The following is a 72,089-nucleotide window of genomic DNA, read 5'->3' on the forward strand; positions in this document are numbered from 1 at the left end:
TTGAAATGATAGAGTTATGCATTTTTGAAGTTTGGAAAAATCACTTGATCAATGGTATAGGTCAAAAATGACCTGTAATGTAGCCTCATATCACATGCTCAAAAAAGTTGAATTAGATCCCACTAAGAACATAAAAGTTGAAGTAGACACATTGAATTTGATTGTGCAACTTGGAAATCTTTCATCTTATAAAAATTGAGCAAGTTATGGCCTTGGGAAGTTGACTTTCAAATTAGGGTTTAGACAAAATAACCTATAATGTTTCAACATAGAAAATGTTTTCCAAGCAAAACTAGCTCTAGGTCTCAACATGAAAGTTGTTTATAATGTCATTTAGAGTAAGTTTTATCTTAGAATCATTTTCATATGGTGAAAATTGTAGGAGATAGGGTCTAGGGAGACCCAGTTTTGATCAGATGAATTCATCTGGCCAACCACCATCAACCAACTTGCTAACTTGAAATTCTCTTGACTTTCTTGGCTCATGGTAGATCATACAGGCATAATATGATGAATTTTGAAGTGTCCCTTGAGATATTTGATCAACTAGTGAGATAACTTGTTGGAGAAGTTACTCAAGATACCCAGTCAAACTAGGGTTTCCAAGGCAAATCACCCTCAAACTCTTGAAGCAAACTTGATCAATATGACATGTAGAGATCATTGGCACTCATATATGATGATTGTAACTATTCTTGAATCAATTCTTGGTTGTGCTCTTTGTTCATGAGGGTCTCAAACCCTAGATGTGATCAATGAATCGATGAGATCATGGCCTACCTACAAAAAGAGTTAGATAGATGCAAAGACATATTTTTGGTATTTTAGTTAGTGAAATGATAATATACAAGTATGATATAATCACAAAGTACTTGGTGATCTCTCCTAAAACAAACCCAATGGAAGAGGGGTAAGGAGGATGCCAAGATATGATCCCAATGTTTATGCCGATGATGGAATTGCATGAGGGATCTTAGGGTCAAAATTGGGGTCTTACATGTACCAACTACAACAACAACAATCATCATCATAATTTTGAGAGTAAGAAGGTCTCTTTTGGCCCTATTCCAATAATGTATGCAAAGTTATATCCTTCTTTGGTTGTCAAGAATATGATTCAACCAATAAATCCTTCACAAACTCCTGAACCTTTTCGATGGTGGTTTAAGCCAGACTTGCATTGTGCTTTTCATCAGGGATCTCCCGAACATGACATTGAAAACGGTTATCCTTTGAAGTATGAGGTTCAAAATCTTATTAAGAGTGGTATGGTGTCCTTTGAGGACCGAGCACCTAATGTTAAAGCCAACCTGTTGCCTGCTCATGACAATGCTTCTATTAAAATGGTGGATAGTTATCCTGGGAATTTCAGGGTCTTTGATGTACGTCGTGTTCGGAGATCGTTGGTGGAAATTCATAGGGATTTTTGCTTGGTAAGTGATTATGAACATGACCATGATGGTTGTGTTATTTGTAGCGTCAACCCTCGAGGATGTGTAATCGTCAAGAGAGATATTCAGAAACTGATGGATGAAGGTGCTATTCAAGTTTAGCAACCCAGATATATGGGGAATGATATAAATGTTATCGTGCCGATGTTCAAGACCCCCGAGCGGGTAGTTATTCAATTTAATAGCAGCAGCAGAAATGTCAACAGATCAGTACCGCTGTTGGTTATACGATTAGCGGTCCCTGTCCCTTATTCATCCGATAAAGTTGTGCCTTATAAGTATAATGCTACCATGATTGAGAATGGGCAACAGGTTCCTCTTCCCGCTGCAAATTCAGTGGTGAGCATTGCCGATGTCGTGAAAGTGACCCATAGTGGTCGTGTGTTTGGCCCTGTATCTCCTAAAGTTGTGGAAGATGCTTCAGTGGGTAAGAAAGCATAAGTTCCTACAGTTGATCCGGTTAGTGCTCTAACTTACCAGTATGGTGAATCTAGCAGGTTGAAGGCTAATGATAATGATGAGGTACTTCGTTTGATCAAGAGAAGTAAGTTCAACATTGTGGAGCAGTTGCTCCAGACGCCGTCGAAGATTTTTGTGTTGTCGTTATTGATGAATTCTGAAGCATATAGAGAGGCTTTGCATAAAGTGTTGGAGCAAGCCTACATGGAGCACGATGTTATTGTGGATCAATTTGACCACATTGTTCCCAACATAACTTGTAATAATTTGAGCTTTTATGATGAAGAACTTCCTGAGAAAGGTAGAAATCACAAATTGGCGCTCTACATTTCAATGAACTGCAAAAAGGTTGCTCTATCTAACGTATTGGTTGATACTGGTTCATCATTGAATGTATTACCCAAATAAACTCTAGCAAGACTTTCTTATCAAGGGGCCCGGTGAGGTACAGTGGCATGGTTGTTAAAGCGTTTGACGGTTCCCAAAAATTGTCATTAGAGAGGTGGATCTTCCGGTTAAGATAGATTCGAGTGACTTTAAAATTACTTTTCAACTGATGGATATTCACTTGACCTACGGCTGTTTGTTAGGAAGGCCATGGATCCATGAAGTTGGTGCTGTGACATCTACTCTACATCAGAAATTGAATTTTGTTAAGAATGGCAAGCTTGTCGTTGTTGGTGGGGAGAAAGAGCTTCTGGTAAGCTGTTTGTCATCCTTCACCTATGTGGAAGTAGAAGAAGAAGTTGGAACGCCATTTCAAGCTTTTTCTATTGTTGATGAATTGTAGAAAATTGGGGCACCCATGTCTTCTCTGAAGGATGCCAAAGAGGTTATTCAGGCTGGTAGCACTGACAAATGGGGTCGCGTTGTGGAAATTATTGAGAACAAGAATAAAGTAGGGTTGGGATTTCAGCAAGGGTCGTTCAACTAAAATGTCAAAGCTATGCAAGAAGTTTTACACAGTGGAGGGTTCATTCACAAGGATGATCAACACTCAGCTGCAATTATTGAAGACAGTTATGAAGACAAAGCTTGTGCCAACTTTGTGACACATGGCTAGACTTGCAACAATTGGATTGCTGTAGACGTTCCTGTTGTTATGAACCATTCAGAGTAGTTTGTTTTATTGTTTAAGGAAAATCATTCTCATATGCCTAAGGGAGAAGTGAAACATTGTTGGGTATTTCAAATTTATCATCAATAAAAATACAATTTTATTCATCCACGTCTATGATGTTTGTTTTTACTTTTTGCTTTTTCTGAAAATGGTAATCACAAAAAACATAAATAAATAATAATCTTTCCATATACATAATATTTGTTTGCACTCCATTTCTCTAAAATCAAAATATCAAATCATTATGTAGGTTGGCTCTCAGATCCGTTGAATGTAATGATCCTACTCCCTCTCCAAACTTTGATTTCCTTGTTTTTGAAGTTGAGGAAGAGAATGATGATGAAGACGTGTCTGATGAGTTGTCTCGTTTTTTTGAGCACGAGGAAAGAACCATTCAGCCGTTTGAAGAGCAGATTGAATTAGTCAACTCGGGTTCCAAGATGATGTGAAGGAAGTCAAGATTGGGTCTCAATTGTGTCCAGAAGCTAAGAAGGGGTTGGTTGATCTTCTTCGAGCATATTCTGATGTGTTTGCTTGGTCCTATCAAGATATGCCAGGCTTGTATTCTGATATTGTGAAGCATAGATTTCCTTTGGATCCAGAATGCTCGCTGGTCAAGCAGAAGTTGAGAAGAACTCATCCTGATATGGCAGTAAAAATTAAGGAGGAAGTGCAGAAGCAGATTGATGTTGGCTTCCTTGTTACCTCCGAGTATCCGCAATGGGTGGCCAATATTGTGTCTGTTCTTAAGAAGGATGGAAAAGTCCGTATGTGTGTTGATTATAGAGATTTGAATAAAGCCAGTCTGAAAGATGATTTTCCTCTTCCACACATTGATATGTTGGTAGACAATATAACTAAATTCAAAGTATTTTTGTTTATGGACGGATTTTCTGGTTATAATCAGATTAAGATGACACCCGAAGATATAGATAAGACCACATTCATTACACCCTGAGGAACATTCTATTATAGAGTGATGCCTTTCGGTTTAAAGAATGCTGGTGCAACATACCAGAGAGCTATGACCACTCTTTTTCATGATATGATGCATAAAGAGATTGATGTCTATGTTGATGACATGATTGCTAAATATAGAATTAAAGAAGAACATGTTGAGAATTTGTTGAAGTTATTCCATCATTTGAGGAAACATAAACTCCTCTTGAATCCCAATAAGTGTACTTTTGGTGTTCGTTCTGGTAAGTTGTTGGGCTTTATTGTTAGCGAGAAGGGTATTGAAGTTGATCCCGCCAAGGTCAAAGCAATACAAGAAATGCCTACGCCCAAAACTGAGAAGCAAGTCAGAGGTTTTCTCGGCCGCTTGAACTATATTTCGAGATTTATATCACATATGACTGCCAAATGTGCGCCTATATTCGAGCTTCTTCGGAAAGATCAGTCATGTGATTGGACGGAGGATTTCCAAAAAGCTTTTGACGATATCAAAGAATATCTTCTTGAGCCGCTGATTCTGCCTCTGCCTATTGAAGGAAAACCTTTGATCATGTATTTGAATATGCTTGAAGAGAGTATGTGATGTCTTCTCAGTCAGCAAGATGAATCTGGAAAGAAAGAATATGCAATTTACTACCTCAATAAGAAGTTCACCGACTGTGAGACTCGGTATTCTATGCTTGAAAAGACATGTTCCGCATTGGCCTGGGCTGCTAAGCGTCTGCGCCAGTATACGTTGAATCATATTACTTGGTTGATATCCAAAATGGATCCAATCAAGTACATTTTTGAGAAGCCTGCTTTAACTTGGAGGATTTCCCGTTGGCAAATGTTATTATCTGAGTATGATATTGAATACCGATCTCAAAAAGATATTAAAGGTAGTGTCTTGGCTGATTATTTGGCTCATCTACCTATTGAAGATTATCAGTCAGCTCAGTATGATTTTCCTGATGAAGAGACTTTGTACTTGAAGATGAGAGATTGTGATGAACCATTTCTTGAAGAAGGGCCAGAACCTTGTTCCCGTTGAGGCATGGTATTTGATGGAGCTGTTAATTTGTATGGTAATGGCATTGGGGCAATGATTATAACTCTTCAAGGCACTCATTTTCCATTTACAACTAAATTGACCTTCAAATGTACAAACAATATGGCTGAGTATGAAGCTCGCATTATGGGACTCGAAGAGGCCATTGATATCAGACTTAAATATCTTGACATCTACGGAGATTCAGCTTTGGTTGTGAATCAGATCAAAGGTGAATGGGAGAAGAATCAACCCGGTTTGATACCATATAGAGATTATGCGAGGAGGATATCAACTTTCTTTACAAAGGTTGAATTTCATCATATTCCTCAAGATGAAAACCGGATGGCAGACGCTCTTGCAACATTGGCTTCCATGATTATGGTGAAGTATTGGAATGAAGTTACTAATTTGACTATGATGCGTCTTGATAGGCCAGCTCATGTCTTTGCTGTTGAAGAAGTCAAAGATGAAAAGCCATGGTATTATGATATCAAATGTTTCCTCCAAAGTCAGATTTACCCGTCTGGGGCATCTTTGAAAGATAAGAAAACTTTGAGAAGATTAGTTGGTAACTTCTACTTGAATGTTGATGTGTTTTATAAGAGAAATTTTGATATGATTCTGCTCAGATGTGTGGATAGACATGAAGCATACCTATTTATGATTGAAGTCCATGAAGGTTCCTTTGGTACTCATTCCAATGGACATGTTATGGCGAAGAAAATGTTGAGAGCAGGTTATTATTGGCTAACAATGGAATCTGACTGTTTCAAGTTTGTGAAGAAGTGCCATAAGTTTCAAATATATGCAGATAAGATTCATGTTCCTCCAACACTGTTGAACGTCATTTCCTTTCCATGACCCTTCTCCATGTGGGGAATTGATATAATTGGCATGATTGAGCCCAAAGCTTCGAAAAAACATCGTTTCATTTTAGTGGCTATTGATTACTTCACAAAGTGGGTTGAAGCGGCATCGTATGCAAATGTGACCAAGCAAGTCGTTGTAAGGTTTATCAAGAATCAGATTATATGCCGTTATGGTGTGCCAAGTAAGATCATTACTGATAATGGATCAAACTTGAATAACATTATGGTGAAAGCTCTTTGCAAAGATTTCAAGATTGCACATCATAATTCTTCTCCCTACAGACCTAAGATAAATGGGGTTGTTGAAGCTGCAAACAAGAACATTAAGAAGATGATTCAGAAGATGGTTATGACGTACAAAGATTGGCATGAGATGCTCCCATTTGCTTTACATGGGTACCGTACATCCGTCCGTACTTCAACAGTTTCTTTCTTGTTTATGGCATGGAAGTTGTGCTCCCTGTGGAGGTAGAGATCCCATCATTGTGAGTTTTGATGGAAGCCAAGTTAACTGAAGTTGAATGGTGTCAAACTAGATATGATCAGCTCAATTTGATTGAAGAGAAGAGATTGACTGCCATGTGTCATGGCCAGTTATATCAATAAAGAATGAAGAAATCTTTTGATAAGAAGGTCAAGCCTCGTGTGTTCCAAGAAGGTGACCTCATGCTCAAGAAGATTTTATCTTTCAAACCTGGTGCTAGGGGCAAATGGACTCTTAATTATGAAGACCCATATGTTGTTAAGAGAGCCTTATTAGGTGGTTCATTGATTCTTACAACTATGGATGGTCAAGAGTTCACTCGTCCTGTGAATGTTGATGCAGTCAAGAAATAATTCGCCTAAAAAAGAAAAGAACAACTCGCTAAGTTGAAAACCCGAAAGGGTGGCTTAGGCAAAAATGAACGTCTCGGTGGATTGAAAACCCGAAAGAGGGATCCAAGAAAAAGTTAGAGATATAAAATAGAAAAATCATCCTGGTAGATTGAGTACCCCACCTTGGGGCAATTTAGGAAAAAATAAGGATTATGGCAAGTAACTGCATTCGGCTGGTCCTGATCTTTGAGGCAGTTTGAAACAGTCATTTGGTTCGGATTCACCATTCTCAACTGAAGACAAGCACACAATGGATTTCAAAGTTGGTAGGGAGCGTAGTGGTCATTATATTCAATGTAGACTTTTTCCATGTAAGTTACCATTGTCAAACTTTGTAAAGATCCATGGAGTCCCGCCATTTACGGACTATCATTCCATTAAATAAAGTTGAGCTTTTATCCAATTGTTTCTTACTCTTATTTATTTCTGTTTTAAAATTGAATTTTATGATGATAATTTTGAAATAAATAAATCAATGAACAATCATTTTTCTTAAATAATAAGTCATTTACTTTAAGAACAATTGATTTCAAAGAAGGAATGTCAACAACAATCTAAAGAACGGTAAGTCTTGATGTGTGAAGCATTGTTGTCTTCCCCAAACAGTTTGTTGGGAGACTCTATCCCCATAGCAGTTCGCCGTTCATCCTCAACATGATTGATGAGTTGCTCCCCAAGCAATTTATCATCCTTAAACGGTTCATTATATCCATTAGAGCTGGTGTGTGGTCCTCTTTGTAGTTCATCATTTGTCCCCAGTTGAGGATTTATGATTTTCACTTGCATCTTTGCATGAACCCTGGATCTTTGTGAAACCTTTATTTGGTCTTCAGATCCCCATCACCTCCGTTTGATTATTGCATAGTCGTGATTGTTTCTCCCCTATGCGAGTTTGTAGATTCGGTTGGTATATTTTGTACCTTGGAATTGGTTTATTTCTCAATCTCCAAGAAGAGTCTGATGACTATTGTTGTCCTTTTTAGGAATTTGTTACTGATTGTTGCATCCTTGTGTGGCCTTTGATTTGTCCTGGCGGATTGTTGAATCCCTAGTAAAGCCCCACATAAATGTTTATGGATGGAGTCCCCAGTAGATCGTCTGGATCTTCCCCACTCAGAGTTTTTACCTCTTGTTGTGACTCGAGTCCCCAACGGAATTCCATCTTCTGATAGAAGATTTCTTCCTTCAGGAAGTATTTGGTTTTGAGCAGTATTAATGATGCCCCCTGCAGGGTTGTCTCCCATTTAATATGGTGTTGACTTAAAATTCCCCACAGTGATGAATTATTACTCTGATGTGGATCCTCAACAGATCCCTCTTTATCCTCGTCATTTCGGGTTGGATGCATGTTCTTCATGCCATTCCCCAGCCAGAGTTGAGCTTTGATTTGGATTTATATCCTCGATGATTTATTTTTTTCCCCAGCAGGTTCTCTAGTTGGCGTTTCCATCTTGTTGAGATTAGTCGAGTATCTAGTTGTGATGATTCAGATCTTCATTGTTTGTATCCTTTATGCTCATTTGTCAGCATAATTATATACATATTCATGCATATACATGCATAAACATAACATCAGAAATTTCATTATGCATTGTTATCACATTGACCTTTTTTCTGATCCCCTGCTTTGGTGATATTATTTCCCCATGCAAATTTGGTATGTCTGTCCTCTTTCAATTGTAGAGTATCAGCCCCTTAACCAGAAAGAGTTTATCCTTTCTCCTTCCCTATTGAGTTATTTCCTTGTGGATGATTGTTATTTCTGTTTCCTCCCCATTCCATTATCTGGATCGAACTACTCCTCTTGAGTTATACCCTCAGTGGGTTGAGTCTTGCTTGACCGTTTCTTTCTAGTTCTTACCTAGATAGATCTTTTGGTCCTCAAGAGGTTATTACCCAGTAACCGGTAATATCCTTCTTGATGATTGAGTACTTTACCTATGTTAATTTATCCATTAACTGGTAAAAGGTGATTTATGTATTTGATTTTCTCCAGCGGATTTGTTTTTTTGTTTCCCCAGCAAGTTTATCCTTGATATGTTCATCTTAACTAGTGACGGATATTCTTCCTGTTTGGTATTCTACCCAGTAAAAAGGTAGTTGTAATTCCTTATTTCCCTAGAGAGTTTATCCTTGATATGTTCACTTTAACCGGTAACATATTTTCTCTTTTTCTGGTATTCTACCCAGTAACAGGTAGTTGTAATTCCTATTTGCGGTATTCTACCCAGTGAATGGTAGATATAAATCCTATTCTCCCCTATGATTTTATCCTTGATATGTTCATCTTAACCGATGACGGATACTCTTCTTGGTCTTCTGCCTAGTAATAGGTGGTTGTAATTCCTATTTTTCCCCAGCAGTCTATCCTTGGTATGTTCATCTTAACTGGTGACGAATATTCTTCCCTTTGAGTTTATCCTTAATATGTTCACTTTAATCGGTGACAAATACTCTCTCTTTGGTATTCTACCAAGTAAAAGGTAATGGTAAATCCTATTTGGTTTCTTTTTCCCCAGTAAGTTATTCTTACCCAGTAACCGGTAATGAATATTCCTCATTTTCCTCAGTGAGTCATCCTTGATACGTTTACCCTAACCGGTAACGGATGTCCCTCTGTCCGAGTATATTATCTTCTTACCCACTAATCGGTGGTAGATAATATATCTCTTTTACTTCTGTGTTGAAGTTTTTCTTCCGCAGTTGAGTTTGGATTCGTATTTATGTGTGAAATCAATTTTCCTTTTGGCTTGAGTCTTTCGGCTTTGTTCTGACCTACTCTCATCCCCTGCAGATTTCTTTTCCCTCCAGTCCGAGTCTTTCCATTGATTTATTTTCATGTAAATCCCCTCGTGTCTCTAGTAGTTTTCAAGTCGTAGCCTGGCCTATGCATAGCTTTTATCCCAGAGTCTCTGTCTCCCCAGTGAGTTTTCCTTATGGAATGCATTATACTCCTATGGACTTTCAGTCTCTCCGGATTCTTTTCCTTTGTGGCAACATATTCCCCACGAAGATTATTTTTGCATTCATATCATATGCATCATGAGGTCTCTTAGGGACCAAAATTTGTTCCTTTACGTTGTTATTTAAGTCCATTTTACTGAGTTGATACAAATATTTTATCCTTCACATCCTCGGCTAGAATGTTCTTAAATAGGGGCAGTTGTAAGACCCCAATTTTCACCCTAAGATCCCTCATGCTATCTCATCATTTGCATTGGCTTTGGGATCATACCTTGGTATCCTCCTCACCCCTCATTCATTAGGAATACATTAGGAGAGATCACCAAGCACTTATGATTGTATCATAATTTATTTTTCTTTTGTTTACTAACCAAAATACCCACAATATGTCTATGTACAACTTTGTTTCTTTTGTAGGGGTGTGTGTGTGTGTGTGTGTCCATCTGTGCCCTTATCAAGCTCACATCTAGGGTTTGATACCCTCAATGCAAGAGATCAATCAAGAAAAGGTTCACAATGGTTCTAAGTATCATATATGGATCCCCATTCTCTTTAATTGTCATTTTCATCAAGAATTCATCAAGAGTTTGAAGCTTGTTTGCCTTGGAAGCCCTAATTCATCTGGGTATCTTGTGTGACTTCCTCAGCAAGTTTCTTCATCATTTGGTTAAAGATATCAAGGGATACTCTATTATACATCATAATAAGCATATATTATTCTTCATGAGCCCCAAATATGAAAATAACTTCAAGTTTGCAAGTTGGTTCAAGGAGGTTGACCAGAAAAGTCAACTGGTCAAATCTAGGGTTCCCTAGACCCTATCTCATACAAATTTTGTCATATGAAAATGATTCCAAGATAAAGGTTACTCTTTATGACATTCCAAACAACTTTAATGTTTTCATCAAAAGCCAATTTTTCTTGGAAAGTCATTGTTTATGGTGAAAGACTATAGGTCATTTTGTCTGTGCCCTAGATGGAAAGTCAACTTCCAAGAACTATAACTTGCTCAATTTTTATGATATGAAGGCCATAAAAGTTTCATGATCAATTTCAATGTGTCTTCTATAACCTTTATTCTTTGATAAATGTCAAATTCTACATGCAAGCTCATGTGCCAAGAGGAAACATTATAGGTCATTTTGGTTCCTTACCATTGAACAAGCATTTTTCCTCAACTTCTAAAATCCATAACTCCCTCATGAAAGATTAAAATTGTGTCAAATTTGTGATAAACTTTAATAGGAATGAAAGAGCTACAACTTCTAAGAAGGAACCATTTTCATTTGAAGCTCATAGAAAAAGTTATTCAAGGTGGAAAAAAGGATCATTTGACTTTTAACTTAGAAAATTTTCAACTATGTTTGATTTCTCCAGCTTCCACCTCAAACTTCATCATGATCCAAGCTCCAAATGTAAAAAATTTCAACAAAGAAGTTGCTCCCTTCATGTTACCTTTCCAAAGAGTCCAAGATCATGGTATTTGGATCATTTTTGAGTGACTTGCGCATGGTTGCAATGCATGGCTCCATTTGGTAAGTTCCATGATCAATTTCAATTTCACTAATGCATGACTTCATGCTATTGTTTCAGGTTGGTTTATGCACAATTTTGGATAAATTCCAATCATTTGACGGGCATGCAACCATGCACACTAGAATTGCTATTTTTGGCATTTTAATGGAAGTGTGTGAAAATAAATTGGGAAGTCTATAAATGCAACTCATTCTGCTCAGAATCAAGTGCCTCTTGCCCATGCTTTGACCTAAAAACACTCCCACCCTCTATTGATAGAATTTCTTGAAGATTCCTATTGAAATCATATTTTGATTCCCATTCTACTTTGGAATTAAAACTCCAAGAATTCAAAGCCCTTTTGCATCCAAATCATCTCCTCCAAGCTAGTAGAAGCAAGCCCAAGCAAATTGAGATCAAGATCGAGCTTCATCACTGCAAACAAAAGGTGAATCTTATGAAACTTTTCTTCTTCGTTTCTCCTTCAGTTCTCCACCATTTCACTTGGTTTTTGGTTGGTTGAAGTCCTACCAATGTAGGCAACAAGATTGAGTTGCTTTGAGGTCAAATCGAAGAAACTCAGTTCATACTCCTCAATTTTCAATTCCACGTATCTTTAAATATACTTAGAATTGGAGTGTTTTGAGGTCAGATTTGGATTCCTAGCGATTTTCTTTTTAAAATAGTGTACTCACTTTTCATTTTGGTGCAAGTTGGTGATGGACCAGTCCGGTGAGGTCCACCGAAGAAGATGACCGGAGCCCTAGCTCCGGTGATGTGGTGGCAAGGTCCTATCCATCAGATCATCTTCCCATGTTCTAATCTTTGCCATTGGTTCAGATGACTCATGTTGTAAGATCGTTGACTGAGGTGTACCATGGATGATACGTGCTTGGCCATCCGATCTTCCACCTCAATTAATGAGGGAGATCTGATGGCCCTCGTTTTTTCCCATTTTATTTTAATTTTTGATTTTCTATTTAATCCATTTATTTTATTTAATTCATAGAAATTTCATTTTTAATCCATAAAATATAGGAATTTCACCAAAAATATTTAAATATTTTCCTCTTCCATATTTTGAATTAAAATCATTTTTTGGATTAATTTGGATATTTTTTGTGAATTAAATGATTTTTGACTTGTTTTTAAATATTTTAAAATACTTCTGATTTTCCAAAAATTATGAATTTTTTTGTCTAAGGTCCTTTGACCTTGCTTGACATAGGATAAATCCCTTGGCCATTTATTTTGTGATTTGAAGGGATTTGAGGTTTTTTCCATTTTAAAATGAATTTTAATTCATTTTTATTTTGATTTTTAATTGCTAATTGTTTAAAAATATTGTTGAGCCATTTGATTGACTTTGTGATGTTTGACTTTCTGTTTGGCCTTGATCATGGTTGATGTGATCTTCCATTTGATCAATACTATTGAATTTAGGGGGTTGATGAAATGTACATTTTATCCCCCCAAAATGAATGGATAGTATTGATCAGATGAATTTCCTCCTGTGATCAATTTGGATTCTCATTTCCCCTTCCCTCTATGTAACCAGCCCCTTACTTGTAATCTCTGACATTTTATTAGTTTTGATTTGAAAACTTCTTATCTTTGGGTTTTGTTCTTACTTTTTCCCTTTTCCTTTGGAAACAATAAAAGCGCGGTGGCGACTCTGGTTTTATTGACATCAAGTTTATCCATAGCTTGATGGTCATGAATTTACCGCTACAGATGTTTTCCTCTTTACTCAGATTACAGGTTGGATGCATAAGAGTGTTCATGATCTTCCAATCATCAAGCTTGAACTTATTCAGAAGCTCATTTGTATATTTAGTCTGATGAATATACACTCCCTTTTTGAATTGATTGATTTGAATACCAAGGAAGAACTTCAACTCTTCTATCATAATCATCGCAAATTCAGCCCGCATTATCTTTGAAAATTATTGGCAAAGGAAAGCATTAGCTAAATCAAATATAATATCATCTACATAAACTTAGACAATTAAGATATCATTCTTAAGTGTCTTATCTGAAGAGTGTAGTGTTAATTTGCCCTTTCTGAAAGCCATTTTTTAACAGAAAATTACTCAGACTCTCATTCCAAGCTCTAGGAGCTTGTTTGAGTCTATATAGTGATTTCTTAAGTTTGCACACATAATCTGGGTGGACTGGGTCCTCAAACCCATGCAGTTGTTTAACATACATTTATTTAGAAATGACTCCATTTAAGAATTCACTCTTAATATCCATTTGGTATAAAATAATGTCATGGTTAATAACATAAGAGAGAAGTAACTTGGTTGCCTCTAACCTTAAAACTGCTGCAAAGGTTTAATATAAATCTATAGCTTCTTGCTCACTGTAGCATTGAACTACAAGTTAGCCTTATTTCTTACAACTTATCCTTGATCATTGAACTTATTTCTCAATACCCATTTTGTTCCAATAATGTTCTTCAAAGGCTTGGGTACCAGATCCCAAACATCAATTCTTTGAAACTGATTCAACTCTTCTTGCATTGCCACAACCCAACTATCATCAGAAAGTGTTTCATCAACATAAGTGGGTTCAGTCATGAAGAGTAGTCCCAACATTGAATGCTCTTCTCTGAAGGAAGACCTTGTCTTTCTAGAGCTATCTTTTTTCCAAGAATTAACTCTTCTAGATGAGAAGACTTATACTTGACGGTCTTATTGGATTGTAATGCATCCGAGGAACCATCTTGAGCTTCCTCAGAATCTTCAACATCTGGATGAGCTTCTGAGGTTGGATCAACTTCTAGATCACTTTCTTCTGAAGTTCTGATAGCTTCTGGACATCCATCTTCTGATGGATTATTAGCTTATGATCTTCCTGCTTCTGGACCTCTAGCTCCTGATGTGTCTTCAAATATACAAATTTCTGAAAAAATTTAAACTAGCTCTGACATTTTCTGTTAGGCTCTTTGTCATCAAATTTAATGTGTATTGCTCTTCAACCATATTGGTTTCAGATTTATACACCATGTATGCCTTTGAGCATTCAGAGTATCCTAAAAAGATACCCTTCTTAGCTTTCGCATCAAATTTCTTCAAATAGACTTTATTGTTTAAAATGTAACATGTACATCCAAACTGATGAAAATAAGAAATGTTTGCCTTTCTTCCCTTGACAAATCATATGAAGTCTTATTTAGAATAGGTCTACTATATATTCTATTATGAACATAACATGTTGTGTCCATGACTTCTTCCCACAAGTACTTAGGTAATTTGTTTTCATGGATCATGGTTCTGGACATTTCTTGTAAAGATCTGTTCTTTCTCTCAACAACTCCCTTTTGATGTGGAGTTCTAGGAGAAGTGAACTCATGTTTTTCACACAAAAATTTCAAATGGCTCATTTTAAAATTCACTGCCATGAGCATTTCTTACCTTTAATTTTTTATATTCCTTTTCAGTGTGTACTTATATGCAGAAGATGTTGAACACATCATATGATTAATCCTTGGTTATAAGGAATTTAGCCCAAGTCCATATGCTATAATCATCAATAATGACTAGTCCATATTTCTTCCGATTGATTGATGCAATACTTACAGCACCAAATAAATCAATGTGAAGCAGTTCTAAGGGTCTAGAGGTAGAGACAATGTTTTTAGTTTTGAGAAAAGCTTTACTAATTTTCCCTACTTGGCATGCTCCACAAAGAGCATCTAAGTGATAATTGAGTTATGGAAATCCTTCAACAAGTTTCAACTTTCTAAGTTTAAAGGTTAATCTTCAGTTAGTATGACCTAACCTTCTATGCCAGAGCCGATTCTCATCACTCACTGATAGAAGGCAAAGTACCTTTCGATCAACCAATTCAAAAAAATTAATTTTATAAACACTGTCTTTCCTCATACCTTTGAACACTATGGACTTGTAAGATTCATTCATGACTATCCAGTCGTTCTTATTAAACATGACTTCATAATCACTGTCACAAAATTGACTAATGCTTAGTAGGTTATGTTTAAGTCCATCTATAAGCCAAACATTATTAATTGAGATAACGGAGTTACCAATAGTACCCATACCAGTGTTATTTTCTTTCTGGTTTCCTCCAAATCCCACAGTTCCTCCCTCTTTCAGAGTTAAGGTTTAGAACATATGCCTTTCTCCTGTTATATGTCGTGAGCAGCCACTGTCCAAGTACCATGACTGCTGCCTTACTTCTCTCTTGAAGCATATCTGTAGCAAAAACAGTTTGAGATTTAGGTACCCATAGTCTTATGGGTCCTTTAGGGATAGTTCTGACAGTTTTCTTCTTGTTTTGTACCTTTTCTCTCATATGATAAGGCTTATGATCATTAAAGACTTTTGATTTGAAATTTTGTTATCTTGAATGGATCTTGACCTTAGGTTCTAAACCTTTCAAAACCTTAACTCATGATATCTTAGGTTCTGACTTCTTCAGAACCTTTGACTTTAGAGTCTTAGGTTCTTGTTTCTTCAGAACCCCTGACTCAACAGCTTTAGGTTCTGACTGATTCAGAACCTTTGCATTCTAAGCAGCAGATACAAAATAAGAGTCAAGCCCTTTCTGAGCAGAGCTTGAATAAGAAGGATTTGTTGGTTTACTCAAGGTTTCAAACCTTGGATTAAAATATTTTTGTGAGTAACCAAGACCTTCCCATTTGCTTCTACTTACTCCATAAATCATGGAAGCAAGTTTAGTTATATTTAAACCATTTATGATAAACTCTTGAAGAGACATTCTATGGTCATCAAGAGGTTTATTAGAAACTTCCTTTACTAGAGCAATATGATCTATCTCTAGAGATTCGTTTTTACTTTGAACATGATTTAATTCTTCCTTCAAAATATCATATTGCTTTTTCAATATTTTCATGTGTCTGGCTTTCTCTTGACATCTTCTCATGAGATATTGAATGAAAGTAATTAAATCAGAATAAGATAGTTTAGAAAATACCTCATCCTCTTCCTCCGACTCTGAACCAGAATCTCATTCAGATTCTACTAAAGAGGATGTAAGAGCCATCAAGGCAAGGTTGGCTTTCTCTTCATCCTTTTCAGAGTCTTCTGCATTATCAAGTTCATCCCATGTTTCCATGAAACTTTTATTGGACTTGTTTTTGAAGCTATCCTTCTGAAAGCTTCCCTTATTTGACTTATCCTTTTCCACTTCTGGATAGTCAACAATGAAGTGACCATGCTTCTTACAATTGAGGCATCCTTTCTGATCATCGTTATTTTCTCTAGAACTAGATAATCTAAAGCCACTGCTTCTGCTAGAGAATATCTTGTTCTTCTTGTCCATATACTAAAACATTCTATTGATAAAGGCCATTTCCTCATCATCTGAATCATCTTCAGAACCTTCTACATGAGAAGCTTTTTCAGACTCCTAGACTTGAGGAGCCTTGACAATTTTAGCAACAGATTTTAAAGCTAGAGGCTTTGACTTTCTAACAAGTTCATCTCCAGTGAGCTCCATCTCATGGCTCTAGAGATTGTTGATAAGACTTTCAAGCCTTAATGAGCTTAAGTCTTTAGCCTCATGGATAACTATCACTTTAGGTTTATACTTGACAGGAAGACTCATAAGAATCTTCTTGACATGATCAAATGTCGTGTAGCTCTTGTACAAAAGCTGAAGTCCAGAAAAAAGAATTTGAAACCTAGAAAACATGATTTCAATGTCTTCATCCTCCTTCATTATGAATAACTCATATTGTTGAACAAAAAGGTTACATAGGGATTTAAAAATGGTCTTAGCTATAGATTTATCAATGATTTTGATGTACTATGAGTGAGGTAGAACATCAACCAAGATGTCTCTAACTCTATGATGCTTTATATAGGTCTTTTCCTGAGCTAGTGTGAGAGTTTTTCTATCAGACAACATTCCAACTCCACTGACAGTAATATTAATGCCATATTCTATAATATCCCACAACTCATCATCAAGACTTATGATATGAGTATACATTTTTCTTTTCCACCATTCAAACTCAGTCGAATCTCCAATGAAAGTTGAAGGTCGAGTTGTATAATTGTTCTTTTCTGAATTAATATAATCATGATTAATAGCAGCATGTGGATTGGGAGTATCATTTCTAGTATCATAAACACCAAACATGATTCAAAATGTTTTTCTCATGATCTTTTCTGCACCATTTTTAAATGTTAAGCACAAACCATACTCTGATGCCAACTGAAGGTAACAAAAACACAAGAAGGGGGGTTGAATTGTGTTGACTTTTTCGTGCTTTTAAAACTCTTTGGTTAGATTCTAAACTCAAGGTATAGAATTTGATTCAATTAGAGGTAGGCAACAAATATGAAATGCAAGAAAGAAGAGTAACACACGGAGTTATCTTGGTTCCTCTCACAACTTGAGAGTGATCCACTCGCCTTGTACTTACAAGGGATTTTCACTATAATCACACAATATTAAAATTTGCTCAAGCCCACAAGAAGAGACTTCCAATGCTCAAGCACAAAGTAAAAGACTTATATGCTCAAGCACACAAGTAAGAGACTTATAATTCTCAAGCACATAAGCAAGATACTTCTATACTCAAGCACACAAGCAAGATACTTCAAATGCTCAAACACTTAATAAGACACTTCTAACAATCTACCTAATATATAAATGATTGTTTGCGAAAATACACTTGATATACAATCATAGGTGTATAAAAAATACAATGCAAATAGACTCTTTTAAGACTTAGGGATTTCTAAGATATACAAGAATAAGAAATCCTAAGTTCAGCTTGTGCCTTTGTGTTGACATAGTAACTTCTCTTTGAGTGTCAATTTGTATATTTTTCTTCAAGTCTTCAGCTCCTTAAATAGAGAAGGAAAAGATTCGTTGAATATCCAACACAATAGAGTCTTTGAGACGCTTGAATAGAGACATTAAGATGTTTCTTCAAATAGTCAAGGTAGTTGAAAGCTAGTTTGAAACCCCTTTTCTATAAAGGAATTAGTCATTGGATCCCACTAGACTCTATGAAGAAAATAGAGCTTAGGTCTTCATGTGACAAGGTGCTCTCAGAGGTTGATAGTGACCCATCAAAGTCACCTTGGTCCTTGCGCTTTGACTAGCTCAGGTTCTGATCATCAGAAGCAAACTTCTTCAAAGTCTAGTCTTTAGAGGATGACTTCTTCAGACACTGACCTTCAGACGTTAAACTCTTCAGAGGCTGACTTCTTCAGACACTGACCTTCAGACGTTGACCTCTTGAGAGTCTAGTCTTCAGCTTCTGATCCATCAGATTCTGGTCTTTAAGCTTCTTCTTATATGTTCATAGCTATAACCAATACTTGGATTCTATATGAAATTTTAGTCTTTGGTCCTGCACACTTGAACAAATATTAGTATACACAATTGTTCTTTAAATACTTTATTATCATCAAAACCTAAGGGGTATGGGATAAACCAATTTTCTTCCAATGGATGACATCATCATTCACACACTCAATGGTCTCGGGACTGAATATTGTGAGATTATAATAGTGATCTGCACTTAAAAAAATCCACCCAACTTCGAAAATCTTCATGGTCTACTAACAAATTTTGAAACCCATCTCAAAAGAGATGGAATCATGAGTCACAACCAAACACTCTCATCAATCACCACTATCAATGTGACATTCAAAGGAAAACAATCTCAACTGAAACGTGGAAACTATCATAGTGCTTCATACCCCAACAACGAAGGATCCACATCAATCGATGAATCTTTCCATGTTATTTATCAATAATATGACAAAATTGGGCATATAACAAAAGGTTTGTTATAAATTACACAGTTACCTGAAGCGTCATAATGGTCCTATAGCTCACCATGCATGTACAACATCTCATGTCGTTGCTCAGGATTGTATCATGGATTCTGGTTCAAATCACCACATCATCAATGCTTTAGACTACCTTCACCTAAATCTCCATTATCATGGCAGAAATGAGTTACTTGTGGACAATGGCACATGCTTACCCATTACAGATAAATGGTAAAACATCATCACCTACATTTACAATACACTCACAAATTATAACCGACCAACCAACTCCTTATTCAGTAATCAATGAAGAGAGTCCCTACACCTTAAGCCTTTTATCGGGTAAATATTCAAAATATTTCACCTCATGTTCAAATACCCTTGCAAAATAACTCTCATGCAATTCGTATTCTGTCAATTCGACCAGTAACTCGATCCCAAAAAAATATTTTCAAGCCCAAAAGACTTTTAAAATTTACAAAATACCCCTTGGAGTAAAATGTTTGTTAAGAAATGTGGTTGGGCCTAACTCAACACTACAAAACCGATTGATAAAGTGAGGACTATCCTCACTTATAAACACATGTCCAAGCCACATATTATCCAATGTGAGACTCTTAACACACCCCTCACGCTCAGGACTAGACAACGAAGCATGGAAATAAATGGTGGATGGCCTGATAGAGGAAACCATAGTAGGTGGCCCGCCAGATCTTAAACCAGGCTTTGATACCATGTTAAGAAATGTGGTTGGGCCTAACTCAACCCTACAAAACCAGTTGGTAGAGTGAGGGCTGCCCCCACTTATAAACACATGTTCAAGCCATATACTATCCAATGTGGGACTCTTAACAATGTTGAACCTTTAAATGTCAAAGATGCCATGAAACATAAGCACTAGAGGAAGGCTATCTATGAAGAGTTTGACGCTCTCATAAGCAATGGAACATGGTCACTTGTCCCACCTCCAAAAGACACAAATATTATGCGATGCATATTGCTTTTTCGCATCAAAAGACATGTTGATGGCTCTCTTTCTCAGTATAAAGCTCTCCTTGTTGCAAAAGGTTTTACTCAATGTCACAGAGTATACTTCCATAAGACATTTTCCCTGGTGGTTAGGCCTCAACAATCAAAATCATCCTTATTCTTACTTTTGGCCACAAATGGACAATGCACAAACTTGATGTGAATACTGCATTTCTTCCAGGATCTATCCGAGAGCAAGTTTATATGACTCAACCACCTGGACTCAAGGATGTGCAACATCGACACTATATATGCAAACTGCATAAATCCATCTATGGACTTTTCCAATCCCCTGGAGCATGGCATGATTCACTAAAGATTTTCATGTGTCCTACGACTTTTCATGTAGCAATAATGATCCATCTCTCTTTATTTATGAAGCTCCATATATTCTTACTTATTTCCTTTTTTATGTTGATTATTTACTCCTCACTTGTAACAACAACCACTTCATGCAAGAATTCATCTCAAATATATATAAAAATTTATCCTTGAAGAACATGTGAGCTCCACACTATTTTCTTGCCATAGAAATCATTCCCACCAACTCAGGCATACTCCTTTCTCAACAAAAGCATATCAGAGACATCCTCCAAGGGTTTAATATGGAGGGTGGCAAGCCTTCACCCACACCAATTTTTGCTACAACCACACTTCAACTCCATGATGGAACTCCATCTACTAATGCTACATAATGTAGAAGTATTGTTAGAGCTCTTTAATATCTCACTCACTAGACCCAACATATCCTTCTCCATAAATAAACTTGCACAATTCATCTACAAATCCACCATTGTTATTCTCCAAAATCTAAAGAATTTTACGATATCTCAAAACCACAATCAATCATGGCCTTCTTTTAGAGCCCATAACCAAACACAATCTTATTGTCTATATTCTAATGATGACTAGGGCAACAATACTGATGATCACACCTCTACTCCAGCTTATATCGTCTTTTTAGGTTTGAGCCCCATCTCTTGGCTCTATAAAAAAAAGAACAGCAACTCACTCATCCACAAAAGCATAATATTATGTTGTTGCTACTGCAACATCTGAAATCATATGGCTCAATAGTCTTCTAAGTGAACTTCGGAGTCCTATGACAAGTCCACCAAAAATTCTCTGTGATAATGTTAGCGCCACTTACTTATGTGTCAATCCTGTTCTTCATTCTCAAAGGAAACACATCTCTAAGGACTACCATTTTGTACGCAAACAAGTGCAAGCAAAAAAAAATACATGTCTTTCATGTTTCAACAAAAGACCAACTTGCTGACATCCTCATTAAACCTCTTGCAGCTGCCAAATTAACGATATTTCATCCAAAATAAAAGTTAGTGATGCAAATTTTATCTTAAGGGGGTATATTAAAGGATAATTAGCATGTAGAAAATATTTGTAATTATTATTTAAATAGTAAAATATTAATGGTCAACTGTAGATGATCCTTAGTCAGCATTATCAATTATAATCATTAAAGAATTGATTCATTCATTCTTTAACCGGAAAATCTTTGTACTCTTTGTATGTTCTAAACATCTATGAATAATATTATTCAAATCTTAATATTTTGCTACTATTATGATTATCTTTCATCTCGTGATTTGACGCAAATACAATTATCCAATTCTCTCTCTCTCTCTCTCTCTCTCTCTCGCTCTCTCTCTCTCTCTCTCTCTCTCTCTCTCTCTCTCTCTCTCTCTCTCTCTCTCTCTCTCTCTCTCTCTCTCTCTCTCTCTCTCTCTCTCTCTCTCTCTCTCTCTCTCTCTCTCTCTCTCTCTCTCTCTCTCTCTCTCTCTCTCTCTATATATATATATATATATATATATATATATATTATATATATATATATATATATATATAGGTTAGGATCAATATAACACCATTGGATTGAAATTTATCATCATATAGATCTTTCCCATAAAATTTAGTATCAATCGAAAATTATTTGATAAGTCAACGAGATACATAGAAATTAAATTCTTACAAAACTTTAACAAAACCATTAATTTGTATCCTTTTCTTTAAGATATCAAACGATTTTCTATTGATGCTAAATTTTATAGAGATGATTTATATGATAATATTTTTCAATTTAACAGTTAATTTTATTATACGGAGATGCGATAAAGAGTTATCGAAAGTGTCATATTACTAAATTTGACACTTTAATGTCTTTTGATTCCGTGTATATATATATATATATATATATATATATTATATATATATATATATATATATATATATATAATATATATATATATATATATATATATATATTATAATATATATATATATATATATATATATATATATATATATATATATATATATAGATATATATATATATATATATATATATAATATATATATATATATATATATATATATAACTCTTCTTTTTAAACACTTACAACATACAAATTAAAGTTCTTAGAAAATTTGTTAACACAACTCTTCTTTTTATATAATCTAACAAAATTTACACACATGAAGAGACTCGAAAACAATACATGTTGATATGATGTGAGGGCCTAGTGAAATTCAATGTAAAACTCAATAACATTATGTAGTTAGTGCCTTAATTCAACTAATAAGTAACTCTTTGTGACTCAACTCTAATACCAAAACTTAAAAACGAAAATTCAACTTTAAAAAACTAGTCTATTTGGTGAAAGACACTATGACTCAAGTACCACAATAGACTTTTCAAATCACTCATAATAGGTATCAATACAAGAGGGAGTTTCGAAATGAAAAGGAAATGTGTAAAGTGCAGTGGAGAGAGCAAGACATGTTTAATTTCACACTACCTCCGTCAAAATCCATGCCCCTACTCACGTGGCTTAGGGCCCTTCCGTACAGCTTTTCTTTAATGCTCTATCACAAACGTAACGCTGCCCACGTGATACCCCATAGGTTTGGCACAGTAGCAGGGATGGAAATTGGAATGGGCCTGTACCGTGTTCAAATACTCTAATTTAGGTACTCCTATTGTTTTTCTTACCTTTTATGTCTCAACAAAAATATTACTCCAAAAAATTATTTCGATTCATTATGTAATTGGTCTTACAAAATAACAGTAACTTAAAATAGGTTATCATAATATTCATCCAACTATCATTTGGAAGGTCATGAATTCAACTTCTTACTAATTTTTATTCTTTCGATATTAAGATGTATGGATGAAAATCTGACTCATCCCCAATGGACATCCGCAAATTTATCAACAATGGGTAGAGTAAAAACCTGTAAAAATGGATACGGGCATGAGTTCAGGTAATTACCCACAAAAATAAGCGGGTATGAGTGTAGGTATGGGTCCCTTGGTACTCACTCTGCCCCATACCCACACACTATATATTTATGTATTCTTATTTATATTTATATATTTTAATTTATATTATTATATAAAAATATATGTCTATCAATTATAAAACATATATCAATGTTAAACCATTATGTATTTAATATAAATGTTCGTTTATTTCAACAATAAATTGTTTGAAAACTTTTTAATGTTTTAAAAAACATAAAATCATATGATATTTTATAATTGGTCTATTTATTTTTAATAGGAATGCAGGTCATGGATACGGGTATGAATACTTACATATCCATAAGACACGGGTATAGGTGCTAACTTTGATACCCAAGCGGGTATGGACTCGGACACGAGGATTTTTTCAAATCATGTGTATGGGGATGGGTATTATAGTACCCTGCCCAAAGCCTACCAATTGTCATCCCTATTAAGATGACTTTAATGAGAAAATAGAAAATAACGACGAAGATAGTAGAAAGTGAAAAAGAAGGATTTTATATTTGAATTTGGTATATAATAGAATGAGAAAAATCTATCTATTTATAGGAAATGAATTGGCTTAAAAAAGAAATGACCTAACAAAATAAGTAAATCTCAAGTATCGCGAAAGACTGGGATGGGAACCAAAATATAGGCCATCGAAAGGATCTCAAAGACTCGCCAAAGCACAAAAATCGGGATTTTTCACAAGTTCATGGATATTTTTAATGTTCTAATCGGTTATCTCTTCTTGTTAATCGATTAGACGAGTCAAATATGGAAGGTTTTTTTTAATAACGTTGTCACTATTCGATTAAAGGTTTCCTTAATGATTTGGAGGTGTTACGAATGAGTTGATCGATTAATTCTAATGTGCTAATCGGTTAACCAGTGTAAAAAACACTTATAATTGATTAAACAAGACAGTAATCAATTACGTACACATATAAAAAATATTTTCAAGTATTTTATCAAACAAGATAGGCTTCAAAACATATTTGTGTGTGTGAGAGAGAGGTGCCTTAATATCTTGAGAGTCAGTCTTATACATTTACGTTAAACAAACAAACACACGTTAAGCGCAAGACCAAGCGATCTTTCACATTTTCGCTCTTTCATAACTTTGAAGCATCAAGTTTCCTTAATGTATTCAACATTGATTTAGCACTTCATCTAGAACTTGACTCTTCCAACTTATGAGGATTGAGATAACTTCTTTGATCAGACGTCATCGTCAAAGATTGCTAGGTATATGACATTAAAGACTTCACCAAAAGTTGTTTGACCTTAGGTGTTGTCATCATTGAAATGGGTTGAAGTACGAATATAAGAGAAAAGGAAACTATCATCCTAAGGATTCCTAGCAACTGCATCAGACGATCTGGCTATGGGAGCATACTTCCTTCAAACGCGTCGAATATCTGACTCAAAGGATGTCTTCATCTGAGCCTTCTCGAGGACAAGATGGTCAACAATCTTCTTCCAAGCACCGAAAGGCTGAGGCATACTAGAGGAAAATAAATCCTCTCGTTCTCTCTGTCTCTTCACTGCATGATCCTCAAGAATCTCAATAAGCGTATCCTTGTCTTTCGACTCAAGCTGCAACTCCTCATGCTTTTGATTCAAAGCATGGAACCGCTCCTCCAACAAATTTCTCTCTTGTTTCATCTTGTAAAGTGCGTCTTGCAACTCTTCTACATCTTGGTTAGGGAGAGTTGATGGCTCATCCACAACCACAGACATAGGTCTCTCACAAGCGTACGCCATCTTGAGCTCCAAAGCTCTATTCTTCACCCAGATAGTGTAAGCTTTCAAAGTTATACAGTTGCACGGACCAAGCTCAGATCTTCCTTTCTTATGCACATTGCGTCAAGCACGCACCATTCTACTCATCAAAAGTTGAGGATCTTTACCCTCTTGATAAAATAGAACCTCTGACTGAGTGTGAAGCTAGCAGAATTATACCCGAACGTATCACACGCTCGAACAAACAACATAGTCGCCATCGAAATTTATTTATCCCCAAAGGAAAGGGAAAGCATCGATAAAACCCGGGGGAAAGAAATATGTTGGGTAAGGAAGTCAGATATGCAAAGGGAAAGTATTAGCACCTCAAACATCCATGGGAACCATTTTGGTTGTTCTCGCTCGAATAGGTGTTATATAAATATTACTCGAAAAAGAATGAAGGTAAAGGAAAGAAATGGATAGAGTGCTCAGTGAGGATTAGGGCTCTCATGCTTACGTATCCTCATAGTGCAATGAGGAATTCAGAGCTTCGTAGTTCAAGGAACTAGAGGTGGGAGAGGAAAAGGATTGTGATAGCAATATGGTTTGAACCAAAAAATAGTGTTTTGAGCTCCAACAAGGGTGAAAAGATGAACCCAAGAGTAAACAGGTATGAACCAACAAGTGAGGGCCTACAACACAGTATCACTATATTGGAACAACCCAAAAAGAGAGGGATTAGGTGTTTGTGATACGAGCCAAACAACTCTTGGTTCACAAGGAGGTACAAGATGGAGCACAAAGAGATATTGTATTTGACTCAAAGAATAGGTATATCACATGGACTGAATGAAGGTAGAATAATGAATACATCACGGGATGAACGGAATGAAGTGACCGAAGTCACATAATTGAATATCTGGTGACAAGTGACTGAAGAAGGATTGTTTGAAACTGAATGGTGAAGGTGTATTGGAATCCATAAGATAAATAGGATTTGTACCATAGAGATGTCTGGGTAACGAGCCAAACAACTCTAGATAGAAATGCGGACTGTACATTAGGTGTCCTAAAAGGGTGTATATGGAATTCCAAAGAAAGTTTTTTTCGATGTCAACGGAGTAATGTGTCACTAGGTGAACGATTTATGATCGAAGGTAGGTAATGAATAATGAAAGAGATGGATAATTCCCTAAGGCGGAAGGAGGAATAATTAGAAGTATGTGTAGCGGGAAATTCATGATGATCAAGCTATGGATGAGCTAGAGATCAAATAACAAGAGTCGCCACCGCGCTTTTATTGTTTCCAAGGGAAAAGGGAAAAAGTACGAACAAAACCCAAAAGTAAGAATTTTTCAAATCAAAACTAATAAAAAGTAAGAGATTACAGGTAAGGGGGTTGGTTACACAGATGGAAGGTGTTAGCACCCAAAGTGTCCTAGGTACTCCTAGGAAGCCCTTTTTGTGTGCATATGTACTTGGTATAAAGTGATGTTTACAAACAAATAGAATGGGGGGATGAGAAAAGAATTTATTAATTATATTTTTGTGTTTGACAAGACCTTCAGTCTTGTGCCTACGTACCAACATAAAAATGAGTGATCAAAACCTCATAGTTCGTGATACAAATTTCAAAGTGGATGCATTGTTTTTAACAAAAATTAAGTTTAAAAGGCACAAAGGCCTAAAAATGGTTTGAATGAGTTAGTTCTTTTTTGGCTTTTTGAAAGTTTAAGTCAAGTATAGTTAAGTTTATTTACAAGTTTGATTTAAGAAGAGAAGTTTGAAACTGCAATGGCATAAGGCCAATGTTTCTATCTTTTTGCAAAAAGTGGTCAAAGTTTAGAACAAAAGTAGTTCACACAAAGAAGATTTTGAAAAAAATGGAGGGAGAGATTTTGAAATTAAAGAAATGGGGAGAAGATGAAGAGACTATCCTATGTACAAAATTAAAAGTTTAGAGTTGGAAAGATCTGACCAAATGGGTAGCAATCCAATAGACAAGAATGTCAATAGAAACCCAGAATTCCCTTGGACTTTTAGAATCAAGCAACACACAAATGCACAATTATATTATCTTGAAGAGCAAGGCATCAAATAAAGATGGCCACATGCAAGCTTATCCATTCCGTGATCTTCTCCAAAATAACCCATGTAACAGATGAATTCCACAGGTCATAGGTTCAAAATAACAGCTTCACAATGATCATGTTGTAGATGAACTTAGAGAGTTCTTCAAAGATGTATCAGATGAATTTCAAATTGCAAGCACTTGGTTCTTTAACAAGTTGGCATTGGCCAAGTCCATTAGCATAGGAAGGTTGCCTAGATTCTAAGTCCATTTGTCCAAGATCAAGCCAACAATCCACACAAAATTCTTTTAGGGTTTTTGTTGTTATTATGTACATTAATGGTCAAAGACCACACAAACAAGCAAAGTATACACAAACAAAATATATCACACAATATGGTCCAAATGGACAAAGTGAAAATTGCATTAACATAAACAATTAGAATGATATGAATAATGGCAAGTGAATGGAAACAAAAATCAAATGACATTAAAGTAAAGGACTTGAAGTTAAAAGTTAGTAGTTAATTGGTTAGAAGTTAGTATTGTTTTTCTTTTGCTTTTCATTTTAAGATATTCTTTGGAGAACACTTAACCCACTTATCACAAGCATGAATCCTTGAACCAAAACATCTTCCAAAGGAAGGAAATAAGGCCAAGTTTCCACACAATACCATGAAAGAGGGGAGACTTACAATCTCACAACTAGAATGCTTATGCCTTTTATGTCACAAATTTAACGCTATGTTAAGCAATCGTAATTAGACTTATGTAGAAGTCACAACTATTTGAGACAAGGCAATAAAATTTTGGTGTTAATGCATGTTAGAGACATAGTATAATGGACTATGCTCATGAAACATACCAAACACAAAAAGAATATGTAAAAGGTGTGGCCTAATCTCATCCATACTCATGTCAATTTTTCAATCAACTAGCCTTAGGATTATGAGATATCATAGGCCAAATGGAATGAATGAATGAAGAAAGGGAATGAGATGAAGAAGGAGGGAAATGGATGAAATTACAAATTGGTCAAAGAAGGACTTTTTCCAAATTAATACCATCCATTCATTTTGGGAGATGGAATGTACATTCCATCAATCCCTTAAATCCGACGATATTAATTTGACAAAGTCAAATCAACCTTGACCAAGGCCCAACAACAAGAGTCAAACATAAACAAGTCACCACAATTGGTCAACAAATTTATTTGGTATTTATTCAAATTAAAATACTAAAGTAGTACATTTAAATTAAATATGGTTTGTCCGATTCCTAAAATCTCATGAAAACACCAAAGAAATGGCCATGAGATTTATCATAGGTCAAACAAGGTCAAAGGACCTTGGAGAAAAAATTCATAATTTTTGGACATTTAAAAATATTTTTAAACAATTAAAAACAAATGCAAAACCAATTAATTCATGAAAACTATTAATAATGATCTAAAAAATAATTTTAATTCAGAATATGAAAGAGATAAATATTTGAATTTTTTTGGTGAAAGTCTCATATTTTTTGGATCAATATTGAATTTAATATGAATTATTGAAAATAGTGAAATTAAAATGAAAATTAAAATATCAGAAAAAGTGTGGGCCACTTAATCTCCCTCATTAATTGAGGTGGCAGATCAAGTGGTGGAGAACGCGTTATCCACGATGGACATTAGTCAATGCGCCATAACATTGGTAATTCAAATGCACGCTCCAAATTAAAACAAATCAAGAAGGTCATGTGGTTGTGAGACATGCCAGCGCATGGTTGGAGTTGTAGCTCCGGTCTTCTTCTCCGGTGGACCTCACCGGATTGGTCCACCTTCAACCATCACCAAAATTAAAAACAAGGACATGATTTCAAAGTAAAAATGGCACTGAGTTCGAATCTGGCCTCAATTCACTCTAACTCCAAGTATATTGAGAGATACATGGAGTTGAAATTTGAGGTACATGAACTGAGTTTCTTTGATTTGGCCTATAAGCAACTCAATCTTCTTGCCTACATTGGTAGGACTTTAGACAACCAAACAATCAATAGAATTGAACAAGAATTTGAGAGAATCGAAGAGATCAAAATTTCCGGAAAATACCTTTAATGGAGGTCTGGATTCAACTGATCTTGCTCTTGCCCGTGCTTAATCTTACTCCAAATGCTTGTAGAAGAAGGATTGAATTCTCAAAAGGCTGTGGATTCCTGGAGATTTGTATTTCAAAATAGTGGAAATTCAAACTCAAATTCAAGTGAATTTCTTAGGTTTATCCTTTGCAATGTGAGGGTTAGAGTTAGGGGATCAAAGCTGGTGCGAATGTGTGTCAATTGTTAAGCATATGAGGCTTTATTTATAGCTGAATCCATTGTTTTTTCAACACTTGAATTCACTTTCCAAATTTGGTCATTGATGATGCATGGGTGCATGGGCGCGCATAGGCCCATAAAATTATTGCCATAAGTCCACAAATGAGTGTGAGATGATCTGAATTCAGCTTGGATTGCAAGGCAAGTGTACATTTTGATTTGAAGTTTGATCCTTGCCAAGTGATGACACCATGTTCACGCCATGTGCAACCTATGCATTCCTTGTCCAAAATGCATGGATTTGAGCTCTTTGGAAAGGTGAGATCAAGAGGAATAACTTTCATGTTCAACACTTTTCGATTTGGAGTTTTAAACTTGAAGAAATTTGAGGTGGAAGTTTGAAAAATTTTGACATATCAAAATTTTTCTAAGTGTCAAGCCATATGTCTCAATATTCCACCTTGCTTAACTTTTTATATGAGCTTCAAATGAGAAAAGTGTCTTCATAAAAGTTGTAGATCTTTCAAAGACCTTCAAAATGGTCATAAATTTCATGTCATTTGGATTTTAAATGATAGAGTTATGCATTTTTGAAGTTTGGAAAAATCACTTGATCAATGGTATAGGTCAAAAGTGACCTACAATGTAACCTCATATCACATGCTCAAAAAATTTGAATTAGCTCCCACTACAAACATAAAAGTTGAAGTAGACACATTTAATTTTATTTTTCAACTTGGAAATCTTTCATATCATAAAAAATGAGCAAGTTATGGTCTTGGGAAGTTGACTTTCAAATTAGGGTTTATACAAAATGACCTATAATGTTTCAATATAGAAAATGTTTTTCCAAGAAAAACTAGCTCTAGGTTTCAACATGAAAGTTGTTTGGAATGTAATTTAGAGTATTGTTTATCTTGGAATCATTTTCATATGGTGAAAATTGTAGGAGATAGGGTTTAGGGAGACCTAGTTTTGATCAGATGAATTCATCTGGCCAACCACCATCAACCAACTTGCCAATCTTCAATTCTCTTGACTTTCTTGACTCATGGTAGATCATATATGCATAATATGATGATTTTTGAAGTGTAACTTGAGAAATTTGATCAATTGGTGAGATAGCTTGTTGGAGAAGTTACTCAAGATACCCGGTCAAACTAGGGTTTCCAAGGCAAATCACCCTCAAACTCTTGAAGAAAACTTGATCAATATAACATGTAGAGAACATTGGGACTCATGTATTATGCCTATAACCTTTCTTGTATCAATTCAATGGTTGTGCTCTTTGTTCATGAGGGTCTCAAACCCTAGATGTAAACTTGATGAATCAATGGGATCATGCCCTTCCTACAAAAGAGTTAGGAAAATGCAAAGACATATTTTTGGTATTTTGGTTAGTAAAATGATAAAATACAAGTATGATATAATCACAAAGTGCTTGGTGATATCTCCAAAAACAAACCCAATGAAAGAGGGGTAAGGAGGATGCCATGGTATGATCCCAATGCTAATGCTTACGATGGAATTACATGAGGGATCTTAGGGTCAAAATTGGGGTCTTACAGTATACTCGGCAAGGATTCTCATCCTCGTGCCTACGTATTCTCATCGTGTAATGAGAAAGTCAAAGCAATCGTAGTTCGGAACCACGAGAAAAGAAAGAGAGACCTACAATGATGAAAAGTATAACTTGTACCAATAGAATGGTATCAAGGGAACCCACAGGTGGAGGGAACTTGGAATCAAAGAGTAAACAAGCCTCTCAACCAAAGGGATGAATTAAATGTCTGGGTAAGAGCCAAACAACTCTCAATTCACAAGATGAATTGGTGTTACAACGTCTTCAAAGGGTAAAAGCGGGGCCCAAGAGAAAGTATTGTTGTGTACAAGGAACAATATATCACTGGATGGGGAACCAACAGTTCGAGATCAAATAAGACTAGTATCTTGGATCCAAGAAGGAGATAGACTCTGAATCGAAGAGCAAAGTGGCGTCTTAGCCGAAAAGAATAAATTAAATGTTTGGGTACAAGCCAAATAACTCTTAATTAATGAGGTGGACTATCGCTAAATCGTCCTAAAAGGATAGACAAGAAGTCCAAGGAGAAGTATGATTGATCTCAAAAAGGATGGTATCGATTGAATGAGGAATGATTGATTGTTAAATAGGGTAGCTTGCAAAGAAACTAGGTTCTTCTGCCTACGTATCCTTATAGTGCAATAAGGAAAACAGAGCTTTCGTAGTTCAGCCCACTAGGGCTGAAAACAAGGTGATTAAAGGAAAAAGAATGTGATAGAATGATTGAATTAAAGAGTGGAATAGACATGATAGTTACTTGATAAGAATCACACTAAAGTCTATGAGGAAAGGTGAATACAATGAGCGTTGGGTCATTCGTCCCATACCCAAAGATATCCAGAATGGGGGTAGGAACTATCCAGTCTCATTCCTTCTTTACTACTTAAGGCTCATGGCATGTAACTCTTGTCTTAACTTTCAAGTGGAAGGAGAATATTTCTTGTTGTTTCTTGTAATGAATACCTTATCAATTGTTCGATTCGAATCACACTAAAGTCTATGAATAGAGGTGAATACAATGAGCGTTGGGTCATTCGTCTGATACCTAAAGATATTCAGAATGGGGGTAGGAATTCTCTAGTCCCACTCCTTCTCTATTGCTTAAGGCTCGTGTCGTACAACTTGATTCATGATTGATAAGTTGTTGAGTTTGACCCTTGTAATGCTTGAATAGTAGTCTTGTCTTGTACTGATTTGAATCTCTTAAACTCTCGATCTTGATCTTTGAATCTTGATTGAAGTTGGAGATCCAGTATCCAACATCTTGATCACAAGGACTTGCTTTATCTAGTGATCAAGGGTCTTTTGATCACTTGACAAAGCTTGGGAAATTGAGCACAGTCAAAGGATTTAGTTGATCAAAGCGTACTTTGATAAACTTAATAAGTGGGGAAAAATTAGTTGAATTGAGTGCATAACTACCTAAAGGGTTAATGATTATTGGAATTATTTTCTAAGTCCTAAAACTAGGGGAACATGCAAAAATTAGACTATTTCTAACCTAGGGGCGTAACAGTCATTTCACCATTCTATGAATATTGAATTAAAATTCTAATTATCAATTATAATGAACTCAATTAAATTCTAAACTATTCTAATTTCTAAAGTTAATCAACACATTATTTCCTAACATTTCTAAAAATGCTATTTAACTAATCAAAACATTATTTTCTAACATTTCTAAAAATCCTATTAAACTAACCAAAACATTATTTTCTAACATTTCTAAAAATCCTATTAAAATAATCAAAACATTATTTAGTTAAATTCTAATAATATAATTACTAACTAATTACAATATCCATTTCTAATTAGCAATACAAAACCAACAAGCCCAAAACAAACTATGAACGAGCCCATTTGGAAAACGTTGGGTGTGATGGACAGAAGTTGGGGTGTGATTGAAACTCGTTTGGGCTTCGGGCCCAAACATCCACGACATCACCATGGCGACCCGAACCCAACCCTTCATCTTATCTTCAGCGACGCCCAGGTCTCCTCATGTTCAAGATGCGCGAAAATCCAATACTCGACCCGCCAGATCTTCTTCTTCCATACGCAACAATGGCGCTAAACAGTGGTGAGTCCGACGACGCAGCAACACAGACGACGGATTCCACGTTCAAAATGCATAAAAAAAACCCGTCCTTCAATCGACCGAAACCGAGTCCAAGCACAACTCCGTCCGCTTTCAAAATGGATGTGGAATGCAATACTGATAGAATTCTGTTTCTGTTTTAGTGTGGTGAGGTTAGGTGTGTTGAAGAGAGAAGAAGCTGTGTTGAAGGTGAAGAAAATGGAATCAGAGTGAAGAAGATAGAAGGTGACGAGAAGATGAAAAAATGAGAGAGAGTGAAGGTGGTGAGAAGATGGCGTTTCTGGTTTTTTGCAGATTTGTTGAAGGTTCCTCCTTCACTGATATCTGTTGGAGGAGTTATAAACATGGTGATGGTGGATATGAGTTGTTGTTGATGAACGATGGAGTGAGGTTTGGTATTATGTGGATTGAAGGTTGAAGAAGATGGAGTGAGTAAAGATAGAAGGTGAAGAGAAGATGGAAGAAAAACAAGCCCAAAAAAATATGAACCGTGAAGGTACCAATTTATAGCTTTTCCAATCTCCTCTTCTACTCTTTCTGTTATGAAAAATCGGTTATAAGTTGGTCAGGTTAGTTACAAATTCTGTTAGAATGTCTTAAGTTGGTTAGAAGTGTTGGTTTGAGTTATGATTTATGAAAATGCAAGTTGGATTCTACAACTGAGTCCCCCTTTTTTTTTCATTGCTTCTTTTTCCTTTGTTTTTTTCAGAATGACTTAGACTGGCTGTAAGATGATGGTATACGACATGCGGCCTCGGGTGCAGCATCCTAGCATGGTGGATCTTTGACACAGTTATGCAGTGTATCGAAATTGGACGTGGCTTTGGACAACTTGAACTGTTTTGGATTTCATTTGTAGAATTAAAATGTAATTTGGAAATTTTAGTATATATAGTGTGAAGTTACCATTGTAACTTGGTTGCACATGAAGCATCTTGTAAAAAATGATTGGAATTTGAATGCTTTGGATGAAGAGAAAATAAATTGGAGAATTTGTGAATGCAATGTGATTGTGAAGTTTGAATGGAAATTTGGGATTTGTGATGTATGACAATGAAGGGAATTGACTAATTTAGATAAATGAAAAGGTGGTAATATGGATTGTTCAATAAATGGATAATTGGTTCGAAAGTTGATAAATGGATATTGGGTTTTATATGATTTTAATGGATATGGATAACAAAGAAAGGACTCACTCTAGGACAACACCTCCATGGCCCATTGGAACAAAATGATTCTAAAAATTAACTCGAAATTCCAAATTTATCTTGAATTAACAAAATTGGTTCGAATCCAAAATCACCTTGGATTTCCAACCTTGACTTGAATTATCAAAATTAACTTGAATTTCCAAATCAACTTGAATCAATGATCAAATGGTTATGGATACTTATGCCGAATGCAATGATCAGATACGGTTTCACAACGAGGTTAAATTCTAGTTTGAACATATATCATGAACCATATACCATGCAATATGAGCCACAATGACGACTTTAAGGCCAATATGCAGTGACTCAATGGATCCAATGGAGCACGAGACTTTGAATTAAATCGGACCCCGATCAAAGGAAATGAATGGAAGTATGAATGTACTAATGAATCACTAGAACAAGACCTATGGAGTCAAGAATCAACTGGATAATACGAATGATTAGCACTATGAAACCATAATCCTCTAGTGAACTCCATGAATGACATGATGCATATTGTAATGACCAAACAATCCCTCCCATGCTAGGATTTTACAATCATTAAACCAAACCAACAACTTCAAGTACATCTGATCAAGGTCTTAAGCTCACATCAAGTAGTGAGGCTCACAACCCTTATGAACCAACAAGCTAGGGTTTTGATTAATCATCAATCCAACAGTCTATCAATCAAGGCATTTGAACAATAACCATCCCCAATTAGGGTTTCAGATCAAGCACAAAGCTCCACCAATAATATCTCAAACCGTGGGCCCACAATTGGGATTTAGAAGCCCAGTTCATGCACAGAGGCCGAGCAACAAAATCCCTCAAGACCAAGAATTATGGTTGCAACCCACATGACGAGCAATACCAAAATCTTCAATCCAAACCTGCTTTGGTAACCAAAAACCTTGAATCTATGGTGTTTGTTAGCCAATGTTAACCATGAATGAATGATGAACATGAATGACACATGAATGAGGTTAGATGGGTCACAGGTTACAGGTTAGATGAAAAGTAAAAATGGAGGAAAAATTTTGGGGTACTACAGAGTGTTATTAGGTTTATCTCTTAAGGGGAACCCAAGTTGGCGACGGGTTAATGTTGGGTTGTAGTTGATTCCTCCTTGCATACCAATGAGATGCACGTTAGAGAACTCACCACAACTATCAATAATGTCCATACTACCCAATGCTGAATCAACCAAACAATATCATCATTAATGAGACACATAAGTCTCTAGGACCATCGTAGACATTGTCGGGTCTCCATGAAAGTAGGCGTCAGGGGCAAGTGTGAAATAAACCACTTGTACAAAAGAGGAACACATCACACAATAGTCTCACCACCTTTAGAATTCATCAAATGTAAAGTGAAATACATGTCACCCAACAGAGTCAGAATAAGATTCCCAATAAAGAAAATTCTAATGGCGTTAACATCAACAAAATCGTCAATAAAGGGAACAAAACCAAGCCATATATGAGCAACACCGATATAGCCTCAAAATCATCCATGCTACCGGCTTGAGCAAAAATAGTAGCTTTACCAATGAGAAATTCAGAAGTCAACCCAAGAATTCCTCCTTTCTTCACCAAATGAGCATCAATCTCAGATTTCTTCAGATGAAGAGCTTCAGCTACGACATTAGATATAGGGATCTCCTCCCATCCACTAAAAGGTACCTTGTTAGATACGGGTATACCCAAGAGATGGGCATACTCCTCCAACGTGGGCACAAGCTGATAGTCGGGAAAAGTGAAGCACCGATAAAGAGGGTCATAGAACTGAACCCAAACACTCAGAAGTCCTTCAACCACTTCAGTAGATAACACATACAAGATTTTCCCATGACGTTGCTTGAAGTCCAGGGGATCTAATACAAAGGATGACAACTTCCTTAGCTCTTTCAAATCAGGACATCTGAAACTGTACTTCTTAGTATTCCTTCGTCCATAATCCATGGTCTGAAAATATTCACAAACAAAACCTTAGTTCCTTGAAATTTATTTTTTGTGATGAATGTCCTGATGTGCATGTATGCTTGAATGCAACAATCACACACAAGGCAAACACAAACAAATGTCAAGGGATGGATCAAGTCATCATGATCAATCATCGATTTTGGTGGATAATGGTTTTCACCTTATCAACACCCAAAGGGTTTGTTGTGAGTCACGAGCATGGAGTCGGGTTAAGAACCATCCCAAAGGAGTTTACTAAGGGTAAAAACCTGTATCTCATGTTCTAAAAAATTTCCTAGAATCTTAATCCCATCTATCGGATACTACATATTAGGATGACTGACTCATCAACCCATATTATTCTCAAGAGAAAATAGTCTGAGTGTAGTATCACGTAACAACTGTTATTAAGTCTACACTTGAACAGTCTCTGCACTACATCCTAAATAGGCCAAGTTGGGTTAAATGTTCTATAGTCCTCAGCTTCTCGGACCCCTGATTTAGAGAAAGTAATGTCTATCCATGACTTACTCGTGTGACATCAGTAACTCCAAAGAGGTCTCCACTGAGTGGGGGATCTCATGCCAACTCTTTCAGGACAACTCCTTCAAAGTCAACATGATTATACCACCCTCTTATCTTATATTGCAGTCAAGTTCGGTTTAAAACTTATCTCACCATACATAGATCACCAAGCACAACAGACAGAGTATCACACAATAATATAAAAAACAAACAATCAAATATACAAACATATACACACAAAAAGTAGGCTAAACCCACTGAGGACTACTCCTCAGCAGAGTCGCCACTTAATTTATGTAGCGGTAAATTCATGACCATCAAGCTATGGGTAAACTTGACGTCAATAAAACCAGAGCCACCACCACGCTTTTATTGATTCCAAAGGAAAAGGGAAAACGTACGAACAAAACTCAAAGATAAGAAGTTTTAAAATCAAAACTAATAAAATGTCAGAGATTACATGTAAGGGGGTTGGTTACGCAAATGGAAGGTATTAACACCCAAAGTGTCATAGTTACTCCTAGGGAGCCCTTTTTGTGTGCAAGTGATTTGGTCAAAATGATGTTTGATAAAATATATAGTGGGGGGTGAAAAAAGAATTCATTTATTAGATTTTTGTGTTTGGCCTTCGGTCTTGTGCCTACGTACCAACATAAAAATGAGGGATCAAAATCTTGTAGTTCGTGGTAAAAATTACAACGAAGTTGGTGAATTGATTTTAACAAAAATTTAATAAGAAGGCACAAAAGGCAAAAATTTTGAATGGGGTTGTTATTATTAAAATAAAGTCAATATGGTTAAGTTCATTTACAAATTTGATTAAGAAAAGATTTTAAAATTCATTGGCATAAGGCCAAAGTTTTTAATCATTAAAACATGTCTAAATTAGAAAACACAAGCAAATAAAGTTTTTTGAAAAGAGGGAGAGATTTTGAAATTTAAGAAAGTGGGAGGAGATTAAGAGACTATCCTATACAAAATTAAAAGTTGAGAGTTGAAAAGATTTGACCAATGGGATGCAATCCAAGAGACAAGAATGTCATATAGAAACCCATTTTCCTTTGGACTTTTAGCAAGAAAGCAACAAGCATAAGAAATATCCAAGCAATCAAATGAAGGCCATGGTATCAAATAAAGATAGTCAGAATATCCAAGAAAGCAACTCCAATAGCTAGCAGTCTTCAACTTCTTCCAATGCATCAAATGAAATATTCCTTGATCAACTCAAAACAATCATCAGACATCAACAACAATAATAGTATAACAAGTAAGCACAAAGTCAAAGTGACAGATGAGTCAAAGTCAAACAAGGTCTTGCATAAGATGAAAGGTACATGCAAGGATAACTTAGTCTCAGATAGTGGCATTGACCAAGTCCTCAAAGCATAGGGAAGTTTCCTATCCTAAGTCCAAAAGTTCAGATCAAGTCCCAACAATCCACCAACATATTTTTTAGAGTTTTTGTTGTTATCATGTGTTTTAAGGTCTTAAGACCACAAACAGAAAGCAAAACAAGCAAATAAACAATATATATACAATCACAGGATATGGCTTAAGTGAGTAAAGTGTAAAGAACTGGAATATAAACAAGTTGCATGAAATGTAAATGACAAATGAATGATAAATGAACTGAAATTTAAATTGCATAAAGTAAATGACTTGAAAAATAAAGCAATATGAATAAAAAGTTAGTCAAATGTTAGTTAGATGTTAGTGATGAGTTTTAATTTTGTTAAGTCATTCTTTGGAGAACACTCTTCCACTCATTCATAAGTATGAATCCTTGAACCAAGACATCATCCATGAGACGGGCTCCAACTTGAATAATTCAACAAGTATGCCACGAGCTCTCATGAAAGGAAAAAAGGTCAAGTCTTCACACAATGCCATGAAGAACGGGAGACTTACAATCTCACTTACTAGAATGATATGCCTTCTTGATCAAATTCAGCTCTATGTTAAGCAGTCGTAATTGGACTTATATAGAAGTCACAACTATCTGAGGTCGGGCAATAAAAATATAGGTGTTAATGCATGTTAGAGATTTGGTACAAAGAACCAAACTCCTAAAATATACCACACACTAAAAGAAATGGGGGAAGGACCTATCTCAATATGGCTCATATTGACTCATCTGACACAAGGTCATTGGTGAATCAACTAGTCATTAGTGTAAGGCCCCAATTTTGACCCTAAGATCCCTCATGTTATCTCCTCATATGCATTGGCTTTGGGATCACACCTTGGAATCCTCCTTACCCCTCATTCATTGGGTTTGCATTGGGAGAGATCAACAAACACATTTGATTGTACCATACTTTATTTTTCTTTATCTACTAACCAAAATATCAAAAGAATGTCGATGTATAGCTTTGTTTCTTTTGTAGGTAGTGTGTATATCCACCAATGCCTCATCAAGCTCATAACTAGGGTTTGAGACCTTCAGTGCAAGAAGATTAATCAAGAGATGATTCACAATGTCTCTAATCACCATATACAGATCACCATGTTCTTCATTTATCATTTGGATCAACAAATCATCAAGAGTTTGAAGCATGTTGGCCTTGGAAACCCTAATTCATCTAGGTATCTTATGTGACTTCTTCAGCAAGTTCCTTCAACAATTGGTCCAATATATCAAGGTATCACTTCACATCATCTTATGCATATATGATCCTCCATGAGTCCAAAAGATCAAGAGAACTTCAAGTTTGCAAGTTGTTTCAAAGAAGTTGACTAGAGAAAGTCAACTAGTCAAGATTGGGGTTCCCTGGACCCCATCTCCTACAATTTTTGTCATATGGAAATGATTCAGAGAGCAACGTTACTCCTTATGACATTCCAAATAACTTTCATGTTGAGGTCAAGAGCTAGTTTTGCTTGGAAAGTCATTATTTATGGTGAAAGATCATATGTCACTTTGTCTGTGCCCTAGTTAGGAGGTCAACTTCCAAGGACCATAACTTGCTCTATTTTTATGATATGAAGGTCATCCAAGTTTCATGATTAATTTCAATATTTCCTATCCAACTTTGATTCTTTCATAAACTTAAAATTCTACTTTCAAGGGCATGTGCCAAGAGGAAACGTTATAGGTCATTTTGGGCCATTACCATTGAATAAGAAATTTTCCTCAACTTCTAAAATGCATAACTCACTACGCCAAAAAGGTTTTTTAACAGCGCATCTTAGACAGCGCTTTTAAAAGAAAGCGCTGTCTAAGGTTAAAATAAAAATAAAACACGGAAAATGTTCTAAAAAAATAATGAAAGCGCTTTTAAATATAGACCTTAGTCAGCGCTTTTGAGAAAGCGCTGTTTAAAGTCTTTCAATTAAAAAAAAATTAAAACCAAAAGCGCTGTCTAAGGTGGGGGTTTAGAAAGCGCTTTTGGAAAGCACTTCATGCTTCCAAGAAACCCAATAGCGAGGGACACAGCAGAGCTTCCATCTTCATCAAGCCCTAGCAGCTCCGCCAAAACCAGACCCTCTTCTCGCAAACACAAACCCTCCAAAGAAAACGATCCTCCTTCAGATCACAACATCATCGTCCCTTACTCCCCCTCCCATGTCAAATCCAAGAGTCCGTTACCACCAAGACCTCCTTCTTCCAACCCTCTCAAACGCAAACTTGCTCTCGACACCATCGCCGCCGAAAATTCACTCCCGGCAACTACCGATTCCGGCGTTAAGGTTTTTCTCATCCATTTAGGGTTTTTAGATCTTGTTAATTTATTATCCGGTTTCTTATTTTGTATATGTATGTGTTGTGTAGGTTATTGTGAGGATGAGGCCGTTGCGGAAGGATAAGGACGAAGGATATCCTATAGTTCAGAAGATTTCTGGTGATTCGTTATCAATTAATGGTCGTACTTTCACCTTTGATTCTGTTGCTGATGTTGAAGCTACTCAGGTATGGTTTCTATTTTTGTTTCTGCTCAAACTGTTTTTGAGTTACTTCATTTCTACTGTGGTTGAATTTTCTGATCCTGTTTTTCAGCTTGACATTTTTGAGCATGTTGGGGTTCCTTTGGTGGAGAATTGTTTGGCTGGTTTCAATAGTTCTGTCTTTGCTTATGGACAGGTTTCCTTTTTCTCACTATTAACATTTACTTGCTTAATTTGCTTCATTTCTCATAGTGTTGTTCTTGTTAGGTATTAACATTTGGTATTTTGGTTGCTTATTTTGCTGCATTTCTCATAGTGTTGTTCCTGCTAGATATTAACATTTAGTTGCTTATTTTGCTGCATTTCTCATAGTGCTGTTTCTGTTAGATATTAACATTTAGTTGCTTATTTTGCTGCATTTCTCATAATGTGTTCCTGTTAGATTTGATGTTTTATGTATTCTATTTGAAATTGTTAGACGGGGAGTGGGAAAACGTATACTATGTGGGGTCCTGCCAATTCTTTGGCTGAAGAAAATGTAGCAAAAGAGCAACAAGGACTTACACCCCGTGTTTTTGAGAGACTGTTTGCGCGCATAAAGGAAGTAAGAGTTCAGTTCTATTCCTAATTAAATTATTTGAAGACCTCTTGAAGTGTTTTGGGTTGTTTACAGTTTTATTTACTGCACAGGAGCAAACAAAGCATTCTGATCAACAGCTCAATTATCAGTGCAACTGCTCTTTTCTTGAGGTTGGTTGTTTATCTATTTCTTTCAATGTTCCTGATCTTAACTTTGTCATTTTAGTCTGCATAATAACACAATGTTTTTGCCAGATATACAATGAACAGGTCACAGATCTGTTGGATCCGAGTCAAAGGAACCTTCAGGTAGAACCTAAGCATTAAAGGTTTTATTTATTGTTTATCATGTTTCACTGCTTTATACCGGAACTGATTTGTTATCCTTTATTCAGATTAGAGAAGATGTCAAATCAGGTGTGTATGTTGAGAATCTTATAGAGAATCAAGTGTCTACAATGGAGGATGTTACTCAGTAAGAAGTACACGGAAACATACGATTGTGATCGAGTTGAAGAGATTGTAGACGCACATGGTTGCTTTGATTATAAGTTATATCTGATAATGCATGATTTCTTTATTTTTTGTTTTCAATTGCTTTGATTATAAGTTATATCTGATAATGCATGATTTCGTTATATTTTTGTTTTCAATTGCTTTGATTATAAGTTATATCTGATAATGCATGATTTCTTTATTTTTTTGTTTTCAATTGCTTTGATTATAAGTTATATTTGATGTTGAGGTTTATGCGAGATACTCTTGCTTTGGGCCGATTAAAGATTCCCACCGATGTATGTATTTCTAACTTATGAGTTATTTTTATATTTACACATATCTCATATAATTAAATAGTTGGAATTAATTCAAAATATGTTATATTATTATGTAGTACTTTGATGAATTCAAGTGTGCATTTTATACAAAGGATCAAGTGGACGAAATCAAAGAGGAGTGGTGTCAATTCATGATAAAGCTCAATGTTTGTTCATAAATTTGTGTAATTAATGTGTACATTTGTAGTATATGTTATGACTTGTAAATGTGTACATAAATTTGTATATATTTTGATACATTTAAGGCAAAATTGGTTTGAATTGGTATATATATATATTTGTTAGCCAAAATTGGTAGAAAAAAGGCCAAAATGGCATATATAAAATGTGATAATTGTCTGTCAAAATCTGGTTGAAAACAGGTAGAAATTCTGGTTTATAAACCTGGAAAAAATGTGGTTTAAAACAAAAGCTTCAGAAATTTTCGTATACCTTAGACAGCGCTTTTGTAAAAAGCGCTGTCTAAGGGGGGGATTAGAAAGCGCTTTAGGCAAAAGCGCTGTCTAAGGGGGGGGGGGGCTTAGACAGCGCTTTTTGGAAAGCGTTGTCTAAGGTATACCTAAAAAATTTAAAATAAGAGGGTCTTATAAAGCGCTTTTGGCCAAAGCGCTGTCTAGGGGGGGGGGGGGCTTAGACAGCACTTTTAAGATTTAAAAAAGCGCTGTCTAAACCTTTAGCAGCGGAGGTTTAGACAGCGCTTTAAAGCGCTGTCTAAGGCTAAAAAAAGCGCTGTCTAAGGTCTTGTTTGTTGTAGTGACTCCTTCATGTCAAATATAAATGTAGCGGTAAATTCATGATCATCAAGTTATGAATAAGCTAGACATCAAATAACAAGAGTCGCCACCGCGCTTTTATTGTTTTCAAGGGAAAAGGGAAAAAAGTACGAACAAAACTCAAAAGTAAGAAGTTTTCAAATCAAAACTAATAAAATGTCAGAGATTACAGGTAAGGGGGTTGGTTACACAAAGGGAAGGTGTTAGCACCCAAAGTGTCCTAGGTACTCTTAGAGAGCCCTTTTTGTGTGCATATGTATTTAGTACAAAAATGATGTTTACAAACAAATAGAATGAGGGGATGAGAAAAGAATTCATTAATTATATTTTTGCGTTTGACAAAACCTTCAGACTTGTGCCTACGTACCAACATAAAAATGAGGGATCAAAACCTCGTAGTTTGTGATACAAATTTCAAAGTGGATGCATTGCTTTTAACAAAAATTAAGTTTGAAAGACACAAAGGCCTAAAATGGTTTGAATGAGTTAGTTCTTTTTGGCTTTTTTGAAAGTTTAAGTCAAGTATAGTTAAGTTTATTTACAAGTTTGATTTAAGAAAAGAAGTTTGAAAATGCAATGGCATAAGGCCAAAGTTTCTATCTTTTTGCAAAGTGGTCAAAGTTTAGAACAAAATAAGTTCAATCAAAGAAGATTTTTCAAAAGGGAGGGAGAGATTTTGAATTTAAAGAAACGGAGAGAAGATGAAGAGACTAATCCTATGCACAAAAATTAAAAGTTAAGAGTTGAAAAGATCTGACCAAATGGGTAGCAATCCAATGATGTAGTGGTTGATGTGTTAGTCCAGCGTGTATTTGTGACATAGGGGTCACATATTAAATTCCTATTAGACCCTATTTTGCTCCTTTTTCCCTTGTTTTTCCTCCTTTTACTCTTTTTTTTCTCTTTTTTTTCTTTTTTTTTTCTTTTTTTTTTATCCTTTTCTTTTATTTATTATATCAATATTGAGAACACAAAAATATTTTATTTATTTATTTTCTTTTCTATATTTTTATATTTAAAAATAATATTTATTTTGTTATTTTAATTTTTAATTTTATATTAAAAATCCAAAAAAAAAACTGTATTATTTATTCCTTTTTTATTTTCATTTAAGCATATCAAACTCTTTTTATAAGACTAAAAAACACAAATCTCATTCAAAAAATTTGCCACTTGACTTTTTCACTTTAAACCCTTTCTCAAAAGAGATCAGACATGAATCATCTTTATAATTGAAATATAAATCTCATACCCCATAGTAATGATTGAAATTGATGTTGATTCTTTTTCATATGAAGGAGTTAGTGACATACTTATAAACTCTATATCCAAGTTGGAGCTCTTCCTTCATAATGATGCAAATATTCATATTCTCATATTTGTGGTGGTTTAGATGAGTATTCTCCTTAAGATAACAACTTGTCTCTTCTTCTAAAATTAACTAAACAAACACTTTTGTTATTTGTACCCCAAACTATGGGATTTCAATCCTTCATTGGTACATAGGCACAAGACTTTATGTCTAAAATATAAGAAGATGCAAATATCCATCTTCTCATATTTGTGGTGGTTTAGATGAGTATTCTACTTAAGATAACAACTTGTCTCTTCTTCTAAAATTAAATAAACAAATCCTTTTGTTATTTGTACCCCAAACTACGGGATTTGGATCCTTCATTGGTACATAGGCACAAGACTTTATGTCTAAAATATGAGAAGATGCAAATATTCATCTTCTCATATTTATGGTGGTTTAGATGAGTATTCTCCTTAAGATAACAACTTGTCTCTTCTTCTAAAATTAACTAAACAAACCCTTTTGTTATTTGTACCCCGAACTACGAGATTTCGATCCTTCATTGGTACATAGGCACAAGACTTTATGTCTTTTCAAATCAAAAAGCAATAAAACACACTTCTCTTCTCATCTCCCAAATCTTTAGCAAACAACAATAACCAAATATAAATATCTCAAGAGGTTCATATAGGATACTATAGATGATTAGGGTGTTAGTACTTTTCCTTTTCATAACAAACCCCTGAACCTTCAATCTCTTTATTGCACTATTTTGCATTGCATATTTATGGGTTATTTGATCTTTTCCCCTTCCCTTGGATACATTAAAGTTCGGTGGTGACATCTTGTTTTGCGAGTCAAGTTAACCTAATAGCTTGGTCTCTGATTCTCACCGCAACAAAACTAAACACTTATTATTAAACGTAAATATGCCTTGGAAGGTGTACCATCATTTAAGTGTGAATGTGGTAGTAGCTCAGGAATTATTATCGTCATTTTTCGTAGTTTGATGTAGGAAAAAGGGCGGGAAAATGGATGTGACACGAAGAAGATGTTGTTCGAAGAAGAAAGTTAAAAGAATATCACATATGAAAGTTGTTTGTCCGCTACAACACATCTATTTATACCGATCTCAATAAAATAAGATGAAGTTAAAAAATGAGTAAGAAGGCTTAGAAAAACTTAAAGTTTGAGTCTGTTTCGTAAGATAAAAAAAAGAACTTTTAGCTTGTGATTTTTTTAATTAGCTTTTAGTTTTTTTTACAAAAGCTATTTGAAGTAGCTTTTGAGTTTGTAGCTTTTAACTTTGTGACTTTTTCTTCCATTTATATCCTTGTTATTTTAATAAAAACCAATTCTTACTCTTCAATGTAATATAAGTTTATAGAGATTTTGAAGAATTCTCTGGTAAATTTTTAGTGTTTTTTTTATAATTTATTAGACACTCTTTTTCATGTATTAAATATAAATCATATAATTAATTTGAAAATAGTGTTGATAATTCTCAAGTTAGTGAAATATCATAGGTGAATCAATGAAATCAATAAAGACGAAGAAAATTCAGAATATCTTTACAATTTTATTGTAAAATATTAAATGATAAACTTATTTTTTTTTTATTATTATAGATTAATATAGTTGAGTTCAAAATTACATTGTTATTATTTCATGTATGTCGTTAAATTTCATTATAAAATTTTAAAAAAATGAGTTAACGAAATCGAAAAATTGCAGTTATTAGGATTACTTTTATTTTTATGTTCTCATAAATGGCTTTATGAAATACCCCTACTTCATGTTTCATGTACAATATGTTGGTTATTTTATTTGTTGAATTTTGTTGTAAATATATCCATACTAAATAGCAAATCTCATAAAATTTATATACAAATTTAATATATTTTAATGCGATATATTAAAACTATTTTTTTCATGTTTTTGTTAATATATTTATTTTTATCGAATAAAAATTAATTTAATAATATAATATAACAAGGTAATAAAACCACCAATTTCTCAATTAAGAACGTTCTTTTAGGCCATTTTGTAATTATCAACTAATGTAACAGTTAATTTATCAAACAATTAAATTAACTTATTAGCTACCTAGGGATGTAATCGGTTCGGTTTGGGTTGATTTTTGGTTTAAAAATTATCTGAACCGATGATATCTCCATTGGTTTTGTTCAGTTTTCAGCGTTTTTTAAAAATGGAACCAAATCAAACTAACCGGTTTGATTTGGTTTGATTTAGTTTGGTTTATCGGTTTACAATATTTTTTATATATATTATATTCGTCGTCTATTATTAGTTATCATGTTTTTGGTATATTTTATGTTATTATTTTTTTAAATAATACATTTCATATTATATATTTCATGCTCTAATTTTCAAACAACTTACCAATTGTTCTTAATTCATACGAAACATTGATATAATTTTCATTGCATCATGAAATAAGTTCACTATGGAATACAAAAAATTGACATTTGGTATGAGAAGGTTGAGATGGGCATTTGAAAGCTTAACAAATAAAACACAACAATAAACACAAAAGGTATCAATACACATAAATTAACATGTTTCACACATCAAACATATATCAAAACTATTTTGTAATAAGACGAAGAAAATTCATTGAAAAAAAAAACATAAAAAGTAAAAAAAATGAAAACTAACGAATGAAAATTGAACACGAATAAGACAACCATTACCTATAAGAATGACGGTGGCCAAAGAAATAATGGTGACAGGCAGTCAAAGTAGCAATTTGGTGAGACTACGTTTTTATAGCTTATGATTTCTATTTTTTATGTTTGGAGATTGGTTATTTTATTTGTTGAATTTTGTTGTCAATATATCGATACTAAATAGCAAACCTCATAAAATTTATATACAAATCTAATATATTTTAATGCGATGTATTAAAACTATTTTTGCATGTTTTTGTTAATATATTTATTTTATCGAATAAAAATTAATTTAATAATATAATATAACAAGATAATAAAACCACCAATTTCTCAATTAAGAACGTTCTTTTAGGCCATTTTGTAATTATCAACTAATGTAACAGTTAATTTATCAAACAATTAAATTAACTTATTAGCTACCTAGGGATGTAATCGGTTCGGTTTGGATCGATTTTTGGTTTAAAAATTATCTGAACCGATGATATCTCCATTGGTTTTGTTCAGTTTTCAGCGTTTTTTAAAAATGGAACCAAATCAAACTAACCGGTTTGATTTGGTTTGATTTAGTTTGGTTTATCGGTTTACAATATTTTTTATATATATTATATTCGTCGTCTATTATTAGTTATCATGTTTTTTGGTATATTTTATGTTATTATTTTTTTAAATAATACATTTCATATTATATATTTCATGCTCTAATTTTCAAACAACTTACCAATTGTTCTTAATTCATACGAAACATTGATATAATTTTCATTGCATCATGAAATAAGTTCACTATGGAATACAAAAAATTGACATTTGACATGAGAAGGTTTAGACGGGCATTTGAAAGCTTAACAAATAAAACACAACAATAAACACAAAAGGTATCAATACACATAAATTAACATGTTTCACACATCAAACATACATCAAAACTATTTTGTAATAAGACGAAGAAAATTCATTGAAAAAAAAACATAAAAAGTAAAAAAAATGAAAACTAACGAATGAAAATTGAACACGAATAAGGCAACCATTACCTATAAGAATGACGGTGGCGAAAGAAATAATGGTGACAGACAGTCAAAGTAGCAATTTCTTATGATTTCTATTTTTTATGTTTGGAGATTGATTATTTTATTTGTTGAATTTTGTTGTCAATATATCGATACTAAATAGCAAATCTCATAAAATTTATATACAAATTTAATATATTTTAATGCGATGTATTAAAACTATTTTTGCATGTTTTTGTTAATATATTTATTTTATCGAATAAAAATTAATTTAATAATATAATATAACATGATAATAAAACCACCAATTTCTCAATTAAGAACGTTCTTTTAGGCCATTTTGTAATTATCAACTAATGTAACAGTTAATTTATCAAACAATTAAATTAACTTATTAGCTACTTAGGGATGTAATCGGTTCGGTTTGGGTCGATTTTTGGTTTAAAAATTATCTGAACCGATGATATCTCCATTGGTTTTGTTCAGTTTTCAGCGTTTTTTAAAAATGGAACCAAATCAAACTAACCGGTTTGATTTGGTTTGATTTAGTTTGGTTTATCGGTTTACAATATTTTTTATATATATTATATTCGTCGTGTATTATTTGCTATCATGTTTTTTGGTATATTTTATGTTATTATTTTTTTAAATAATACATTTCATATTATATATTTCATACTCTAATTTTCAAACAACTTACCAATTGTTCTTAATTCATACGAAACATTGATATAATTTTCATTGCATCATGCAATAAGTTCACTAAGGAATACAAAAAATTGACATTTGGCATGAGAAGGTTGAGACGGGCATTTGAAAGCTTAACAAATAAAACACAACAATAAACACAAAAGGTATCAATACACATAAACTAACATGTTTCACACATCAAATATACATCAAAACTATTTTGTAATAAGACAAAGAAAATTCATTGAAAAAAAATATAAAAAGTAAAAAAAATGAAAACTAACGAATGAAAATTGAACACGAATAAGGCAATCATTACCTATAAGAATGACGGTGGCGAAAGAAATAATGGTGACAGACAGTCAAAGTAGCAATTTGGTGAGACTACGTTTTGGTTTTGCCTTACCTATTTTGTTCAAAAAAAAAGGAAATGTCAACAAAGATGGAAAAGTGTTGGGCTGATACAAAAATAGGGCTTAATAATGAGCTAAATAAAATATTAAATAGATATTTATAGTCATCGGTTTGGTTCATCGATTTAGCCGTTCTTAAGAACTAAAACCGAGAACCGAACCAAACCATTTCGATTTTTATTAGATTGGTTTGGTTTTTGAACCAAATAAAAAACAATCGATTTTTTTTTTCGATTTGATTTAGTTAGGATTGTCAATTTAATTAATTTTTTCTAATCCGCTTATATCCCTGCAACTATCAACCATAAACTATCATATACACAAACTATCTGTTATCGATTATCAACTATCAATTAAACTATCATACACAAACTATCTGTTATCGATTATCAACTAACAATTATCAACTATCAATTAATTTTATCAAATAGACGTTGAAAAATAGATTTAGGATTAGGGTTTGCTGAGTGTATCCGATTTATACAAAGGGATAAGATATAAAAAAGTTTGTGTAAAGGTATTTGTAATAAAAAAATAATTTTTTAATAAAAATAAGGAATTAATTTAATTTATTTATAATTTTGAGAGATTATTTCTAGAAGTAGGATGAAAACGGAGAAAAGTGCTTGTAAGTTGTAACAGATTTGACAAAGTTTTTAAAGCAACACAAAGGGCACGAGAAAAAACCCCGTACTTTTTGCGTGCTGTGCTTGTCTTCTTCTTCTTCACACAAAACTACACACTCTTAGGGTTCGTTTTTTTCCGAAACTACTATATAACTCGTTTCGTTTCTTCAAAATCATTGCCTACTTCTTCTCAATCATCACTTTTTTTTCATTGGCAGCTGAATGCGCTCGAGTTTACTTCGCCAATCACTTCACCTTCTGTGCTTTGCTTTCGTTACTATCGAAATCTCAAACGAGTTAACACTAGGTAAATTTTTGTTTTTTTTGCTTTTAATCTGTTAAAATTTGTGTTTTTATGTTATTGCATTCGGTTCATACCTATTCCCCCAAATTCAGTGTAATAGGGTTTTCAATTTGTTTATTTAGTTCTGTTTATGCTTTTGTTTTTTTAGGTTTTTGTTATATGGGCGTTGTTGTTGATTTTTTTTCTTCTGTATGATGATGTATTGAGTGTGTAATCTATGCCTTGGATTTGTGTTTCTGCATGCAATTAAGTAATTATCTATGGTAAATTGTTCTAGGAGGAAAGAAAGTGTATAGTGGTATTATGACATGCATTATGAAGATTTGAATATAGATTTTTAGCTTGATTTTGTGGTGGTAGCATTTAGCTGTTTGACTGTGTTGAGAGTCTTTCGTCGAACAATATATGGTCCTAACATGTGCTTATAAGTGGGGGCAGTCTCACCTTACATGCCGGTTTTGTATGGTTGAGTTAGGCCAAACTACACATTCTTAAACAGAATGAAGTTTCACGGTTTTGTATGGATGGTTCTAGGTACCACTGGCTGGGTAAATGTTGTTGTTTAATCTTATTGTAGGTTTGATTTTGTGTTGTTTGAAAATTGAATCTTTTGGTGGGTCTTTGTTGTTTGACGACTATAAAATAGTGTAATCAGTTTGACAGTGTGTTGGAAGTAGAGTAGTCCATAATGTAGTCTCACCGAAATTGATTTGAAGTATAATCTGATTAACTACAAGACTTTTAGGTTCATGGCATTGGCTGTTTATTGATCCATATGTGTTTGTTTTCCTTCACGATTTTCTTCGTGATATGTTGGTTACCGGTCGTACAAGAAATGGTGTTAAGATTCTTAGTATAGGTTGTGTCACATCACGCACTGTTGTTTCTTCTGAATCTGTATTCCTGTATTTGTTGTGATCGCGAATCTTATCAAGATTCTTGAGATTTCTCCTGTTTTAATGTGAGATCTTCATTCTCTTTGTATCTGTTTGGTAATTTGATTCAAAACTTGCAAGTTATTTATATCTCCAATTGCTCAGATTTGTAATACCAATGACATATGTTGAAGTTTTGGAGTTTAGTTAATTATACTATGTTATTACCATATTAGCATTCTATACAACTTGTTAAAAATATTGAAATTTGTTGTGGGCCTTATTTTGTGACATGCTAACTTGTGATTTGTTTTCTACAGTGAAGGATATGTTATCCTCTGTTGAGATGTAGTAATCAGGGCTTTAGTTATGGCTTACTTGAACTTTCTCTTTTCATGTATTAGGTTCTTAAAATGGTGGCAGTTGTGTGAAGAATTATGAATCTCTTGTTTTCTATTTTAAAATTTGAGTGCTGCCTGTAAATATCCTTTGAACATTCAACCACCAAAGTCCTGAAGCAGTACTCTTTAGATTAATCAATTGGAGCATATCCATTGTATTCTAGATATTTCTGTATTATTTAATGCTTATGCTTAATTGAAGTATTTTTCTTCAGGTTTCTTGGAATCTAAGTGATGAATTCACAGTTTGTGGTTGACTTGAATAGCAAGATGAATAATCCATATGCTGCAAACCCTGTAAGTAATTCATCTATCATTTAATTACATCTCATATTGTTGAGTAATATGTCTAGCGCAAGTGGTTGGCGTGCAGGGTCTTTTGAGTATTTTCAATTTCGGCGGCACCGAGTTTGATTCTTAATTCAAGTAATATATCTAAATTGACAATCTACATGCAGGGTGAAGCAACTGTCATGGGATTTGAAATTTTGAAGACATCTGATTCCGGATACAATAACGTATACACTTTGACTGAAGATGAGTCACGAGATCCACCCGAGGCTCCTCCACAATTGCAACAAACCTTGCTCAGCTACCCTACTAATGTCGGTAGTCCTAGTTCTCTTCCGTTGCCCCAGAGCGCAATTCTTAATCATCTTTATATTGAGAATAGAGAGCCTCAAAGATCTGTGGTGGCTTTGGGATTCACTCATCGCTTTCGCGCCAAATATGTTACCGCCGTGCTCTACAAGCCAGTTCAAAGAAGGGGAACCACAAGCATTTGATGTGCATATAGTACCTTCTCTAGAAACCAGTTGAAAGAGGAACCCAGAACATTTGATGTGCATATTATGTGGAGTTTATATCTGTTGGTTTGTGATGATTGATTGTGTTGACATGATATTTAAATTAGCAGGAAGTGATATTTATTGGACTTCAAAATGTCTTTTTTGACAACTTAGAAGCATATTTATCCTTTTTAAAATGTTATTAGCATTTTGAACTTTTTAATTATGTTGTTGCTTTTAATTTTAATCTGCTTTTGCTTATGCTTCAGTAAAAAAAAACGAATTAAGTGTCAATCATGGAAGAAGATAAGCTAGAGGAAGTTTACTCAATGTGCATGCCATAAGAAGATTACTTTTCATTAATTTAACACTTCCGTCCGGATTATATTAGCAATTTTTGACAAAATAATGAACTACACTTTTTCAATCAGTTAATAAGTCTTCTTTAAGTAAGTATAAGAAACGAAAATTGGTAAAATATTTAAGTGTTAACAAGTCTTCTTTTAGTATAAGAAACGAAACTTGGTAAAATATATAAGTGTATTCATTATCGATTTCCCCATATACTTTTAACTAAAAACCAGTAACAAACTCATGAGTAATTATCTAAAGAAGAGTAATTGTACGTATTTGTTGATCAAAATGAAAAAAATATATATCATGGTTGAAAGAAAAAAAAGAATAATGTTGGTAAGGAAAAAACTGGAAATTGAAAATATTATGAATAATTGAATGTAAAAGTACAAATTAATAAGAGTTTGATGAAATAAAAAAAAATAATGGAACATTATTATTAAAAAAATATTGTAATCCGTCAAAAAAAATCTAAGTGGACATGGATCTTCTGTAGTGGTTGAATGGTTCAGTTCTATCTCAGTCATTCATTTGGTCAAATATAAAAAATAATTAATATTAATTATTGCATAAATGACTAAGATTGGAGCAGCACGAAAAACATGAGAGAGCAGCAGGAGAGGATCTGTGTCCAAAACTAAACAAGCTAGAAATGGGTTTGTAGTACATGATAAATAGGGAATGTTGTTTCCATTTTTGGTGGTCCCTCCACATTCTTGAAACTTCAAAAATATTCTTATGCGTCTTATGCGTCTGAAGATGTATCTCTGAATGCATTTAAAGTTATACTAAAATGCATTTTTTTTATATTCTCCAAAGGTATTACCAGAGTGGACGTCACATTTCACACAAGATGTTGAAACATGGTCGAATTTCTTTTTTTTAAATGATGGAAGGGATCACCAAGTTGAGCGACATTAAACAAGAAGTAAATAAGGAAAGGTCGAAAAATGAACCACCAATATATTTAGGTAGTGACATATATGTTTTGATGCATTTTAGTTGTAATTAACAATTTTTTTAAGGAACGCACTGCATAATGTTATAAAATTTGGTGGTATTTTTTGGACAATTTTTGTTTTTGAAATTCTACTATGCACAATCAGTTGGTTATGTTATGGATAACTTTTGGGTGATTCTGGAGATGCATCTACGGGTCCGCCTTCTAATTATTTAAAAAAAACAAGGGATTATCCGGAGATGCATCTCCGGATAGACCCTTAATTTTTGAAAAAAAAAAACGGATCCAAATATGTATCTCTGAAGTCTTCCGTGCAGATATGGTCATGTTTGTAAGGTCTTTATTGCTCTACAACTTCTATAAATGGGGTCTCTCATTCCATTTTCATTACACAAACTAGAATGACTACATATCTCTATCTTGCCTTTGTATATTTCAACGACGCAAAACCTCCACTTCAATTTCGGATTTGCAAAGACATACTTCTCGTCAATCTGAAAACCAAACTGAATACTCTCTTGTGATATCTAAAAAATCAGATAGTTGTCAAGCTTGAGTGTCGTTCACTCTCGATAGACAATGAATGAAAGATATGGTTCAACATGCTTGAACTAGAGACAAATGATGATTTAAAGATTATGAGGAGTATCTTTTACCGTTACTTAACAAATGGTCTGATTGAAGTGGATGCAACATTCAAAGATCATCCAAAGATATTATAAGAATACTGCAACATCCTGAACCATTTGTTTTTAATGACATGTAATGTTTATTTTTATGTTAATTTATATTGGTTTTGCATTCTGACATTGTTTCTGGTTGTTTCTGTTTTAAACTAACAGAGCATATTCCGGAGATGCATCTCCGGAAAACTAACAGAATAATGAACTAAGGAGGCTTATGGAGATACATCTCCGGAACATTCACAAACTAATGAATTAAGGGGGTTACAGAGATTCATCTCTAAATCAATCTTTTGTGCATACATAGATGCATCTCCGGATAAAATTTTAACAAAATTAAGGGTTTCTCACCATTTTCATCCTAGTTGTGTGTGGAAAAGGAGCATTCGGAGATGCATCTATAAATATTGAGGACATTTTAGTCTTTTCACAGTGGTAGGGGAGAACCCCTAAGGATGGAAAGAATAATTCCCATAAAAGTATAAATAATAGTAGGGTTAGGTCGGCTTAGTCATATTTAGAATATTTAGAATGAGTAAGGAAGAGAAAAATAAGTCTTCATATTTACTATCTTCATCACGATGCCATACTATTTTATATTTTCTGTAGACGATGTTCATGACTTAGAAATATGGTAAAATTATTGTTGTAAAATGAAGTTGATTTACAAAAATAATTTGTTTGTTCTTTTGAAGGAAGTGTGTATGAAGGTATGTTCTACAGGTTGAAGATATAAAGGAAACACTAGCAAGAATGTGGGCTGAAATCTAACCACATAATATTGAAATAGATACAAGTGAGTATGAATCGGAGGAGTTTGAATCTGATGAGTCTAATGACAACGATGGTGATGTAAAATATTATTGGAAAAAAGAAATTACTTATGAAATAAAGGTCATAAAAAATACGTATTTCTAATTCAAACAGGTTTGAAGCTGATGGACATTGATAATGGTGAGAGATACGAATGTGACGTGTATAGGGAAAGGCAAAACAAATATGAGATTTGGTTAAGTAAATGATGGTTACGTTAAAGTGAAGAGACTAAAAAAAGGCAATTTTTTGGGCTTTAATATTCATATTTTTCATAAAAGAATGCATGTTCAATTATTAAATCGATAATTGAAGGAGAAGTTGGTGAAGAAGGTGGATGAAAGGAGAAATAGAATTTAGTTGAAGTTGAAGAAGGTGAATGGTGACGACTGTGGTTGGTTGTTTAATTGAAGTTGATATGGTGTAATTTTTTTGTTTAAATAGGTAGTAATTGGAAGGAAAAAATGATGTTTTGATATTATGTTTTGATCAATTGTGTCAAGTTATGAATTAATTTTGTGTGGTATTTTTTATGTAAGTTTATAATATATATAATTATCCTGGGTGTATTATATCATATTTTTACTCCTTAAAAATTTCAACATAGATTTACAGATAAAAAAAATTAGAAGTAGAATAAAAGTGAAGAGTTTTACTGAGAGAAAGAACCGAAGACATGTTTGAAAATACATATATAAATTGTTACTTACTTGGTACAAAATATTTTGGCATTGATAAAGTGAGATTGATAAAGTGAGGCAGATCGGTGACTTGAAAAATAACATTGTTTCTTTTTTCATATTGCATTGTTTCTTGAACTCGTGTCGGACAACAATGTAAACATCATTTTGTTGTTTATCTCTTCTGACATTAATGAATAGACTAAGTTTGATTTACTCACAGGGTTATTATTTATTGGCTTTTGTGTAGCCATTTTCCCAACACCTAGTGGTTTGAAGGCATTGTTGGTACATGCTTTTGGTTGTTTACCAAAGAAAGTCCTAACACCAGTTGACTTTGATGGACTCGTCTTTGATGCACTTGGTTTTAATGCACTTGGTTTGATAGGTGACTTGCCAATACTTAAAGGTTGAATGTCCAAAACCTCTTCATTACTCAGTAATGTTTCCAAAGTCTCAACTTCCAAGTCAGAATACTTGTTCAAACTTGTTTTTTGTGTTGGTTGCTCAACATTGTTAGGAGGAACTTCAACATATGTTTTTTCTTCTTTGTCTTAGTTGTCTTTTTACTCTTTGTTGTTGTCTTACTGGTGCTGATATTCACTGAAACCTTAGGCCTCCCCTGATATAAGTAAATACATTGTTAAATGACATAAACCATTTGCACAAAAACACAAACTAAAGTTAGAATAGTACCCTTTTTTTATGCTACTTGAGCTTTGATAGTCTGACTGGCCTGTGTAGGCAGCTCTTGTGTCACATTTCCAGATGGAACAAGCACAATTTGTTTAATCCTTCAACAATAACCTTTACAATCCACTATACTTTGACACTTTTGTTGAAAAACTATCTTCCACACTTGTGCTTGTGAGACGAAGTCTTTATCATAAATGTCGTTGTGGTTAAAACTCTACTACACAAGACAATATAGTTATAAGTTTTTTTGTCCTTACATACCACCTTACACCTATTTGCATCCTTTTTTTCCAACCTCACTTCCCTCCCAATCAACACATTATGCTCTAGTATAACTTTCTTAAACTATTTCAGTGAAGAAAACTCCATTCCAACCTTGAAAGTAAAGTGCTTACTAGTGCGTCATCTTCTTTGAACCTAATTAAATTAGGCATATCATCACAACTATCATCATCTTCCCCATTATCAAGTTCACCAGTCATGCATTCTTCTTCAGTAACATGTTCCTTACCCATCTCTTGTGTGATAAATATGTTATTGGGTGGTTCACTTGGGTTCTCACCATCTCTAGGTTCACTATCAAATCCTTCATTAAAGCCTTCATCTACCCTTTCATCCCCACCTTCACCCATACCTTCATCAAAACCTTCATCAAACCCTTTCATCCTCTCCTCCTCTCTATCATCAAAATGCACACCCCCAAAAGATTCATCGGTAGATTCACCTTCAGATTCACCAGACTTATCAACCTCTTCTTCAGATTTCTTCCCAACCTCTGCTTCATATTTCTTCCCCTTGCATTTTTCTCTAACTTTTTTCATAAAGGTTGCTTCTCCTATAGCTGGTTTTGGCTTAGTGAATACATCTACTTCACAGTTATTTCTAATTGCAGGCATAGCTAACTCACAAGCATCTCCATCATCCTTAAAAGGTTTTAGATCGTCTTCTAAACTACCACCGTCATGTTTCCACCATATTTCACAGCCTCGACATCAAACTCAATATCAAACCCTTTGATTAAGTCACGTGCCTCAAAATATGACCAATAATCTGGATCTTACCCACTAACAAGCATAAACTTCCCCACCCTCATATCTTATATTAGGATCTTTTACCAAACAACCCTTGGTGTAGAACACAACCTTAAAATTACCCATGGACTGCATAATAATTTAACTAACGATAAAAAAACTTAGGTCAAATACAATACAAATATAATATGCATTAAAAGAAGAACAACCCATTACATACGAAGTACACCCATAGAATACAAAGTACAATCGAGAATATATTATATTAAGTAATAACACAAGTAACAAGATGGGACCACAACCCTTGGATAAACTAAGTGACAAAGTGGCAAACCTGGAAGGGACCACGCATTGAAAGATTCGAAATAATGGGACCACAAGCTTGAAACTTCAAAGGGACCATCAGACCACAAGCTAAGAACGAAAAGTGACCACGAGCACACGAACACGAATAAGAGGAGAAAACCTGTTTTAGGGTTTTGGATTGTAAAGTGATAAAGTGATAAAGGGATTTTGACAAGTCAAGTGTTTTTATTCAACAAAGCATCAACATCCATGTTGGCAAATAATTAGTTCATTAATCCACGTTGGCAAATGACATTAGTTCCATGTAAGCCACTATTACTGAAAACTAACGGGACAAACCATTGTTACGAATAGAAAATTTTATAGGGATCATTGTTTAAAGAAAATATTTAGAAGGACTAAAAACAAATTTTGGAATATTTATAGGGACCAAAAACTTATTCAACCCTTATTTTTTTTACAAAAATTAGAATTAAAATCCATAATATTTATTGTAAATACAATAAAAAATATATGTCTAAATTGTATGAAATAATACCAAATATTTAAGTATATGTCATAATTTTGAAGTACTATATTATTTTTTATAAATACTATCACATGTTTCTAAATACAATATATGTTTAAATTGTATGAAATAATACTCAAATATTTAATATAAGAGAAACAAATAAAATATGAGAAAATTGTGAAGTAAAATTCAAAACAATTAAATATTAATTTGATTATATTAATATATAACATTTAAAAGATAAATATTGAATAAATTAAAGATAAATTTTTGGATGGTGAGAAAAATCAATGTATTGTTTTGCTGTGAAATAATATAAATAATAATATAATTTTTTAAAAATTTATAGTTATGCGGGTCTAGCAGGCTATCCTTAGCCCATACCGACTAGTCCTAATGGGTAGAGGACTTTTTAGAGCCGCGTTAAAAAAGCTTGAAAAATATGAACTTTGATTTTAAGGCCAAACCCTATAATTTAGTGAGTTTGACGGGCCGACACAGATGGGCTAGCCCATTTTGACAACTTTACCTGTTAGTAGAAAATTTTACCTCATACCCTTATATTTATCCCCTACCATTACAAATTAAAAATTTGGACCAAAATACCCCTATATAAATAACTATATTTTCAAATTTTTCACTTTTTCCCTCATTTCATTCCAGAGAGAGCGAGAGTGAGAAAAAATTGTTGTTTCCATTTCTACATCGGAGAACCAAACTAGAAGACTTCTGGTTCATTTGTTTTCAACACCAGATACCTTAAGAGTAATTTATCCAGGGGTTTTTCATGAACATACACCCCGAAGAACTTAGGCACTAGTATTTCGGTTCATAAATATTTAACACCAGAGAACTAGCCATGAAGTAATCCGATTTTGAAAACTTTTCCAGAGAACTTAGTTCTCAGTTTCTCGATTCGTGTTTTTGACTTGTAACTTTTTTTCAATGGCTCTCATTAGAGGTCGGGATGGGAGCATTTATCGACAATATGGTGATGGACGACAACCGTAACAGTCGCCGAATCGAGAGGAAGATCAGATAGGTGAACCTGAGCATCGTCCACTACATTCATCGCTCCCTGGAGGACTGTCTGATATGTCTCTTCTGGTGAGGTATCAAGACCACGTTGCTCTCCATTTGTGGTTCAACGAAGTAAGTTAATCTCTGTCATTTTATGTTGATTCAAATTTAATGTTAATTATTTATATTTTATAACATATATTATAAATTATTTTTAGGAGAGAGTTCCGAAGAAAGAATTGAAGATTGATGCACATGGTAGCAAATTGATCAGATGGGTTCTGCATAGTCTCCCATCGGTGATAGAGAGATGGTTATCTGATTCTGGTCTATCCTCTCCATAGAGAACCCATTTATCGAGGATATATCATAATTTAGTATTAGCATTTGTGGAGAGATGGCATCCAGAAACATCGTCATTTCATATGCTATTTGGCGAGATGGATATCACATTGGATGATGTTTCATGTCTTCTCCTGATGTTGACACACTTGATGTGAATGTTGAGTGTATTACATATCACGCGAGCATGATAGATGTCATCTGTCCGAGAAGAATTCACTGCCACCCCATATGATGTAGCATCTGATTCCTTGGATTGGTACTACAGGGTGTCACATCCTCGTTTGGTACCACCACCCTGGGGGGAGGTGAGACAGGTCCCAGTTCTTGTCTATGATGAGGGACCGTCAGATTCGAGGCTATCATTCATTTCGCATGAGCTACATCATTACTTACATCGTCACGAGGCAGAAGAGGATGACGATGATTTTGTTGAGATCTTTCGAGCACTACATGTAGCTCAAGGTGGATCGATACCTCAGGGAAGCCCAATACTAATACTAGTTCGGATGATGATGATGATTGATGTATTATGAGACTTATGTACTATTTAGACTTATGTATTAATTTTCAGACTTATATATTTTGATATTTCTTTACTATTTTATGACTTATGCAATATAGTCCAAAATATAACATGAATTCAATGGTCAATACAAACAAAATATAACAATCACATTACAATTATAATCTAACATATTGCGGCATTATAGGCGTAAGGTGTTGTCAATGTTGTAACCGTCCAACAAATCCTATCATCCAAGAAGTTGCATCTGGTGTGCAATACTTCTTCCAATCCAATGTGATCGATGGAAATGAAAATCGCTCATTCATTTTTACCTGTTTAAAAAATTAATAAGTAAGACATAAATAAAAGATAAGTAATTAACATAACAAACATGAATATTTACCTGAACCCAATGATATTGGTTTACCAACCATCCTCACCATATCCATGCAATGGTGCAATGACTCTAAACCAATATTTCCATCACTCTTAACATCAACAATGTCATCAATAAATGGTCTGATATGATCTAGAAATTATACAATGAACATATTAGATGGTTTCTTCTTTGAGGTTTAGGGTAACTATGAACATGACCTCTTTGAAGATTTTTGAGAACTGCAGTTTGCTTGATCAACATACTCATGATATGAAGGATCACGATAAACATAATATTCCACATGTTTCTTCACCCCTCCTTTGGTTTTTATTTTTTTAGGCGGTGGACACATCCTTGTTATAGGGAGATAAGAAATTTTACACACCCTGCTTTGTAGTGCTCTTTTTCCTGCAACATCTAGTGACATGAAACTTTTTCATAGTTCATCAATTGCATTGTTCATACTTGTATTTTATCATTTTACTAACCAAAATACCAAAAATATGTCTTTGCATTTTCCTAATTATTTTGTAGGTAGGGCATGATCCCCATTGATCTATCGAGTTCATATCTAGGGTTTGAGACCCTCATGACAAAGAGCACAACCATGAATTGATCCAAGAATGGTTATTAGCATAATATATGAGTCAAAATGATTTCTACATGTCATATTGATCAAGTTTTCTTCAAGAGTTTGAGGGTTATTTGTCTTGGAAACCCTAGTTTGATTGGGTATCTTGAGTAACTTCTCCAACAAGCTATCTCACCAATTGATCAAATTTCTCAAGGGACGCTTCAAAATTCATCATATTATGCATATATGATCTACCATGAGCCAAGAAAGTCAAGAGAATTTAAAGTTAGCAAGTTGGTTAATGGTGGTTGGCCAGATGAATTCATCTGATCAAAATTGGGTCTCCCTAGACCCTATCTCCTACACTTTTCACCATATGAAAATGATTCCAAGAGAAAGGTTACTATGAATGACATTCCAAACAACTTTCATGTTTATACCTAGAGCTATTTTTTCTTGGAAAATCATTTTCTATGTTGAAACATTATAGGTCATTTTGTCTAAACCCTAATTTGAAAGTTAACTTCCCAAGGCCATAACTTGCTCAATTTTTATGAGATTAAATATTTCCAAGTTTCATAATCAAATTAAGATGTCTACTTCAACTTTTATGTTTGGAGTGAAAACAAATTCAACTTTTATGAGCATGTGATATGAGGGTACATTATAGGTCATTTTTGACCTACACCATTGAACAAGTGATTTTCCTCAACTTCAAAAATACATAACTCTATAATTACAAATCCAAATGACATGAAATTGGTGACAATTTGTAAGGTCTTTGAAAGAGCTACAACTTTTATGAATACACTTTTCTCATTTGAAGCTCACATAAAAAGTTAAGTAAGATGGAATATTGAGATATATGACTTTACACTTAGAAAAAATTTCAACAATATTGAAATTTCCAAACTTCCACCTCAAAATTCACCATGATCCAAGCTCCAAATTAAAAAGTGTTGAACATCAAACTTGTTCCCCTTGATCCAAGCTTTCCAAAGAACTCAAGTTCATGCATTTTGGATGAGGTTTGCTAGGGCTGCTCATGGCTTTAACAGAGTTGCATCATTTGAGGAAATCAAATGTACAAACTTCATTTCACATTGCCTTGCCATTCAAAGCTTCATTCAGACTTCAACATGATTGATTTTGGACCTTAATGCATTGTATCATGGGCCTGTACATGCCCATACACTCGTGCCATTCATATTGCTAAATTTGGACAAAATTTCAAGTGTGCAAATATCACTCCCTCATGCTATAAATACATGACCTTTGTGCTCAATTCAAACAGACCTTGCGCGCCAGCTTTGCCCCCCAATTCAAACCCTCTCATTCTAAAGGAAAACCTAAGAATTTTCAATTTAAAAATCGAGTTTGAATCTCAACTGTTGGAGATTCAAAAACTCCAGGATCCAAAGCCTTACACCCTTGCTAATCACTTCCTGCAAGCTTCTCAAGTGTGATCAGATCGTGTTTGAAGCAAGAAGATTGAGTTGCTTAGAGGTCAAATCGAATGTAGGCAAGAAGATTGAGTTGCTTAGAGGTCAAATCGAAGCAACTCAGTTGATGCACCTCAAAATTCAACTCCATATATCTCTATATATATTTGGAGTTAGTTAAAATTGAGGTGATATTCGTGATCTACACCATTTGTTCTTTCAAATCATGTCCTCCTTTTTCATTTTGGTGATGACCGAGGGTGGACCAGTCCGGTGAGGTCCACCGGAGAAGAAGACCGGAGTTACAGCTCCGGCGGTGCGTTGGCACGTCTCTCAGCCATATGATCCACTCAATTTGTTTTAATCCTCAGCGCTCATTGTGATTACCCTTGGTACAGCGCGCTGACTCGTGTGTTTGGTGGAACGCGCGTTTCAGACCACTTGAAGTGGCTCACGTTTTTTTTCTTCTGACTTTGATTTTTATTCCTTTGAATTATTTTACGATTTTTTAAAAAAAAATTGAGTTATTTAAATAAAAAAATTCTTGAAATGTATTTATGTCTCTAAGTAGTACACGTTTCTATGATAATTAGTTCTACAAAGCTAATGTTATCGAATCATTCAATATCCTAACCATTTTTTTTTTAATTTGTTGTTGAAAGGCAACCTAGCCACTCTAAAAGATTGCATGAATTAGCATGGCGGTTTAACCAACACAAGAACTATAACCACCCTGTTATAGCCTTTTTTTTTTCTCCATAATAAACGTAATATGAAATTGCAGAGAGAGAAGAAATTGAAATGACTTGAATTGCAAAAAATTGTACTTTCACAATTCAATGATGAGCTTATATTGAATAGCTTTATATGACTCGTACGTACCATTGTACCATGGTTACTTTCTAACTATATTAGAAATATTGTAGCTTTATATGACTCGTACGTACCATTGTACCATGGTTACTTTCTAACTATATTTAGAAATAATTGTAGCAAACTAACTTAACCAATTTTCTAGTTAAGCTACTTTCACTACTACACCCACAATACTTAATAATTGTGTTTTCATTTTATGAAAGAATAAGAATTATGTACATCATCCGTATCACTATAAAATTTAAGTGTAGTAAAATATCAAAGTATTTTTCTATTCATTTTTATGATTGAGTAATCAATATGTAGAAATTAATATATAAAAGATGAGGTGTAATTGAGTTTCTTGACTACTTACGTAAAAGAAAACTAATATGTATGTCAAAAATATTTTAGTGTATAGGTGGATATAAAAAAAACATGCATGCGCGAATTTGTTTGATATTTTTTTATTTTTGAGATTGAGAATTGAAAATTTTACTCTAACATAGACACATGAGCTGATTAAAAAAGTTTTTAAAGGGCAATAAATGATATGAAAAAATTTATAATATTTCTCAAAAAAAATAAATATATTAACAACTTTTACAAGTTAAATATTTGTTCCGTCTTTTATTTTATACTCGGGTTTTATTGAGAAACTTATAGGGTCTAAATGGGTGTATAATCTTTTATTTCATACTCGGGTTTTATTGAGAAACTTATAGGGTCTAAATGGATGTATAAGATCAAGGTACATGATGATGGCTTCATCGAGAGATATAAAGCATGATTGGTTGCAAATAGTTACACAAAAACTGAGGACATTAACTATATGGATACCTTCTCACCTGTTGCAAAAATGATCAATGTCAAACTGCTATTGGCAATTGTTGCTTCAAGGCATTGACACCTCATTCAACTTAATGTTAACAATGTCTTCCTCCATGTTGACCTAGATGAGAAAGTCTAGATTACACCACCTCCTGGCTTGATTCCATCAGTCCCTAATCAGCTTTGCAAGTTGTAAAAATCTCTTTATGGATTGAAACAAGCTAGCTAGCATACAATGATTTGCAAAGTTACCATCCCTACTTACTTCCTTTCACTAGAAGCAATCTCAAGCAGACCAGACTCTTTTTACTAAACTTGTTGATCAAAAACTCATAATTTTGCTCATCTATGTTGATGAGCTCATCATATCAGGAAATGATATTTATGAAATCCAAAGTTTAAAATCAAGGCTTGACATCAATTTCAAAATCAAAGACCTTGGAAACTTACAGTTCTTCCTTGGAATTGATGTTGTTCAATCTTCTCAAGGAATTTCCATTTGTCAACGCAAATATGCACTCAAATTATTACATGACACGTGTCTCCTAGCTGCAAAGCATGCACCTACTCCAATGACAAGATATCACTAGCATACTACCAATGATGATTCTCCTCCAACTAATCCCACCACTTATAGAAGGCTCATTTGACAATTAATTAATTTCTTGACCACAAGATTCGACTTAAGTTTTGCAATCCAACAACTAAGTCAATTCATGTCCCCTCCAATAACTCTCTACCTGTAGGTTGCTTATATAATCCTAAAATACATAAAGCAGACTTCATCTCAAGGATTGTTCTTCTCCTCCACATCCACTCTTCAACTTAAGGCATTTAGTGATTCAGACTGGGCCTCGTGCATTGCTTTTGCATTTTCTTATGAGACTCTCTCATATCTTAGAAATCAAAGAAACAAATTACAGTTTCTTGATTTTCCTCTAAGGCAGAGTATCAGGCCATTGCTTCAATAGTTTATGAATTACAATGGCTCAGTTACTTGTTATGTGGCTTCCATGTTGAGTTTATCACACCTGTCCTTTTATATTGTAATAACCAACCTGTCTCATGGCTACAAATGCAACATTCAACGAAAGGACAAAACATATTGAAATTGACTGTCATGTTGTCCGAGAAAAGCTTGTTGTCAAACTGATTCAGTTATTGTCAATTCCGACCTCAACATAACTGACCGATATTTTCACCAAACCTCGCAATCCCTAACCTTTTTCTCTCATTATGTCCAAGCTTAGCATCTCAAATAATTATGCTCCAGCTCGAAAGGGGATATTAAACCATTTATAGTAACTATTATTCATTTAGTTAGTTATTTTAGGTTTGATTTGTTACTTGAGTCTCATGTAATCCACCTTGTATACATATATTGTATTCACCAACTAGTCAGATATCCGTGTGGTCGCACGGGTAAATTTATTTGATACGATATAAAATGTATTTAGATACATATTTAAATTTGAAATTAAGTATTAGTTTTAAAATAAACAATGATTATATAAACTTAATTGTATTAAAATACAAAGAGAAAAAAGGGACTCGTGAAAGGAATAAAAAACTAATATTTAATATTTGAAAATAAGGATTTTATCTTTCAAATTAAGGTAATTGTTGATTAAAATAAAATATACACTACTACAAATAATATTTTTAACGTCGCACGCAAAAGAGATGTAACATCAACTACCGAGACGATGTAACGAAGGATGTCATGAAAAGTGCATACTTCACTTATCGGTTTTAAAAAAAAATTGACGGGTATGTGATAAGGTCATGGATTCGATCCCCACAGAGACCTTTTTGAAATTATGAAATGGTGAAAACACATATCCCTTCGGTTTTGTAATTTCACTGACGGATATACATATTTTCACCTCGGTTATCTCATAAAACTGATGGGTAAAACAATTTTGAGTTTATTAAATCTAATATGGATTGCTTATTTCACTAAACTCTATACTGAACATATAACTTCTCAAAATTGGTTAGGAAAATAATTATATGAACAATTGTGTTATATTTGAAGAACAACTTACATTGATTATGATTTTGAAGCATCCTACTCATCATTCATCTCACATTATTTTATGGTTAAAATCTCTCCAATGTTTCAAGCTCTTTATTCAACACTTCCTTTTATACTAATTCATTGTTGAAAGCATAAAATTTGATGCTTTGAAAAATGAACAAATATGGAAGAATTTTGAATGAAAACTAGAAGTATTGGAGAGATTTTAACAATAAAACAACATGAGATGAATGATGAGTTACAGAATGCTAGAAAATTATTAATCAGCATAAGATAAGTTTCAGATACAACATAATTTTGCATATGACTATTTTCAAAATCAATTTACTAGGTCATATGTTCAAATAGGGGTTAGTGAAACAAATAATCGATATTAGATATAATAAATTCAACTAGATGGAACAAGATGAGAGCTGCAAAAAGAATCACAAAAAACATAATCTCAAAATCAATATCAACAACAAAAACAACAAGAAAACAACAACAACATCAAACACAATATCAAGAACAACAATGTCAATAAACAACAACAATATCAATAACAACAACGTCAATAAATAACCTCTAGAGTTTAGGGTCTCAAAAATAAGAACAACAACATCGACAAAAATAACATCAATAACAACAACATAAACAACAACAAAAACTTTAGGATTTTGGATCTCAACAACAACAACAACAATAACAACAATATGATAATAATATTAATAGTGATGTTTGACGTACTGTTCGCGGTTGAATTTGGCGAACAACCTCTGGTTTTCCAATACTTGTCGAATTGGGTTACTTGCAGGATCAACCACACAAATCCTAGGACATGCGCAAATCTAAATAACTTTGTAAATCTCTAGAACAACTTTTGTATCTTTCATTAAGTTCACTAAGTCTTTCATGTCGAAAGATATTGATAACAAATGCTTAAATAAAAGTAAACTTAACAAGATTAAGATAAAATGGCGGAATATAACTGACAAAGTATAAAGTGTCGAAAAGGAAATGCAGAAAGATAAATGACTGGTAAATATAAAGGAAAATTGGTAAAGAACTTTGAATTTTATAAGATAAAACTTTTAAAGAATTGGTGTTTGTTTACACGTACCTGTTCCGAATATGACTCTTTTCACTCACACGGGTACTTTGAGTATTTGCAGGAATTTTGTACAAGTTTTCACACACTTTTTCTTGATAACAACTATCCTATTTATATACAAACAAAATAATTGTTACTAACGAACAAATCCTAAAACTGTGACACTTGGCTTTCCTCCTTTCGCCAGATACTTCCACGCGTCTTCTGCCAAACGTCACAACTCTTTTAAATTTAAAATTTCACTTTATGTCGAAATGACGTCTCTCTCCAGACTTTGTCGAATTGTCGAAATACCATAACATTATCCATGCCTGTCAAAGACGTCTCTTCATCTGCGAACCTCTTGTTGAAATGTCGAACCACCAATACGTCGAAGTGTCGAAAATACTCATCAACTAAGCTGTTAATTCCATGGCGTTATTTTTCGAAAGAATCATTCTGCATACTAAATCTCATGGCGTCAAAAACGCACGTATACAAATTTCCCCCCAGCAAAGATGTTTCGACTGTTTTGGAGAAACAGTCATTTGTTGTCAACCAGTGCTTTGATGCCATGTCATTTAATTTCATTATTTCCAAGTTTTTGTAATCTCAATTTCCAATACAAATTCATCATTACACTTTCTCCAAGATGTCACGTCTAGCCCACGTTCAGACTCTACCTCCATCATTTCCTAACATCATGGTCTCTTTTCAACTTCCACCTCTTCAACATCACCATGAAAATCGGCCACGTGTCCATGATCATCATTAACATTTCAAAGCATTTTTATCATCTTCCTTCTATAAATACCCATAAACCATTTTCTCTGAACTCTTTTAACGCTTCAGAACTCCTTTCTTCATACCCATTTCTTAAACTTCCAACTTTCCTGAGAAACATTTCTTTATTCTTCCCAACAATGGCTCCTCACAAACCTTCCAGCAGCAAACATTCTAAGAAGAATCAGGATTCAGCTCTTTCTCCTGCGCATGATTTGAAGGGACCGTTGACTATTGGAAACCAACAATATGTTCCTGAACCTCCAAATGAGAGAGAAAAAGAATGTATCTACAAATCCCAGGTATTAATTCATGTTCTTGTTTCTGGAAACTGTCACGCTATGTTAGGTCCACTTCCGAATCCAGAAATTAAACCAGATCGTTTAAAAGAATTTTTTCCAACTTATTTCCATACTAAACCCATAGGTGCTGGAGTGAAACCCCAGCCTAAAGAGAAAATGGTAGAACAAAAAGACCCACCGAGTTCGACTGATGACGGAGAGTTGAACTTAACTTATTTGAATTACACCAGGATATTTAGAACTTGTCCATGGTCGAAAGACCCTTCAGACTACGTATCTTGGTTGGATAAAGTTGAAAAGATTAAAGGGAATTTCTGGAAAGAAGTAGGTATTTTCGACCTTATTCAGTTGTCGAGAGCAGGACCCAACATTTGTCCCAATATGCTTTTCGCTTCCCTCTACTTCTGGGACAGTACGTACAACACCTTTCACCTTCCTTGTGGGATGGTTACGCCCACTCTCTTCGACGCAGCATCCATCGTTGGCCTTCACCCCAATGGGATAGATTTCGACCCCACTATCCTAAATGGAGATACCATCGCTTTCGACACTAGCCTCGCCCCATACTCTTTATTTACGTCTTATTATCATGACAAGAGTACCACGAAAGTCTCGGATGTCGAACACATAGCCTTTTTGACTTTGTGGCTATCCAAATATGTGTTTTGCTCTTGTTCTCTCCAAGTTGCCAAGAGATTCATCACCATGGCCAATCATCTTCACGCAGGCACCAAACTATGTTTGAGTGAAATGGTTTTGGCGAATCTTTACGAATCTTTGAGTGAGAGCGTACATCTTTTGAAAACCATCAAAACCCAAGGTAAAATCAATTTGTCAGGGCCTTTCTGGCTTTTACAATTATGGCTTAATGCCACCTTTGAAGCTTCTCTTCCAATAGAACCAGAAGTGAACGAAGAAGAAGTGAAAGGTAGGACTGTCGAATGGCCTAGGTTGGTGCAACTAATGCCAACTGATGAAGGAATTAGCCTTCGACAAGCTTTCAAAAGTTATGTCATGATGTTTGCCAAAAGGTATCATTTTACTTCGACCATGGCACCTTTTGCTGATAGAAAAATTGGACCTAAATGGTTTACCCAACAACTGCCCTTGGAAATGCAGAAGGATGAAAATATATTTTTAAATGTTTGAGAATCATTCTTAACCCCCAGGCTTCTTTTTTCCCATCGTAACGCAACCAAGACCCAGATAGCTTTGATAGTCTATCAACCCAATCTTGTTGCTAGGCAGTTTGGCTTGATCCAAATAAAGCCTCGACCCATATTCCCCAAGAAAGGATCCATCATTTTCTACAACTCCCTTCATACTAAAGATGAGAGCAGAGAACTGTCGAAGAAGCTGACTGATGACTTTCTTGACATTCGACCAGTGATCTTTCGACCATCTTTTCTATGTACTCCTGAGTTTGATGAATGATGGAAAGATTATTATTCCAACTTTTTGACGTAGCAGCTTTCACTACACATTTAACAAATGCTTTTGCTTTTGTGCAGGATCGGACCAAAAAAGGTATTCAAAGACACATTAGAGAAATACAAAAATTTCAAAAATATTTCGAAACTGCATATATACCTGATGATCTTAGTCGAACCATACACGAAGCAGCAGCAGAATTAAAACGTAAATTGATGGAGAAGTTTAAAAAATTGTCATTGCCTTCAAATCTTCGACCAGAGGCGCGCTATGACCTGACTTTCAGTTGTCATCCACCAAAATTTCCTCCTCTGCCAACTGCTGAATTTGGCGTGGCATTTAGCCCTCCATTTCCAGATTGCTTTGTTTGTGGGGACTATATGAAAATTCTTCGTCAACAATACAAAAAACCTGCTGAGCGTGTGGTTCCGACTAAGTATCATCTGGACGAATACCAAGGACACCTTCATAATGGAATAGAACACGTTCGCGTGGAAGATCCCACTCTTGAAGGTGTTCACAGAAAACATAATTTTTCCTTTGTTATTCTAACTGTATTATCATGTATCTCTTATATTCGTTTCGGAATCTTCTTTCTTTCCTTGGCTGTAAGGATTCCTACCAAGAAAACTTCTGTCGAAGTGTCGCCAAGTGCTGCTAAGAAACCTTCGACAAAGGTACAAAACTCACTCTTTCCATTTATTCTTTTTCCTTTTAAGAAACTAACTGGCTTGGGTCTGCATGACTAGGTAAGTCGAAAACCCCCATCAGTCCAAAAAAGAAAGAATGAAGAGGAGAAAGAAGAAGATAAAGTTCCTAATGAAGAATCTGGTGACGAATCTCCAGAGCTAATCCCCCCTCCTCCTCAGAAGAAGAAAATCGAGAAGGTCTCTTCCCAAAGATCCATTGTCAAATCAGTTAGAAAGGATTCTGCAAGTACTCCCACCGCTAACCTTCAGTCGAAGGATACGGAGAGTGGGAAATCTAGTTTTAGTACTGAGATTCCTGAGGTATATCTTTATTTCGAATGTATATATTCATCCTCTTTGCCTCCCTTTCTAACTTAGAATTGTTCTCAGAAATAATTGGTTGTCGAAAGAACACCTGAGAAAACTCTGGAGGAAACAGTCCAAGAAGAAGATATCCCCACAAGTGATCATGACAGGAAAACTGTAGCAGAATTCGACGCTACAATGGGTGAAGCTTCTGAAGACGAATCTCCTCCTCATCCAGGATTAGATGCTGCAAATCAGGGTGACGATACTAACATGGAAGTTGGGGTCGAGGATGATCATGAAGACGAAACTGCCAAAGATGTGGGTGACGAGTCGAAACAAATAGAGGTTGGGCAAACTTTAGGGCGAAACACTCCACCTGCTCCTGACCATACCCAAGGTAGTGGCAAATCTACTGGTTCGACTGGTTTCTCTCGCGAGGAGCTTGAAAGTCTCAAAGTGCAGAAACCCTTAGAGTATCTGAAGGCTATGTTTAGCGTTCGTTTTAATTTTCAAGATTCTTCGCAGAGCAGTTCGACTACTTCTGGGGCCACTTTTGAAGCACCAACATTTGGCAACATCTTGACCAAGATTAAGACGAAGATCCTTGATGTTGATTTGTTCAAAGTCTTAGAAGAAAACTCCCTTGCCCACATTGAACTCAAGAAAATTCTGAAACAAGTAAATATGTTGGAAACTTCTGCTGAGGTTGGCAGTTTTGTGATGGAGCTGATGACCCTTATAGACTTGGCGACTGCGGACCTTCATCGTCAAAGAGATCTTTCCCAGAAAATCTCCTCAAAATCTGAAACTCAAACTGCTGAATGGGATGCTGTTGCAACTTCGACTAACAAAGTCTCAAAGCTGCAGCAGCTTTCTGAAACTTACATCAAAGAAGTTGCTGCTTGTGATGATAATATCCAGAAATGGGAGAAATAAATAGCAGCACTTCAAGAAAAGATCTCCCAAGAGAAAAAGCGCAAAGCATCCATACAGCAACCTAAGCAGAATGAGATTGACGACGAACTGAAGGTGGGTATTCGACATGCAGAAAAAGCCCAGCAATTTAGTCAAGAGATTGAGACTCTCTCCACTCACAAAAGTCTTTGTGATTATCGACTCCAGTTTCAGAGGAAGAAATTCGCCACGTTGAAGGAGACTTTTGCCAGTATCAATTTGTAGTAGAATTAATTTAACAATTCTCAGCCCTTTAAGGCTCTCTTTGTAATAACTTTAGTGCCCTTTTTATTTGGCAAAGCTATCACAATTATGTTTACAATTATTCTACTGTTATTTTTACTTCCTGCAATATTGGCTTATATTTTTTCAAATACTTGCCATTTATCTTTAGGATTCTCTCATCTTTCCCTATTTCTTCAATCTCATACGCGCCATTTGAAAAACTTTTCAAAATCTGGAAAGGTCCTTCCCACTTAGGAGACCATTTTCCCATTAACTTATCTTTTCGATCCATAGGAAGGATTACTTTCC

At 34.6% G+C, this 72,089-nt stretch overlaps 2 protein-coding genes and 1 long non-coding RNA gene across 3 annotated transcripts; all 3 read left to right on the top strand.

The window, feature by feature from the left end:
- Nucleotides 1-32,951: 32,951 nt before the first annotated feature.
- On the top strand, nt 32,952-34,142 carry LOC127087081 (uncharacterized). Its single transcript, XR_007789774.1, has 2 exons — nt 32,952-33,638; nt 33,852-34,142. It is a non-coding gene; the product is annotated as an uncharacterized LOC127087081 (long non-coding RNA).
- Nucleotides 34,143-40,229: 6,087 nt separating this feature from the next.
- On the top strand, nt 40,230-41,770 carry LOC127082424 (kinesin-like protein KIN-12B). The gene is made up of 7 exons (XM_051022663.1): nt 40,230-40,517; nt 40,600-40,737; nt 40,825-40,908; nt 41,191-41,316; nt 41,403-41,462; nt 41,547-41,600; nt 41,687-41,770. The coding sequence occupies exons 1-7, from the start codon at nt 40,230-40,232 to the stop codon at nt 41,768-41,770; spliced, it is 834 nt and encodes a 277-aa protein (XP_050878620.1).
- Nucleotides 41,771-49,595: 7,825 nt separating this feature from the next.
- On the top strand, nt 49,596-52,214 carry LOC127087082 (SNF1-related protein kinase regulatory subunit beta-3). Its single transcript, XM_051027934.1, has 4 exons — nt 49,596-49,747; nt 49,842-49,930; nt 51,419-51,500; nt 51,662-52,214. Exons 3-4 carry the CDS (start codon nt 51,438-51,440, stop codon nt 51,986-51,988), a joined length of 390 nt encoding a protein of 129 aa, XP_050883891.1. The 5' UTR covers nt 49,596-49,747; nt 49,842-49,930; nt 51,419-51,437; the 3' UTR covers nt 51,989-52,214.
- The last annotated feature ends 19,875 nt before the right edge of the window (nt 52,215-72,089 follow it).

This window comes from Lathyrus oleraceus, chromosome 5 (assembly GCF_024323335.1).
Source record: "Lathyrus oleraceus cultivar Zhongwan6 chromosome 5, CAAS_Psat_ZW6_1.0, whole genome shotgun sequence".
In the NCBI taxonomy this organism is placed as follows: domain Eukaryota; kingdom Viridiplantae; phylum Streptophyta; class Magnoliopsida; order Fabales; family Fabaceae; genus Lathyrus; species Lathyrus oleraceus.

Coding starts and splice junctions, on each gene's coding strand:
- LOC127087082 (XM_051027934.1), top strand. CDS start 51,438: ATGAATTCACAGTTTGTGGTTGACTTGAATAGCAAGATGAATAATCCA. Junction 51,501..51,661: donor ATCCATATGCTGCAAACCCT/GTAAGTAATTCA, acceptor ATCTACATGCAG/GGTGAAGCAACTGTCATGGG.
- LOC127082424 (XM_051022663.1), top strand. CDS start 40,230: ATGCTTCCAAGAAACCCAATAGCGAGGGACACAGCAGAGCTTCCATCT. Junction 40,518..40,599: donor CTACCGATTCCGGCGTTAAG/GTTTTTCTCATC, acceptor TGTGTTGTGTAG/GTTATTGTGAGGATGAGGCC. Junction 41,463..41,546: donor GCAACTGCTCTTTTCTTGAG/GTTGGTTGTTTA, acceptor TGTTTTTGCCAG/ATATACAATGAACAGGTCAC.